The sequence below is a fragment of the Saccostrea cucullata genome, unplaced genomic scaffold, assembly GCF_032062105.1.
Source record: "Saccostrea cucullata isolate Sc308-1 unplaced genomic scaffold, CSIRO_AGI_Scuc_v1 ctg3442, whole genome shotgun sequence".
Taxonomy (NCBI): domain Eukaryota; kingdom Metazoa; phylum Mollusca; class Bivalvia; order Ostreida; family Ostreidae; genus Saccostrea; species Saccostrea cuccullata.
In genome coordinates this window covers 1-53,828 of record NW_026932809.1, presented here as the reverse complement: position 1 = coordinate 53,828, position 53,828 = coordinate 1, and the positions used below count along the sequence as shown (strand labels likewise).

Here is a 53,828-nt window from a genome sequence, read left to right as displayed (position 1 = left end):
TTCTCTCAGCCAATCAGAATGAGTATCTAGCTAGGCCCCTTATACTACTAATATATGTTCAGTCATTGCAGCCCGGAGGACCTGGCTGCTCTATACATATAAGTTTAAGTGTTGGTGTATGGGGATTGGGTGGGAGTAGTTATTTAGAATAAAAGTTTTTCTAAACATTGAAAAGATTGTTATTTAGAATGTTCTCTCCCATTATAAATTACAAGATACATAATATATTACTTCCATAAAGTGAATCTGTAAAAATATATATGTTTTTCACATTGATTATATAAAGTTGCTTATCATTTACTATCGAAACAACGACAGGTCCCTTTTTTTAGAACATCGAATTTTACTTCTCGCATAAAAACGTACTCTGTACAGTTCGTGTTTTATATTCTAAAATTGAAAATTAATACATTTTTGAATATAAGTGATGCATGTGTCTAACTTCAATTGATATTTTATGCAGCCAACATTTACTTGAGGAATTTATCAAGTTTCAAATGGTATCGTTTTTGTTTGATTTTTATCCGACTTTAAGTTTTCAAAATATTCGTGACTATCGTCTCCTTCAATTAGAAGCATGCCTTTCCACATAACGAAGCGGTTTGATGATCAAGACTCATTTTCATTGTTTACTTTATATATTTCCCGGGCGACAATTGATGATTACATCAATGTCTTCTTGTTTATATTACCTCTCGCTTGGAAAGCAGGACGGTATATTAATGTAATAATCATCCGTCCGTCTGTTCTTCCGTCCGTCACACTGTTACACTTTGGGAAACCTATCTCTTATCTGCAATTCCTCTCATACCACTGAATGATATTTGACTTTCACAGATTGCATTGTGCGCCTCCTATTTTACTTGTTGATCCGACACATATTTTGGGTTTTCTAGCTATACATGGATGCTGTCATTATATTCATATGAAAGGCGAGGGGTATCATTTAGTGAGGTCAATACTCACAGTACCTCCAGTTTAAAATGTATTCTAATGATAAAAATACAAATACAATATTTTTAAATTATGATGTATATGTAAAATCTTACCTGTGTAACTTCATAGCTATTGTCTGGATCATTTGCTGTTTCCAATCAATTGCAATGCATCTTTGTCTAATTTTAGAAGAAAAGCTGTGTATATAGTCGAAAGAAAATCACATTGTGTGATCGTTGTAATAATGTATTGAAATATGTAAAATGTCATGCTTGTCTTTAACTCCGACGCGCAATTGATACGCGGCATTTTAACCAACGTGATCTAGGAATAAAAATTTGCTATTGTAAGACCACGTTGTCTTCTTGTTGACCTATATTTTGAATCTCTGTTTCTAGGTAAATAAACTGAATTTTGACGTAATTGAGAATATGTATGTTGTTTCATGTATAGCTATAATTTAACATTTCTGCTATCTTAGCTATAATTGTAGATATGTGTTACACGTAGCTATACATGTATGTACATGTATTTACGACATATGACCTGTAGCTATGTCTTAGATCTATGTCTGTTATACGCATTAAGCTATAATTTTTTATGTCGCGAACGGTATATTACATGTACCTTTAAGTTAACAATTCTAAATGTCTGTCGACCTACATGTAAAGCTATTTTGAATAATTTATGTTACGTGTATAGGTACTTTAATTGCTTGTTACATATACATTTAGCTAGGCTATTGAAGATTATTCTTTTCTATTTCTATTATCTAGTTTCTATTGTTTTCTATTGTGGATTGTGTATTGTATCTATTTTAGATATCTGTTACTTGTAGCTATTTTAGATGTCTGTCACTTAAACTGTAGCTATTTCAGATGTCTGTTACTTGACACTATTTTAGATGCTTACTTAGAGCTATTTTAGATGGCTGTTACAATGTACTTGTAGCCATTTAATATGTCTGTTACTCGTACTGTTTTAGATGTCGTTTTTGTAGTTATGATGTATGTAACTTTTAGCCATTTAATAATTAGATGGCTGTTTACTTGTAGCTATTTCAGATGTATATTACTTGTAGCTATTTAAGATGCCTGTTACTTGTAAAATAACGATCAGAATTGTCTCCCTATTGTATAAACATAACAATTTTTCCCATTATATTTTTTGTAATAACTATGAAACATCTATGTGTAATGCCTCCATAAAAATAAAAATATATAAATTGATTAAAATATTTTTAAAATAATAATAAAAAAAACTAGAGGTACTGTGAGCAATGAGCTCACTAAATGATACCCCCCGCCTCCCATAATGTCCATGTGTTGCTATATGTTGTTTTACGGTACTGTGTAAAGGGGAATAACTAGTCTTATCAAATGTTATCCAGAAACTTCTATATGTGACGTCATAGGTAAACATATGATGGCAATGCCCATGTTTTGCTATGGGAAACCTTAAATACGTGTCGAATAAAAAAGTAAAATAAGAGGTGCACAATGGCAATATGTAATAAAGATTCTGTGAAAGTTTCATTAAATTTCACTCGGTAGTATAAGAGGAGTTGCGGATAAGAGATGGTTATCCAAAAGCGTAACAGACGGACGGAATTACCGATTACTATATACCCTCCCACTTTTCAAGCGGGGGGTATAATAATGCCTCTATATGGTTTATTTCATGACACAATAGACTACTTGAAATTAAACAAGGTTTGAGATACAAAAAAAATTTTGACATAAGCCTAGATGTTTCATGATCCTGTGCCTAGTGCAGAAGGAATAAATACAATGTAATAAAGAGAATTCAGAGAATGATAGAGAGAAAGGGAGAGGATGATAGAGAGGAATGGAGAGCATGAAAGAGAGGAAGGGAGAGAATGAATATTCCTTGAAAGGGAGAGGATGGTAGAGGAAGGGAGAGGATGATAAAGAGGAAGGGAGAGGATGATAGATATAGGGAGAGAGAGAGGATGATAGATAGGAAGGGAGAGGATGATAGAGAGAAAGGGAGAGGATGATAGATAGGGAGGAAGAGGATGATAGTGAGGAAGGGGAAGGTAATAGAGAGAGTAAAGGAGAGGATGATAGTGAGGAAGGGGAAGGTAATAGAGAGAGTAAAGGAGAGGATGAAATTCTTTATTAGAGGATTAGAGAGGGAGGGTTCTGATGAAAGAGAGGTCACTGACAGTTTTTAAATGAGAGAGAGGATTCCAAAGATTTGTATATCTATCAATGAAAAGTAAAGCTGATACCAGAGGAGCAAGAGATTGATAGAGAGGAAGTGAGAGAGAGGATGATAGAGAGGAAGTGAGAGAGAGGATCTTAGGAGGAAGTGAGAGAGAGGATTGATAGAGAGGGATTAAAACCTATTTTAGGGATAAAGAGAGGGGAGAGGGTGATTTCAGAGGGATGGAGAGGGAGTGGGTGATAACAGGAAGGGAGAGGGAAAAAAAAAGAGCTAGGGAGGGGATGATAGAAAGGAAAGAGAACGTCTCGTGAGGATGGCAGGGTGTGAGAGGTCAAGAAATTAAAGATCGTGGAGATGGAGGGGATTTAAAAAAGGGAGGGTAAAGGGTTGACAGATGTACGGAGGGAAGGGGCGATATTATTCCATGCTACCTTTGGGATGTACCCATTTCTTCTCCGAAACAACTCTCATAACTCTTTTATTAAAACTTTCACAGAAATTCTGTAACAGTGCCATTGTGTAGGGGGTCTTCCAATTTTATTGTATTATATTTTATTTTTTATTGGACACATATTTTGGGTTTCCCATACTTGTATAGCTAAACATGAACACTGCATGTCATTCTGTTAATAATATTGAAGGGTATATCTATTTCTTATCAGAAGCACTGAATAAAATTTAATGATACTTTGTAAGGTTCTTTATAACATAATGCTATTGTGCGCCTATTTTTCTTTTGATCTGACACTAATTACGGGTTTCCAGAGCAAAACAAGGACTTTGTCATATAATGATTATATGGGCGGCGGGGGATCATTTAGTGAACCCAGTTCTCAAAGAACCTCTAATTATCATACATTGTGAGCTCTTTTGGTTTTGAATATTATTTGTAATTCTAACAGCGGAAATGAATGCCAAATGTGTTTCGTAAATAGGCATTTCACGTGCTATCGACTCAAGGTCTGACGAGACGTTCCTCAAGTAAATTTTTTTGTATCTCCTCGTAATAAAGAGTTCCAATAAAACAATCCGGATTTTTAACGAACTCGGTTTCAAAAATTATATTTGATTATGACCCTTTTTGCGCTCTTTTGCAATTGGAGGTAAATTTGTAATCTGCTTACAATGAAAACACCGCGAAATTATCGCGGTAGAAATGAAAAATTCATTTCTACTCGAATGCAAAGGAAGGCAAACATTTTAAAAGAAAACAAGCAGAGAAATAATAAAAATAATGACAACGGTAAAAAAATCTTGATTATACGAATATATGAAATTATGAATCGTATTCTAAAGATTCTTCCTAGAACAAAACTGTATCACAAACACACCAGATAGATCACTCCTCATACACATATCAATTTGAAGAAATACATGTGTTATATTTGGTTTCATAAAATTTTTACACATTTAGGACATATTTTCTAAATATATAAATATATTTCAACAGACGATTTCAGTGTGTCTAAATCACAAGGGCTCTCTGAAGCAAATGATGTGGACGAGGTTGTAGGATTGCATGTACCATACTCTCTGGATGAGCATGACTAAGCACAGAAAGAAGATGAAGAAGACACCGAATTTTTCCTGAAGGATGATGAAAGTAGTAAAAGTGATAAACAGATAGAATGGTTCACAGGAAGACGTGTAATAGAATTAGGATATGTTGTGGACAAACTCATTGAGGTGCTGTAACTTTTGTGCTATATATCGACATCCCTTGAAATTAACTATATTTGTGGTTTTTGAGATATGGCCTTGGTCCATTCCTGCGAAAAAATTTTTTAGAGTGCAACAAAGTGACTTCTGTTCCAAGTGGAAATATACACTATATTTGGATGACACACAGAGCATTTGATGTAAACACAAAACTTGCTTTAGGCGTGTATGAGATCTCTATCATAGGTATAATTATCATCATATAATCTGATAAAAGGATAAAATATATAATTTACTGTCATATTACTTACACAAGTATTTGTTTTTGTAGGAATGCTACATGCAGGCATAGGGGAAAAAAGGTATCCATGCTCTTGAGTTTATTGAATATTCCACCTCTTTCTCACACAACTTTAAAATCTTAAGAGAGAGAAGCTGGTAAAGCCGTAGATGTTGCAAGGCAAAGTGGTTACTGCAGAGAGAGAATCCTCTAGGAACACAACATAAATTATACCATGATTGCAATTTTTTTTTCAGAAAAGCAATGTATTTCAAAATTAGTATAACACTGATGCCTATATTGAAGGATTTTTTCATAATTTATGAATTGATATGTCTAATCCAAGGCATAAAATGAAATTGCAGATAATACATCATCAATTATATACACTGAATACTGTGCATATGCATAAACGCGCATATTCAATAGTATTACACATAAAAACATAAAGTAAATTATCATTAAAAATGACACGTTCATTTCCATTTCATGTAATTTTAGGCTGGCGACTCTAGCCGAACTCAATCTAATAATAAGATTTATCCTGGTGATATGCATATTGTATTGTAGTAATAATGATGAGTTGATGGTGTCATTTGATGGCGGATGGCAGAAGGGGGATCAGGGCGTTCTTTTCAAGTTTATCGGGTAGGTCCTATTGAAAGATATGAGATAAAGTATTCAAATAATAGAAAGTCAAAGACTTTATACATTATTTCACATGTTTGACAAAGGAAATATATATAACTGTGAAATTCATATGTAAATTCATATTTGTAGGTCATGCAGCGATGATAGGTAGAGAAACTGGCAAAAATGTACATTTTGCAACACACAACGGATACTGTAGAATATGTCACAGTGCAGTCCATCAACTCTTGACTGTCGTAGAAATTGGACGGGGAGTTCCAAAGCTATGGAGCCAGACATGTGCATTGGAATGCTAAAAATCTAGGAGAAAATTTAAAGAATGCGCAAGTCGGAACTATCATCATGGACAATGATACTACCACCATAGCAAGGACACGTACTGAGGTAAACACAGCATTGAAGAAACAAAGTGACAAAAATCACACACTAAAACTATTCACGAACAAATTGTATGCTCTGAAAAAGTGTAAAAAAAATATTAGGAACTAAATCCTAAGACAATAAGTCACTTGTCAAAGTGCTTTAGATATTGTGTCAGCCAAAATCAACATGACTTGGATGGTATGAGGAAGAACTTGGAGGCCATAAGCAAACATGTATTTGGTAATCACAGCTTGTGTGGATCTTGGTGTGGCTATCTATCATCACCAACAACTTACAAACACCTTCAGTTGCCATACCACCGCTATCTTTCCGACGAAGGACTGAAAGTTGATCTGACATCCATATAGTTGACTTTTACATTTCACAGGCTGATAGATTGGTGGATTTCGGAAGTACCCAGCCCAGTGAAATTTCAATAATACTCTGGCAAGCAAGACATTCTAGTCTGGCTCAGAGAGCAACGATTTTAGAGTAGCTGCAGCAGTTGCCCCCCAAAAATTGGGTCATCGGTATATATTACAGGTAAATTGGAAAACAATATTTATTGAAATTATGAATTTCTTTTCAAATACACGTTCTACATGAAGTTGTGATAATAACCACAGTATTGTTTTATGAAATACTTTATTTAGCAGTTTTACATGAAATATTTTAGCTTGAACATTAGGTAAATAAGATTACATGTATTAGAAATAAAATTTTGAATATTGACCCCATTGAAAATTGACCCGGGTTTCATTTTTCAACGTTGAATATTGAACCAGGGGTGTTTTTTCAACGTTGAAAATTGAGACCAAAAGTCGTTGAATTTATACCCGGGGTCATTTTTCAACAGCCTGATATTTTTTTCTTATCCCCGATGACTTCAACAAGTTGAAAATAGACCCTATTGAATATTGACCCTACCTCAGAGTTTGAAGATTTTTGGAACTGGGAAGTTGTTTTACGGGATTTATCAGTATCTCTATATTTATATTTCGGTTTCAATTTTCTTCCCTTTTCAAGAATAATAGAAATAAAGCTATCATCCCGAGTATATATGTACATTTTGATACACGATTTCAATTATCTTCAAGCATGACAACTTTATTTTTGACAATATTTTCTAAAATCCACATCCTAAATAACTATATGTACAAAACCATGATATAGGGCATTCAATTAACAACAAGAGGCCCATGGGCCTTATAGGTCACCTGAGCATCAAGCAACTTTCCAACCATTGACTTTGGTTGATATTTTAAACCAGAGGCTATGGCATACACAATTTTGAAAGAGGCACCATTGCTCATCATAACACTTAGCATGCTTAGTTTAGTTACCTAATACCTGTAGGCAGAGCAGAGGAAAAAATGCATTTCAACAAATCAGTAATATTCAGCAATAATCAGTAGTGCCCCGACCCACAGGAGCCTCTGACCCTAGGTTCACACATTGCAGAAATTTGGAAAAGGCACCCTTGCTGATCATAAATGTTTGAAGGCAGTAATTCATTTTCAGTATATAATTGGAGCCCCTCTCGGCTATGTTACCCTTGACCTACATGACCCAGGGGCCTTGAAATTCACAATTCTGAATGAATGACCTTGGTCTTAATACCTATGCATTTGAAAAAACTTTAATCTCCGTTTGAAGTGATTAGTTTATTTTATACCTTTATGTGATTTGTGCAATTCAAATATGCATACTTTAAAAAATAAACTGTGATATGTGATCCATGATATACTGCAAATTGATCCTTTCCTTCTTATTCCTATAAACCTCATGCAATAAACCTGGACACAAACACAACACATTATATCAGATTATATCAGATTTATTGAGGTTTAAATTATTCAGTATATAATGCACTACAAGTAAACTATAAACATGATCACATGATAAAGATGATTATATAATTAATCAAAAAAGTTCTTGATCATATCAGCAGTTTGCAATAAAACATCTTCATCTAGAATCATACAATATATTTATGTGCATATATATGATATAGTATATATTTGGTAACATATTAATCATTGTACAAAAATCACATATATCATGCCATAATTTCAATCTGCATTCAATAGTTTTGTCCAAAAGCAATGTGTTAACCATTTCATAAAGTGTTATGATCTAAATTATTTTGTTTAGCTTTGAAAGCTAAAAATACTTGATAGGTAAAAACGTTTTGCAAATGTCTGAAATTTTACCATAAAACAATATTCAAAGCAATTTTCACTTTTATTTATATACCATCTGAAAGAAGCAGGTTTACCTCCCTTTACGGGCTGGCCATTGACCTCTTCTTTCCACACTACTTACCTTCAAAAAGTGCATGCTTCATGTAGGTGATTTCAGACACTTACAACATTAAAAAGATATTATGACATCTGACTTGATAATTTTTTCAAAACCAAATTTGAGTCCCTTATACTGTAGTAAGTTGACATATTTTTATGAATACATTTCACTGTCATTGACATTTGCACAAGATGTAAAAAATTAACCATTGAGTTATCCTAACCTTTTTAAAATATCATAAAAAGTGTATTGAACAGACAAATTTAATGCAACCGAACAAGATGAAAAATATTTGAAATTATTAAGTACATTGTTTAAACCATCTTGCTTTGGCAATTAGCATTTCAAAAACAAAAGAAAACATAAAAGTTGCATAAAAATTTCCTATATCATTAAATACTACATATATAGTGTGATTTAGTAATCGAAATTTAAAAATTGTGCAATTGGAACTCATATTTTTATATTTCACAGAAAAAGCTGCATTCATTCATTTTTAGAACAACTTTTTTAACCTTACATACCGAAAACGAAAAGAAAGATTAAAAGTTGTTCATATAATGAGATACAAAGATCATAAAGGTTTTAGGATCATGAAACAGAATAACGAATGTGTACTTAAGGATAAATAACACAAACGTTTTCCTTCAAAAATTCAATTATCTTAATTAGGTGCCTCTCTCACTTTAAATGTGATATTTGTTTACTTAAACAACAAATATGTTTGGCCAAGCAACATAATAAGGCAAAAAAAAAAAGAAGCAGAAATGAAAGTGATCAATAAGTTTTTAATTACATTTCCATGGAAAGGAATATTGAAAAATTATCAGTGTAACTCTTCTGTGTGGGATAAAAAATTTGTTTGTGATATGTATCCTTAAAGAAATATGGATGATTGTGAGGGTGAATATGGTTCTAATATGACATTTATCACAATTTAAAAAAAATTGTCCATGTCGAGTTGAGAAACATTTCAGTATTAGCAATAAATAACAAGATGTGTTTGTGAAACACTATGCACCCGGCGGCAACAAAGTTCGGAAAAAGTTATTTTTAGCATTAAGGTCACATTCAAGGTCACAAGGTCATTGACCTTGTTGTCATTTAGAAGAACCTCTGATTAGTGGAGTTTGCATACCAAATATGAAGTCTCTATCTTTCATAGTTCAAGAGTTATGATGAAGGTTAAAGTTTGCAGAAAAAAACTATTTTTAGCATAGAGGCCACAATCAAGATCACATGGTCATTGACCTTGGTGTCATTTGAAAGAGCTTAATTAGTGGAGTATGCATACCAAATATAAAGTCTCTATCTTTCATGGTTCAAAAGTTATGGTGAAGGATAAAGTTCAGGACAAACAAACAAACAAACAGACAGACAGACAGGACAAAAACAATATATGCCCTGGATCTATCGATGCGGGCGCATATAAACTTGATAAACTAAATAATAAATGATTTCTTAAATATGACTTTGAATAACAGAATGTAGATAACACTATTGTTTTACATGTAACACAATGAATATTAGTTTATGCAACAAAAAAAAAAAAAAAGATTAACATTTTACAAGTAACAGCACAGCAGTGTTCAAGTCTTTTCAGAGACAGAATGTTCCTTTTATATGTCCACTGGAGCTAGAGTTTGTTTTCAAGGAGAAGAGTATTCAGGATGTTTACAATGTCTTATGTAGATATACTGATAGTCACTTGTGATATAGTTTACAAAGTAATTTAAGCAATGTAACTTATATGAAAGTACATAATCATAAATATCATAATAATTGCAGAGTTAATCATATATTATTGTATAATAGCTAATAAATACTTATGTATAGTACAAGAATGCTTTCTAATATATATCTACTACTACTAAAGTAAGATTATATAGTCTAGAATTTATATACCCCAAAAATTGAGGATTTAAATGCCCATGAGATGAAATGTTTATTGTTAAACTGTATATGTTTTACTGAAACAGATACATGTAGTACATTAAATACACAAAAATATGTAATATTGTAAAGAGTAAAAATTAACAAAATAAAACATACGAGATAGAAATAATACTTGATCAATTGTAATTTTATCCAGAATTAATGGAATCAATATGTGTGACCACAACAGACGACATGCTATAAAGAAACAATAATTATACATCAATCAAATCTTGCAGACATGTACCCGTACATTATTAACTTTTTCAAATAATAGTATATCATTCTTATTCAAAATCTTAGGAACACAACATTTCACTTATAGTATATTAATTAGAATATTACAGAACTGTTAACATGTGAATTTGCAATTAATTAGGTAATAAAATTACCTCCTATACCAACTGTAACAGTTTTTCAATGCTGTTGTGGATTTTAAATTGTGGATTAACAATACAATACATAAATTAAAGATAAATGAATAAATAAGTAGACAGTACAAACTATAAATAAACTAATGGGTGAATAATTTCATCTCATGGGCATTATAACTCTAAATCTTTTTTGTCCCAATAACTTCCAAATAGCAAGTAAGTAATTTAATCAATGCGATTGTAAATACATTTATATATAAGAAACATATTGAAAGTTATTGGGACAAATAAGGCAGTTGATGAGTGGCAACCCTTGTTTTGTCCAACCACTCTTGGCAGTTTGTAAATATTTAGCTTCCATTGGAAACTAAATATTTACATACTGCCTGTTTTATGATCAAGCGGGTTTATAATACTATACATTGTAATCAAAATGCGTTCTGTCATAGAATAGCTTGCTTAAGTCAAATCTGCAGCACAATAAATCATATTATGGTCAGACCAATACGCCTGAAGAACATCTGTTTCTAAATCAGTAAAGTTGGTAAATATTAGGTCTAACTGTGTCTTATTCTTTGTGGTTACCTTGTTTATGATTTGCACACAACCAATTTTTTCTTTCATAAAGTTCAGGAAATGTGCATATTGACCAGTACTTAAATCCAAATTAAAATCTCCCATTATTACAGTCTTTCTATCTTTGTCAACAAAGGGGAGCAACCTGTTTGTCAAGGTATCGTAAAAGAGTTGAAGAGTACAAGAAGGCTGCTTGTATAAAACTACACACTGTACTGGAGTATTGGAGAGCATAATCAAAATGATGGAAAATTCAACCGATTTGGAAGTAAATGAGTTGTATGAAACACACTGTAATTGATTTCTCAGATATATGACAATACCATGATGTGGTCTGCCCTGGGAAGAACTTGCATCATTCCTGAACATTGTAAAACCTTCTAAAGAATAGTCTTCATCAGAATCTAATTCCCAAAGCCAAGATTCAGCTATACCAATAACATCTGCAGCCAAAACACTTGGTTCTGATTTTATATCAAGAAAGTGTTTGTGTAGAGATCTGGCATTGTTGAACAAAAATTTTATGTCTTTCCATACCAAGTAAAGTGGTGTGTAAGAGAGTTGCAATCTATTGTCTCGCAATCTTTCCATCTCTTTATCAACAGTATCATCTTTAGAGAGACTTTTTTCATTGAAATCCAGAATGAACAGACCATCAAGTGACCTTACTCTTGAGAGTGCAACATAATGTATATGAGGAATTTTGCGCTGCTTTGTCTGTGCTAATCTGATTACTGCCTTTGAAAGAGTTGCTCCTTGTGCTTTGTGTATTGTTTTTCCAGCAGAAGGTTGCAGGGAGAACTGAACTTTCTCATATGTCTTCCTGATATAAACAAATGTTCTTTTAGCTTCAAATATGGGAGTCCATGTTGTGTTCACATTTGTGCTGAACAAATGATTGTATTGATGTCTTCTTGAAATACCTATACTTGAGTCAGCAAACAGAATCCATACTATAGCAGGTCTTAATTGTGATTGTCTATATTCAATGTATTTCACAACACATGAAGCACCATTTGTCAATCCATCTGTAACATCAAGATTCACCGATATGTCATAGAGCATATCCACAGCAATAACAAGATTTGTTCTTAATTGACCAGTAGATGCTGGGTTTTCTGGCAAATTTTGAACGAGTTTCAATTTCACTGATGCAGAAAGTTTTGTCTGTGATAACACATCTGTGTCTGCTCTTACATTTACCTTAACTGTTGACAGGTTCTCTATTAAATTGTTATTAAAACAATCGACAAACTTGTTCTCAATAAACAGATGAGGAGCCTGTTTAGGATAGTTTTCCGAGTCTTGCCTAATGTTGCGTTGAGAAATAAGTTCTTTGTCTTCATCTGTCATCTTGTTTTCACGAAGTCTATTCAACATTTCAGCAAATCTGAGGTCATCCTTTTGTCTCATAATTTCAGATAATTCATGCATATGAAAATGCTCATGCTCATGCCACAAATTTTTTGCTAAACTTTGACCAGGATTAGAAAGGTCTTTGAAAATCCACTTGTCTCCAACAGGTGGTAACTGATATAAATCACCTACGGCTATGATGCTAATACCACCAAAATCTTGTTTTCTACCAGTTAGTTGTTGGAGTCTATCATTTATAAATGACAGCATATTATTTCCAACCATTGAAACTGACAAATTCCGGTACTTTGTCCTAAATGAGTTCAATTCATCTGCACCCATGTGCTGCTGTGTTTGATACATTTTCCTGTGAAATGCTGATGCAATAGTGGTCCCTTTGATGTTGTATGCAGCTTTGCCAGTGTGAGCACAAAGTAATATTCTAATATCATCTGGACTTTCTCCTTCTTTTGAGTAAAGTGTTCTGTGTAATGTTTGGAAAATGGCATCAATAACCACTGACTTTCCTGCACCTGCTCCACCAGTAAGAAAAGCATATAATGGTTCATCTCTGTTTTGAATCCAGTTTGTCACATGATTGTAAAATTCTCTCTGCTTTGTATTCAGGGATTGCAAAAGTTTATAATACTGCTCATCAGGAATGCGGACAGCACTCATTTCTGTTTCAGTTACTTTTGAGGACAAACCCAGGTCTGGACCTATATCAAAATCTCTATGTTGAACTGTATCAGGATCAAAATGAACAAATTCCTCAGATGGTTCAGAACCTATCTCTGCATCGTCTGCCTCAGAATGTTCTGTATTTGGTGCTACTGTCTCCAGATCATCAAGATCTTCTTCAGCTTGAAGTCGAGCTTGTTCTAATTCATCCACAAAATGCTCATACTGCCTTTGCTTCATTTGTATTATACTTGCTTTTTGCATGTAATGCTGTTCATAAGTTTGACAACTACCAAAAAGATCAGTATTCTCATTTCTCTACAGCAGATAGAGAAGAATTCTTTCTCTGTAATACTGTTCAGAATTTGTTTTTTGGCTGTACCCTACGTATCTAATAACCCGTTTGTTTTTTCGTCTTCTGATCTTAATCCCATTTTTCAAATAAACTAAAACATCCTGATCAGAAAAGATTTTCTCTTGAGAATTATCTTCTGGGTTATCATCATTCACTTCCTCTTGCACATCTTTTTCCATCTCTTTCGGAAAAGTGACTTCCAACTCAGAAACAACATCAGCTAAGCACCAATTTTCTAGTTGCTTTGGTCTTCTTGCATATCTCTGTATCATACCATCTGACTTAATGTCAGTCGAGTCTTTTGGTAACTCATTCAATTCATCTTGATGTTTGAGTAAGAAAACTCTGTCTTCAGGTGGTGAGGTATTTATAAAAACAACCTCTCTACTAGCTTGTGTAAGTGGCATTTGAAGGATCAAATAACTTGCTTCTTGTGCACTGACCTCAACAAAGTTCAAGAACTTGTTTCCAATGTGTCGAACTTGGCGCTTAAGATCCATATTTCCCTCTGCAGCTTCTTGAGATGCCTTATCAAGCATTGCACTTATTCCTCTTTGAGATTTGCTGATGTAAGCAACAATGTATGTGGCACAGGCATAAGGATCAAGTACAAACTGAATATCTAAGTTAGCATTCCAAGCCTTGAGCACTGATGTATTGTAGTAATTCACTCTCATTTCAGATGGACTTCTCCTTAGAAACACTTTGGGACCTTTTAGGGATGCTCGAATACATTTTATATACTCATCCTCACACATTTCTACAACAGTCTGTAAGAATGACGTGTAGTCTAAACTACAACCATCTTTGTAATCATTCATTTTCTTTTGAATATCAGAATACAACTTTCTATAATGCTCAACATCAACATCCAAGGTTTCAAGAAGCATGGTCTTGGGCAAAGGTGGCAAAGGAAATCCAAATCTGCAAACAGATTTACCCCCTTTTTTACAAGTCTTTGAGTGTTTATGTACTTGAAGCTCTACAAGGTGCTTCATTTGAGAATCATTTTCCTGTAAACCACATGTGACATACATATGCTTCAATTTCCTCATTGCTATTTTCTTTGTGCTTTGGAGCATTACTTGTCCATACCAGCATATGAATATGCGGTGAACCTCGATTCTGGAATTCTACCCTTCGAAACACATCAGTGACAACACCTAGAGGATTGTGAGGACTCTTAAGAACAGTATTGATGAAAAGTTGAACTCGGTTGTCAAAGAATCTTGCACATGTTACTGGATCTTGTTTAACTAGTTTGGATTTATCACTCCAATTCAAATCCTCAAGTTCTTCTGGTGACAAAGATTTTCCATCTAGCATTGCCAATGTTTTAAGCAGATCTTGCCATCTGGTATCAGCTGATGAGAGAGAAATAAACCAGGTTGGAAGACCCAACTGCCTTATCATGGCAAATACATCTTTTTTCTTTGATGAAAGATATGCAGGAGAATTTTGAAGTGTTCTGAATATGTAATATCCTTCATTTAATCTTACAATTTTTTCTGCAGAGGCTGGATTTAAAACTTGTTCTGCAGTGATTTTTTTACCCTCTGATTTACATCTTCTCAGTGCCAAGTTTACTTTGTCACTAACTTGCTTAATTTGAATTTTCTTCAATTTACAAAAGATATTAGGTACAGATTGAGCTGCTCGTCGATCAACACTGCGCAACTCCCATTTTGCAATATCACTGTAGTGTACTGGAACTTCTCGTTCTTCACTTTCAACTCTGCGTTGACCACAAAATACTGTAGGAAAACAGAGATATTCTGCATCTTTATCTGTAAATAAACTTATTGGTTTTTGGTTTTCTCCAGGAGCAAACACATAAAGTTTATTGGTATCAATGTCTGCTTCATCTACAAGTGTATCAGAATTGCCTTGAATACAGTCATCTGATGTAACTTCACAAAAACCATCATCATTACATTCAATTTCTCGATCATCGCTATCATTTAAAGATCCTATCAGTTCTTGTACTGTTTCCTCATTACTTTTTTCTATTTCATCTTTCCAAGAATGGTCTATCACTATACCTGAATTCTTATACAATTCAGAATTTTTCATAAGCCATTGTAAAGCTGTTATTACAGCATTTGGACGAACATTTTCTGTGAAGCATGCTGATTTGTGAGATAATCTCTTCTTCAGTTTTACAGCTATAGTTACATGTTCATCTATTTGTCTTGGAAGGGCATTTAAAGTTGGCTTAATATCAACTGGTACATTTACAATATTTCCTTTGACTGACATCTGACCTCCTCTTGGCAATTCTCTTATTTGCATAAATGGTATTCGTTGACATATTAATCTCTCTTCCAGTGGGTGTAAATTCAAAGCATCTGGTTTCTCAGGCCATTTCATTCCATTTTTAACTGAAAGCTTAGGAATTTTCTCATCTTTCAGAGCTGAATAACAGGTTAAACATAGCCATTCTAAGTCATTCACAGATCTAAATCCAGTGCAGATACTTTTACTACTAGCACTAAGACAAGTTGAATCTAGTTTCACAACACTTTTCAAAAACCAAGTCTGATGACAACATGTACACACATAAATAGGACCAATTTTTACTTGTTCATGGAATTTCTCTATGCAATCTTCTAAAGAATTACCATGACACTTTTTTCTTCACCAATTTGTTTTCATTGTCTTTAAATTCTGTATCAAGCCTTCTTTTAGCTTTAGAAACTCTATCACTTTCTCTTTCTTTTTCTCGGTTATTTCTTCTACTTTGCTGTTTACATAGCCGTTCCTTCTCCAACTGCTCTACATTGTCTCTTTTCTTTTTCTTTGCTTCTCTTTCTGTTAAACAAAATTCTGAATTTAGTCTTGCTTTGTTCATACTTTTTAATGTACTTTCTCTGTCCTTCTGTTTTGTCTCTAAATTTTCTCTGTTTTTTTGTTTGGAAGCAAGTTCTTTCTCTTTAAATTCTTTACTTTCTCTTGCTTTTGTTTTACTTTTTAATGTACTTTCTCTGTCCTTTTGTTTTGTCTCTAAATTTTCTCTGTTTTTTCGTTTGGAAGCAAGTTCTTTCTCTTTAAATTCTTTACTTTGTCTTGCTTTTGTTTTACTTTTTAATGTACTTTCTCTGTCCTTCTGTTTTGTCTCTAGATTTTCTCTGTTTTTTTGTTTGGAAGCAAGTTCTTTCTCTTTAAATTCTTTACTTTGTCTTGCTTTAGTTTTACTTTTTAATGTACTTTCTCTGTCCTTCTGTTTTGTCTCTAGATTTTCTCTGTTTTTTTGTTTGGAAGCAAGTTCTTTCTCTTTAAATTCTTTACTTTGTCTTGCTTTGTTCAAACTTTTTAATGTACTTTCTCTGTCCTTTTGTTTTGCCACTGAATTTTCTCTGTTTTTTTGTTTGGAAGCAAGTTCTTTCTCTTTAAATTCTTTGCTCTTCCTTGCTTTGGACATACTTTTAAGGTTACTTTCCCTGTCCTTCTGTTTTATCAGTGAGTTTTCTCTTCTTTTTCGCATATAATTTTTCATATATTCATTTCGATTTTCTTGCGGTGAATCAGAAGAGATACCTTTTCTTGACATATTCTCTTGGAACTCAAAGTACTTATCAATTAAAGAGGGTCTTTTGCTTCCCGCATTTGATTCACTTGTTATTGTTGTTACAGACACTGGCTGAATCTCAAACTGGCTCATCATTGAAATATTACAACTTTGATAAAATGCAAACATGTAGTCCACAAGTTCATCAATATTACTAAAAATGATTTTAACAGCCCTGCCATCTGCAGATGAAAGACCGTCCTCTCCATGGGAATGCGAATCAAAAAATACAGGACAGTTTTTGTCATTGACATATATTGCAGAGCAAATTCCTCCAACTATAATTAATCCTTGATTAAATCGTCTAAAGAGTAGCTCAATACCTGCCTTCAAATTATTACTTTGGCATGAGTGGTCCCAATCAATGTGAGTTACTGTTCCATAGATCTCTTCATGATAGCATATTTCATACTGGTTGTCATTCACAAAAACAGACTTGGGAAGTTCTTGAAATTGTAGCATTTTTGATACAAATTGAACAGATGACTGTAATTCTGCTATTCTGACTCGATATAAATCATCTGCAGCAAAGAGCACTTTATCAAGTTCTGCTGAAGTAGATGCACTTTGCAAAATGATCTACATCAAAGCATTGCATGTGCACTGAACTCCTCTTGAAAAAGGTGGAAATAAATTACTGGCTTGATTAATTGTTGCAAATAATTTTGTCGTAGGCAAATTTTTCTCAATAAAAGACAAACATGAAGCATGTTCAAGGCAAGAGAAACTTTCATTTGCATTTTTTAAATCTAAAGATTTACATGTAATACCCAAAGGCATATTGGCAGAGTTCAGAGTGCCCGAAGGCAAATTTGCAATGTTTCTGGCGCCCGAAGGCAAATTTACAATGTTACTGGTGCCCGAAGGCGAATTTGCACTGTTTCTGGTGCCCGAAGGCGAATCTGCACTGTATCTGGCGCCCGAAGGCAAATCAAGTACTCTTTTTAAGGAGGCAGTATCCCCCCAGTCTTCAGCACTATTTTTTACGTGGCTAGCTTCCACGAGTCTGAAAGGTCCGTCGATTGTTGCGTCAATTGTTGGGTCTTTTGTACTATTTTTTACGTGGCTAGTATCCACGAGTCTATTGTCACTGCTGGCACGGCTCTGGTTCCCCATCTTCGCCAAAGCCACCCTCCAATTCTTCTTGCGAGGCATCGTCAAATTACTTCAAAATATACAAAAAAATTCAATCAGTATTACTATTCCTACAGAAGTACTTACTTTTCAATTATATCTCTAAAACAACAAGTAAAACTAGAACTGTCCAAATGGGACAAAATACCCCCCGCTGGGTTTTTCAGAAGTGCTAAATCATAAAATATTTTATGGATCTACGAGAAGAGAGAAATAGTAAAATATCTTTAGTGCAAATGTAATTGCTCATTATATACTGAACAAAAAAAGAAACGCATAATCAGAATAATATGAAATTCTAAGTTTTCAGTTTAAACCTTGTATTATTTAAGCGATTTTTGAGTGTGTTGTGATAAAAATCAATGTTGCAAATTGAAAAGTCAAGTTGAGGTCATTTTCATTGCCCCCAAATTCAAGGGGCATAACAATATGTACTGTGCAAAGTATCAATGCTAGTGGGTTTCCAATGTACGGATATCGTGGGGGAATATAATCTCATTTTAGTCTCATGCGAACAATTTATGCATTTTTATGCTGATTTTTTCATCCAGCAATTGTAGCAGCAGTTTTTACAGCAAGTTCTGAATCGCATGAGGTGATGAAGGGGGGGGGGGGTGTCTGACGGTCCTGCCTGGTTGTGGTTACATGCGGATGGCCAGATAGTGGTCTTCAGATGTTAATTTTAAGGTTGCAAAGCCCATTGATTTATTTCAAATACAGTTGCAACTTCCAGTAGCGTAGCTCCATTTAGTATCATCGTTAGCCTGGTTGAATTCATCTTTGTTTGGGCGTGGCATTGCAGTATTAACACTGCAATCAAATCTTAAATATGGGTTTAATAGAAGTGTTAAAAGTTTCTCTAAATCCAAAATATCAACGAAAATAGACATTTGATTTAGAAGAAATCATGAAAAACACTACCTTCATAAACATGTTTAATCAAGGGAGATAATTCAATACTTGGGTTTTAAAACCCCATGTTGTCCTTTAAATAGGTCACAGGTATCCAATGATATAAAAAATAGTTGTTTCATGTACATTTTAAAAATTTCTTTGACGAGTAAAACAATATGCGTTTCTTTTTTTGTTGAGTATATTTTTTATAAATGAAATGAAGACGCAGCCTAATAAAATAAAAAAAAAATAGACTAAATATACAGACCAGACATGAATTAAGAACTTTTTCTGTCAGTGACCTTGAACTTGCATAAATGACCTTGGTTCAAAGTCATAGCACAACCTCAGGTCATGAGCAATGTTTTTGTGAAGTAGTAGATTCAAGTTTTTCCATTAAAAAAGATATGAACCAGACACGGATTATGAAATTTCTTTCAATGACCTTGAACTTGCACAGATGACCTTGGATCAAGGTCATGACACACCCTTAGGTCATGAGGAATCTTTGTGAGAAATAGGAACTTACCAAGTTTACCCATAAAAAAGATATGGACCGGACACGAATTATAAAATTTTTCTTCCAGTGACCTTGAACTTCCCCAAATTACCTTGACCCAAGGTCATGACACACCCTTAGTTCATGAGCAATCTTTGTGTGAAATGAGAACTTACCAGGTTCATCCGTAAGAAAGATACTACATTATAATGTAAATGGGGTCAGCTCACTTATATTGGATTACTTGATATCGCAATTACTAAACTTAGCAGAACTCTTTCACGATAGAGATAAGAAACGTCTGTTGGATGGGGAAAATGTGCTATTTAATGAATACAAGGCAAGATGCATCATTAGAATTTATAAGGACATATAAGTAAAAAAAACCTGGTGGAATACATTGCTAAACAATCGCAGAACAAGCCTGATTATTTTTGACAGGAGCTTATCCTAAAATGTTACATTTTTAACGATATTTTTAACTAAGCTGGCTCTCCTAACTAATATTTATTGAAAATTGTCACAATAAAAAACTGAAATTTTTTTCTAGATTCTTGCGATACATTGTTTTTTTTTTGGCGTAAAATTGTTCAAATCATTCGATTGTCACTCCTGTAAACAATGCCATGTAGCCCAGTAATTTCATGGGATTTAGAGCTTTCTTGACTCCCCTGCAAAAGAGAGGTAGTATGTTAGATAACTTCAAGGTACTCGCACTATTACGATATTACTGCTTGTAACTCTTTGAAGCCAGTAATATTAGTTGATTTGAGAGAGGTTTATCAAATATCTAAATTTTAATTTATAGAAAAATTTTACATGTCCAGCCCAGCATCTAAACATTGAATTCTGTTAGCCCATGGCAAAATGTGGACATCTCGGGCGCATGGTTATTCAAACACTAATATGGACCAGACACGAATTATGAAATTTTTCTCCCAGTGACCTTGAACTTCCCCAAATTACCTTGGATCAAGGTCATGACACACCCTTAGTCCATGAGCAATCTTTGTGTGAAATTAGAACCTACCAAGTAGGGCTGCCACGGTTCAGACATTTTTCGGTTCAGTTCGGTTCAGAAAATAAATTCTCGGTTTTCGGTTTTTTCGGTTCGGTTTTCATTTTGAGAATTTAAATAAAGCATCTTTATATATATCAAAGGATAATAAAGATTAAGGACATTGTAGAAAGTACTATTTTGCTGACACAAATTTCTATCCATTTTATTCAACAGAACAAGTTGTTAAATGTAACAAAAAATAACAAAGTAATAAACTTCTTGTTTAAAATAAAATAAATATAGTTATTGACTAGAGTTATTTTGTTTCAAACAATTGAAACATTCAAAACGTGAAGTATTCCCACACTTGTGATTTGGTTTTCCTTCCACATGTGTATGCCAAGTTTAATTGTCTTCGATGTTACCTGTATTTTCATTGGTTAAAGAACCCTTCATTGAAATAAACAACCAATCACAACGCGTGTTGCAAGCAAATTAGTATTATATAAAAGATAAAAAAAAACGAACCGAATTCCGGAAAACCTGACTCGAACCGAACCGAATGCCATTTCGGAGCGGTTAACCGAGTTTTAGGTTAACCGTGACAACCCTACTACCAAGTTTATCAATAAGAAAGATATGGACTGGACATGAATAATGATTTTTTTTCTACCAGTGACCTTGAACTTCCCAAAATGATCTTGGCTCAAGGTCATAACATATCCTTAGGTCATGAATAATCTTTGTGTGAAATTAGAACCTACGAAGTTGATCTATAAGAAAGATATGGACGACATGTTTGCACAGACAGACTGACAGACAGATAGACGGACAAGCTGATTCCTATATACCCCCCCCCCCAAAAAAAAAAAAAAACTTTGTTTGCAGGGGGTATAATTAAATCTGGGCCTAGGATAGGACTTGAGTTGAGTGTTGAAGTTCTGATATCAAACTAAAAATATGTCCTTAAGAACATGCATTTGCAAACTGTCCGACTTGTTTTCAATTTAGATTCCTTATTTTATAGACACGTCATTTACCTACAATACTGTAAATCACTTATTATTCACAAGAACTTTATTTTCGCGCAATTACATGAAACGGTATGCTTGCCAAAATTCATTCTTGCATATAATAGAATTCCTTAAGATTCTATAGAGCAATGACCACAATTCCTGAAAAATTTGTCTCGATAATAAAGAGTCAATGCCTTTCTTGCGAAAATAAGGTTTGCAAAAATTAAGTGATCTACAGTATATAAATCCTACTTCATACACAAAATGAGAAATTTATTAGATAAATAGCCAATCAAGGGCAAAAAGACATGGGCACACAACTCCATACTTATTGCATCTTTATGAATGTTGCAGGATAAACAAAACACTTGAGCAGGAAATTCAATAGGCTAAACAAGCCTAACCTTCCATCACATTTTCTTAGGCTCATCCAAATATCACTTCTATTTTACGACTTTAACCCTCTATTTCTATATTTAAACACGAAGAAGTGAGGGATTTCATCTATTAATATTATTCTGTAAAACAATGTTGACGCAGTTGAATAGCTTACATCTATATCAGCGTATAGTTTGACAGTAATTAAAGAAAAGTGAGGTCATGACCGAAGGAAAGGTCAAGGTAACAATTCAAAAGCTCTCATCAATATGTATCAGTATCAGCATATGAAGTTTGATTACACTATCATTTATTGAAACAAATTGAAATTATTGGAGTATTTCTAGTCCATTGATTTGTAATTTGTGTAAGACAGTTGTCAAAAAAGTTCATTCACAGACAAGTTCTATTATGAACGCATTATTTTCTTGAAACCGGTTACAATAAATATACAAAGAATTAGAATTTTCCATTAATTTTTAAGAAGTATACAGCTATATCATCATGATAAAACAAGCTACACCGACACTGAGCATGCTACTTTATATCGCACTTTTACATTACACAGTCTTTTTAACTAGAACTGTCCAAACGGGACGAAATACCCCCCGCTGGGTTTTTCAGAAGTAAGTTTTTCCATAATAAAGAAATGTATCAAAATCAAAAGTTATGAATTTTTTTATTCCAGTGACCTTGAACTTACCCAAATAACCTTGGGTCAAGGTCTTGACACACCCTTGGGTCACGGGCAATCTTTCAGTGAATTTAGAACCTACCAAGTTTATCCATAAGAAAGATATGGACCGGACACAAATTATGAAATTTTTCTTCCAGTGACCTTGAACTTCCCAAAATGAACTTGGGTCAAGGTCATGACACACCCATGGGTCATTGGCAATCTTTGTGTGAAATAAAAACCTACCAAGTTTATCCATAAGAAAGATATGGATCAGACATGAATTATGAAATTTTTCTACCAGTGACCTTGAACTTCCCCAAATGACCCTGGGTCAAGGTCATGACACACCCTTGTGTCATGGGTAATCTTTGTGTGAAATGAGAACCTACCAAGTTTATGCATAAGAAAGATATGTACCGGACACGAATTATGAAATTTTTCTTCCAGTGACCTTGAACTTCCCAAAATGACCTTGGGTCAAGGTCATGACACACCCATGGGTCATTGGCAATCTTTGTGTGAAATAAAAACCTACCAAGTTTATCCATAAGAAAGATATGGATCAGACATGAATTATGAAATTTTTCTACCAGTGACCTTGAACTTCCCCAAATGACCCTGGGTCAGGATCATGACACACCCTTGTGTCATGGGCAATCTTTGTGTGAAATGAGAACCTACCAAGTTTATGCATAAGAAAGATATGTACCGGACACGAATTGTGAAATTTTTCTACCAGTGACCTTAAACTTCTCCAAATGACCCTGGGTCAAGGTCATGACACACTCTTGTGTCATGGGCAATCTTTGTGTGAAATGAGAACCTACCAAGTTTATCTATAAGAAAGATATGGACCGGACACAAATTATGAAATTTTTCTTCCAGTGACCTTGAACTTCCCAAAATGACCTTGGGTCAAGGTCATGACACACCCTTGGGTCATGGGCAATCTTTGTGTGAAATGAGAACCTACTAAGTTTATTCATAAGAATGATATGGACCGGACAGGGAATATAAAAATTTTTCTTCCAGTGACCTTGAACTTTCCCAAATGACCTTGGGTCAAGGTCATGAGACATCTCCATGTCATGGGCAATCTTCGTGTGAAATGAGAACCTACCAAGTGTATCTCTAAAAGATATGTATCAAACATGATTTATGAAAATTTTCATCCAGTGACCTTGAACTTTCCCAAATGACCTTGGGTCAAGGTCATGACACACCCTTGTGTCATGGGCAATCTTCGTGTGAAATGAGAACCTACCAAGTTTATGCATAAGAAAGATATGTACCGGACACGAATTATGAAATTTTTCTTCCAGTGACCTTGAACTTCCCAAAATGACCTTGGGTCAAGGTCATGACACACCCATGGGTCATTGGCAATCTTTGTGTGAAATAAAAACCTACCAAGTTTATCCATAAGAAAGATATGGATCAGACATGAATTATGAAATTTTTCTACCAGTGACCTTGAACTTCCCCAAATGACCCTGGGTCAAGATCATGACACACCCTTGTGTCATGGGCAATCTTTGTGTGAAATGAGAACCTACCAAGTTTATGCATAAGAAAGATATGTACCGGACACGAATTGTGAAATTTTTCTACCAGTGACCTTAAACTTCTCCAAATGACCCTGGGTCAAGGTCATGACACACCCTTGTGTCATGGGCAATCTTTGTGTGAAATGAGAACCTACCAAGTTTATCTATAAGAAAGATATGGACCGGACACAAATTATGAAATTTTTCTTCCAGTGACCTTGAACTTCCCAAAATGACCTTGGGTCAAGGTCATGACACACCCTTGGGTCATGGGCAATCTTTGTGTGAAATGAGAACCTACTAAGTTTATTCATAAGAATGATATGGACCGGACAGGGAATATAAAAATTTTTCTTCCAGTGACCTTGAACTTTCCCAAATGACCTTGGGTCAAGGTCATGAGACATCTCCATGTCATGGGCAATCTTCGTGTGAAATGAGAACCTACCAAGTGTATCTCTAAAAGATATGTATCAAACATGATTTATGAAAATTTTCATCCAGTGACCTTGAACTTTCCCAAATGACCTTGGGTCAAGGTCATGACACACCCTTGTGTCATGGGCAATCTTCGTGTGAAATGAGAACCTACCAAGTTTATGCATAAGAAAGATATGTACCGGACACGAATTATGAAATTTTTCTTCCAGTGACCTTGAACTTCCCAAAATGACCTTGGTCAAGGTCATGACACACCCATGGGTCATTGGCAATCTTTGTGTGAAATAAAAACCTACCAAGTTTATCCATAAGAAAGATATGGATCAGACATGAATTATGAAATTTTTCTACCAGTGACCTTGAACTTCCCCAAATGACCCTGGGTCAAGATCATGACACACCCTTGTGTCATGGGCAATCTTTGTGTGAAATGAGAACCTACCAAGTTTATGCATAAGAAAGATGTGGACAGGACACGAATTCTGAAATTTTTCTACCAGTGACCTTAAACTTCTCCAAATGACCCTGGGTCAAGGTCATGACACACCCTTGTGTCATGGGCAATCTTTGTGTGAAATGAGAACCTACCAAGTTTATCTATAAGAAAGATATGGACCGGACACAAATTATGAAATTTTTCTTCCAGTGACCTTGAACTTCCCAAAATGACCTTGGGTCAAGGTCATGACACACCCTTGGGTCATAGGCAATCTTTGTGTGAAATGAGAACCTACTAAGTTTATTCATAAGAATGATATGGACCGGACAGGGAATATAAAAATTTTTCTTCCAGTGACCTTGAACTTTCCCAAATGACCTTGGGTCAAGGTCATGAGACATCTCCATGTCATGGGCAATCTTCGTGTGAAATGAGAACCTACCAAGTGTATCTCTAAAAGATATGTATCAAACATGATTTATGAAAATTTTCATCCAGTGACCTTGAACTTTCCCAAATGACCTTGGGTCAAGGTCATGATACACCCTTGGGTCATGGGCAATCTTTGTGTGAAATGAGAACCTACCAAGTTTATCCATAAGAAAGATATGGACCGGACATGAATTATGAAATTTTTCTTCCAGTGACCTTGAACTTCCCCGAATGACCTTGGGTCAAGGTCATGACAGACCCTTAGGTCATGAGCAATCTTAGTGTGGAGTAGTAGATTCTAATGTCCCTCTGTAAGAAAGATATGGACGGGACACGATTGCACAGACAGACGGACAGACAGACAGACGGACAAGGTGATTCCTATATACCCCCCCAAACTTCGTTTGCGGGGGGTATAATGAGGTTAAAAAATACACAGTTGTAGGGAAAAAGATTTGATATTTTACCTGTCACTACAGTATTCATGAAACATCACTTGGTGAAATTTTGAATTAAATTGGAGGGATTATGGCCGTTATAGCCATTTATATAATTAACATGTAATAATAAAGCCAAGATTGTGGACGTCATCGAGTGCCGAGCTACTAAAGTTTATGTGTGCACGCAAGAAAATATGTATTAAAAAAATAGACCAAAAATGCTTCTATATGCACCTAGAAATTGCCTACATGTACAAAGGACAAAAGTATTCAAATGGTAGTAGCTTTATAAGAATGGAATGATTAACAATTTTAATGATCAAATCCTGCAATACTTCAGTACCCCTCTTCCAATCTAAATCCATTCATTACCTTCAAATGAAAGTACAATTAAACAACAACACACCATATAACACAACATTTGGACATAGCAATAACATGCAGCAGCTTTATTTGTACAATGTACGAGGGTTGTCCCATAAAATCGTGGACAAAGCGTTTTTCTCGAAAAGTAATGGGCGCACTAAGCTGAAATTTTCAGTAAATGTTTATTCATCATATTTAAGTGAATCATAATGTTTTTGATAATATATATTCAAAAATAAAGATTTTATTCTGCTTGAATGTGCACAAGGTACGGTCCTACGGCGCACGGTAAAAATAGCAAGGTTATATTAGAGAAGACATAAGAATTAATTCGTAATAAAAGTTTTCAATACATAAGATTAGGATGAAAATTATCCTAATTCCAATCCTTAATCAATTCTGTCGTCTTTTTAAAAAATTCAAGGCATTTGGTTAATTTTTGGCAGTTTCCCGAGCATTTGAAATGGGAAAGTAATAAACACAATACACGAAAAATGGCGACTTTTTATGACGTTACGGCGCACCGAAGAGCAGTTCAGATAGATTAGGATGTTGTAATGACGCCTTAAGAGACTTTAAATGAATACAGAAGAAAGAAAATATGAAAAATATCACCAGATCTTTAGTATATAAATGAAATGAAAGTTTTCTTAGTGAAGTCTTCGTGGTCGGGTCTCCAGATATTACAAAACATATGGACAGACTGCCATTTGTAATAGCAAAGGACGCTGTCACTGTCGACCGTCGATGTGAGATTCTCTTTTAGTTCATTGATGGTGAGAATACTGTCTGTAACTTGCTAATAAATATTTAGAAGATCGCATGAGTGTGCCTTATTGGTTTCTTAACTGATTATAGATACTCACATATGTAAATCAATAAAATTTCTAAATTTAAGTGGGGCTTATCCAACTTTAAGTTTAGCAAAGATGAAACGTGACGCTGTTTTAGACACTTTGACGTTATCATCCGTGCGCCGTAGGGCGATACAGTACATAACATAAAATATCACAATTTGTTTACCTATGCATATATCTATTTGAAATTTGCTATGTATATTTATAATTTATGTACTAAAAAGTACTGAAACTTTCAGAACGCAGTGATGATTATTTTTCAAACTAGACAAGTTGTCCACGATTTTACGGGACAACCCTCGTACATAACATATGCAAAATATGAAAATATATGTAGGACGGAATAAATCATGATAAAATTTAAACTCTATTGTGCTCTACGTGTCGTCCTAAACTGGCATTTAAACCCCTTTTATATAGCCTTGTTAACGAGAAAAGTTCTAAAGAATTACTTGATATATTCACCAGGAATTTTATTGAAACTTTGTAATTCTGAAAAAAAAGTAATTAATTAATAATTATCACATCAAGTAGAAATCCACTTCTGTCTAATTCGTTCCTCAAAATTTGCGCCGATGGAATATGCATTGTTTCTATACCTGATCGCTTAACTGTGAAGACATTTAGATATTTAGATCTCACTAATATCCGAAACATAAATATTGTTATAATTCAGATAAAGATATGCATATATCATGTAATTTCTATTTACCGCCTCTGGCACTTAGAAAATTGTGAAAAGACAGCCGCTATTATAATATTTAATGTCATAATTTAACTTCAAAAAAACTTTAGAAAAAAAATAAATTCGAAGAACCACTAAAATAATTTCTAACTTTACTTAAGTTAACGTGAAGATAATCTACCTAAATTATGTTAAAAGATTCATTTCAACCTAGAAAGTGTATAATTGAGAAGTTTCATTTTCATCTTCTTCAAATTTTGGCAGACTTTTCATACACTTCTAGATGACTTCAATCATGTTACAGGGGCTCTTATTTCCAGATAATGACCAAGGGGCGGTAAATCAGGGATTGTTTTACTCTGATTCATTCCTATTACACAGCTACACAGGGAATATCAATAAACATACAAGTCATAACAAATGCCGTTTCTGAATCTCCTAAGTGCCGTTTTCAGTAAGCGCCATTTTCGAATGATTGTAATATTCCTACCACGACGCCATTATTTTCTTTACGGATAATCCAAACTAATTATTTCATCATGTTTCAAGTTCAGAGCACAACTTCGACATAAATACAAAAACACCATATCTAATACCCAGTAAAAATCATTTATTATTACATATATAAATTGCTCGAACCAGCAATCCTTTATCACATGAATATTATGTCAGCTCAAAAACGATTACCGAGAAATTCATATATTCGCAAAAGCAATTCACATTTCATTCTGTTTAAACTTAAAAACTACAAACAATCATACCCACCGTTCGTAATGCAAACTCTTAAACCTAAAAAAAAAACAAATTAAATCGTATAGATGACGCTCGACTTTCTCCGATGACTTTACTCAATGTCGGAAGACGCTGTGTCTAATTACATGAGTACGCATGCGCAAGATATTCTAAATCACAAAGTATATCGACGTCGCAACTATATTTCCGGAATATTGAAATCAGTGATTGAATTTTATACAGTATTTATAAACAAAATTTTTACAGACATTTTCATAGTACATATTCAAATAGGTAATATACTATGAACATTTTCAATGCACCAAACAGGATATTAATATAATATGTATTTTTAATCATCATGTAAGTAAACATGCATGCATATACATATACGAAAATTTTAAAGATAGCCCCACCCTTGAGCCTCATCCAATTGCCCCCTAGGGCATGAATTTCAAAACATTGATAGAAGGCTTATTGCTTAATAATACTCATGCAAATTGTTTGACTCATACTGATGTTCAGAAGTTTAAAAGAGTGATCTAGTAATGCACTTTCACTATATATAATCAATAGACACGCCCCGACCCCTAAACCCTTTATCCTGGGGCCACAAATTTAACAATTTTGGAAGAGGTACCCTTGATCATCTTAACCATGCACCTGGTTTATCTGCATTATTTACAGGGAGAAAGAAGTAGATTTCTAAAGAATTTTACATTTCCGCTATATGATCAATAGAGCCCCGCCTTTACTCCATAACCCCTGACCCCAGGGCCATGAATTTCACAATTTTGGTAGAGGACGCAATGCTGATTACAATCATGCCAACAGTTTGATTGCTTAGTGTCCAGGAGTAAAGAAGAAGATTTTTAAAGATTGCACTAATTTTAATGGTTTTGGCCCAACCCCACAGGCCCCAGGGGACCAAGGGCCATGAAATTCACAATTTTTGTTCCCCTTCACCCATAGATGCTTTGTGTCAAAATTGGCTAAAATTGGTTCAGTAGTTTCAGAGAAGAAGTTGAAAATGTTTAAATGTTAACACACGACGCACGACGGACGACGGACGACGGACGACGCACGACGACGGACGAAAACGGATAGCAATAGGTCACCTGAGTGACTCAGGTGACCTAAAAATCCTGGAAAACTGGTGTCTAGAAAGTGAGCCGTATATAATATTATAGTGATCAGGTGGGCAGAACATCCCATCTAGTCAAATTCAGTATAAAAATTTAAAAAATTAAAAGCCTGAAAATTAGAATGAAACACATCGGTCAAAATGAATCCAATGATAGGTTATATTTGTAAAAAGATCAATATAGCGACCATAACATGTAAGTAATGCTGACTTTAAACAAGGTTGGTGAAATCCCTGTAACAAACTTATCTGTCAGTAGCCTGCCTCGGTCTAAAAATCAATCGTTTTCGGAGCATAACCTTGCGATTGAGAACTAGAGTTAGAATTTGGGATGGACAAGAAGCTGCACTTCCCACCATCTTTGATATCGACAATTTAAAAAAAAAACGCCGTCCCTGCAACTTCTTTTGATCTAACAAACTAAAAACCGCATTTCTCTTCAAAGAAACAGAGAGAGAGAGAGGGGGGGGGGGGGGGGTCCTAAAGTTTTTATTGGATGCGGGGGTATGTATCAAAACCCTCTGAAACAATGTGACAAAAAACATAAACAAAATATATAAACGAAACGCAATAAACAAACAAGCAAAAAAATGGAAAGGGAAACTAGCCTATGTTGAAAACCAAACCATGTTTCTCTAATTGGATAGAATGACCGCTTCAAAAATTCCTCACAAACTATCCTATGTTTCCCAGATTCGTGCGGGGGGGGGTGTTCAATGTTATAATTTGGTTACTTTATTACAAATATTAAATGACGCTGAAAGTTATAGGATTGTGTATCTAAGGAAAACATTTTTTGATTTAAAAAAAAAACTACAAAAATGAAGAAAACAGCCCAGTCACAAATACAAAAACAAAACAAACAAACAAACAAACAAACAAAAACAAAACAGACACATTCTTTAAATATATATGGTACTAATCCCCAAAAGGGGAGATCCCCCCTTTTACCTCCTCTAACTATTAAAATAGATATGTGTTAATTGTGAGGTTCGTTCTTGAACTGTTTGATTAACTATGCGAAAAAGATTATTAAACCTTTTATTTTGAAAAATTCCGTTTTTCAAGTTGGACATTATAGGTTATTAATGTTGTGCATAATTAAATAAGCATTATAACGTACGTGCATCATGCGTTAAACTCGTCACCATTTTCCAAATACTAATATAAGGAATTTTGAAATTAAAATAAATGAAGTGTTTTAGCAAAAAAATATAAATAAACAAATTTATTAACTAAATTGTATATTGTGTTATTAAGTTTACTAATATTCAGGATTTACATATACATGTAAAAATGTACTTCTTTTTAAATAAATATTACATGAAATATTGTGATTTTAAGCTACAAGTAACTTTGAAATCTAAGTAATTTTTTAAATATTTTAATTCTAAGAATATAACTGAATTACATAATTAAGTGTGCATTGGTTACATTGGAGTCGGAAGCAAACTGAAAGTGAGAGGGAGGGGCTATTTGAAAAAGAAAGAAAAATTCAAATTTGAAAAAAAAATGACAAGAAAAAAAATTCCATTGTCCAAACTAGTAGTCTAAACCCAAAAATCCTATGGGTGGGTGGATAGGGGTGGGGGTGGGGGGTAGGATCCAATTTCTTTTTTTTAAAAGTCGCTTGGTCCGATTCTAATCGCTAAAAATATATATTCGTTTTTCTTCTTGAAAAATAATAGTCCATAAATTGTTTCAACTTTTGTCAAATTATATCCCCAAAGTCTTTTTCTTTTAAAAGATATCAAAATTCAAAAGTTAAAAAAATAATTTTTGTTAGGTCACACAAAAAATAATCCTATGTTGATCATTGTTGATATCGCGTGAAATCACCTTCGAAAATTTAAATTTATCGATTACATGTTTATCTCATGAAGAACAAACCCGAGCATTTTTTCACAACAAAGTACATATAATATACCTGTACACGGACAATATTTTAGCTCCTTAAAAAACCATTTAAAATATCTGATTTTCCTTTATTCTTTAAATATGCATATTAATATATAAATTACTATGGATTATATTCAATTGATTTCTTAATTTTGAAAAGATGTATTATGACCAAGGCTTCTACTAATAGAGAAAAAATACTCGGGTTTGCTTCATTATTAGATATATCCGATAAGCTCATTTTTTTCAAAATTGCTTTCACAACAGATCCTAACTTCCGTCAGGAACTACTGTTTGTCAATAAGGATTTTGATCTGCGTTTTCCATGTAAGGATTGTTGTAATAAACTATTAAATCAATCTTATAATTTATTTTTATATATTTTCTATGTAATGACGTACTTTTATTGTGTAAGATAATATTTGCCTGTTTCGGGTTAAGCGGCTTTAAACACTACCACTTACTCTTCTTTTTTTGACTACACTGTAACGTGTCTGTTGAAAGCAGGGGGAACTAACCCAATTTTACATTGTTCAATGCCTATATTATGTCTATCTTTGCAAAAAAGGGGTAAGCATCCCAAGCCACCCCCCTCCCGCGTTCCAGACACCTATGAATTAAATCACAGTTGTGAAAACCAAGTCATAAATATGTGTTTTTATGCTGTTGAATTTTGAACCGGTTTCATGATCAGAATTCCACGACCCGGCTCAGTTTTCAACGGACTAGGGTCTAAATTCAACACCTTTAGTCTCACTATTCAACGTTGAAAAATGACCCCCGAGTCAATTTTCAACCCGGGTCAAAATTCAACGTTACACACCGGCACAATTGCCATGAAAACAGACTTGAAAAGAAAGAAAGACAAGACAAAGAAGATACAGAAGAGTACAAGAAAAGAAGAGCATTGAAAAATGCCGAGAGCAAAAAAAGTCAAGAATCATCAGCAGTGAAAGAGGGGATCACATATGAAACTGATGCCGACATCAACAATAATGTAGACAACAGCATTACAGAAATACCCCCTCCCTTAACAAACCCATTCCAACACCCATAGCAGCTGGGCAGCATACATTTGTATACTTTGACTTAGAAACAACAGGTCTTGGTAAATATCATCATATATGCATTTCCATCTAAAAATGGTGACTGAATCATGATTTTGTGAATTGATGATAAAAATGCTTTTGACTTCTAATATTTGTTAAATCCGATATAGTTTAACTGGAGTGACGTAATTTTTTTACCATAGTTCTACCAACGGAAATACGAGGGTAGAACTATGGTAGATAAATTACGTCACTCCAGTTAAACTATATCGGGTTCGACGGTACTCTTGTTCAACATCAGTTACTCAAGTTCATAATCGAAGTCAGCCAGCGTAATTTTAACTGTACGGAACATAATAATAGTTTCGGAATGCATAGACTAAAAAATAAACGAAATAGTAAACATACTTGTGAAATATCATTTACCATGACTAGTCAGTTTTGTATGGGTAGAATACATGTAATTTGGTTTGATGAAATCAAAGATCCTATCGATAATTGATATTTACTAGAATCATTTTTTTAAAATTTCACCATACCGTATAAGCAGACATTTTACCGAGGATTTAATTTTGGCATTATCAGCGAGGGTGCTGAGATCGCTAAAATTGAATCTCGCTAAAAATGAATTGCATTTTATTTCTAATAGCTTCTTTAGTGAGAATTCTTACCCGGTAAATTGCTAAAATTGCATCTCGCTAAAAATAAAATACTACTTTTTAAGGATAAATCGCTAATTTTTCGTCTCGCTAAAATTTCCACTTATACGGTGTTAATTATTGTTCAAACAAAGTGAAAAAAGCTTTTTCTTTCCAAATCTTCTCTGATAATATTAATAATAATCTTCCTACAAATGCTCACTTAAAGATCTCAAAGTCTTAGATTTTAACACTTTGTTCAGATTTCATTTTTTGCTATTTTTATGAAAGAAAGTCTACAACGTGTCTATCTCGTGAGAAGGAGGGAGGTTGGATTGGTTGCTTTAAGCATCTTTGCAAAAGATTTTCTAAATACGGAACTTCCGAGATACGTATCCGATCCGGGTTGTATGCTTTGTTTGTGTCAATTGTTAGGCATACTCACTTCCGGTTTACAGAAAAATGGCATCAACTCCGCTGAACGATTTCGATTCCTGGCAAGTACCTGATCTAAAGCATTTTCTATCAACGAAGGGAATTACATGTTCCATCTATCTGAAGAGACATCTTATTAAATTATGTAAATTGGCGGTAGAAATCAATTTAGAAGATCTAGACGTAAACAATAATGACTTTGGTGCTTTCGACGTGCAACGCCGAACAGTAAATAAAGTTGTGTTACCACACATTAAGGATATTTCTGTCGATAAATGGTCATCAGATTTGAAAACATTACCTGACATAGAGATAGGAGATGTTATGGTGTGGCTTCTCCGTGTAGGATGGGACCCCCCACGTTTGAAAATGTATAAACAGGACAATGGCTACAAACTGTATACCAGTTCACATGTTGACAATGTCAAACTTCATTATTTTGAAAATGTAGCATGCTTCTATATTAAGTGTCAGACAGTCCCAGAAACCAGGCAACAGGCAGCACCCTACCAGACATGGATTCTCGTCAATGAGGGTGGACAAGTACAGTCAGGTGGATGCTCGTGTGTTGCGTAAGTATTGAAATGGTTACTTGAATACTAAACTGTAGAAGATTATTTGAATTCATGAAATATATTCATTTATTTCTTTGATATTAATAAATTTAAAAATTATATTCTTTTTTTATCAGTCAGGGGTGGTACTGAAATCAGTCATTTTTGAAAATGATGATTTTCAGTCATTAAATTGATTTTTAATAATGATGGAAATTCATCTTTTTTTAGTAAAATGATGAAAAACAGTCATTTCTATTTTGAAACTTATTTTAGAAATAGAGTTATCTCTGATATTAAAAATGACTGTTTTTCATCATTTTTTATCAAATTGTTAGGTCTGGGCGCACTTAATTATCTCATTAGTTTTACGGGGCGCACTAAATTATTTTGGTTTCAATTACTTGTCAAGATGTTTCTCTACACAAGGGTCTAGGGCAGGATAGTGTACTATATCTAATTACTGTAGTAAATGGGATGGGAAAATTGACTTGAGAATGGAAATATGATGAAAAGACGTCATATTTACAAAAATCAGAAAATTGTGTACATTATATACTAAGAAGAAATGACCATTATCAATCATTTTCAAAAATGACTGATTTCAGTACCACCCCTGACTGTTTATTAATTACAGAAATGATGGTTCGTGCAAACACTGTACAGCACTTCTTTTTTCCCTTTGTTCATTCAATGAAAGACACAAAGACAGACACACACTAGTCGGAACTGATGTCTTATGCTCATGGGATAAACCACGCTCTGCATCACGACCTGAAAAAATTCAGAATGTACAGGTTCACAACTCCAATTCGACAGCTGAAAATGATCAACACGGCCCTTGTCATACTGTATACAACCCTTGTAAAGGTCTTCAGAATGAACGTGAGATTGAAAAAAAATTATTTGATATGTGCAAGGACTCTAATTCACTTTTACTAGAAACACTTGACCCACCATCTGATTATGAAGATACTAGTGAGGATATTCCAGGATTACATGAAGTAATCAAAGAGGCAAGTCTAAAGAATATTTCTGTAACTTCACATTTACAAGCTGTATTTAATCCAGAAACCATCTTGAGAATAGCAGATATAACCAAGGATCAGAGTACAGGTATATGTGATGAATGGAAAAGACACAGACATGGACGTATAACTGCATCTGTTTTCTCAAAAGTGTTGCATTTTCGAGGATCAAAATCTTATGAAAATTACATTGTACGAGAAATAATGCAACTGGGGAGTCAAATGTTCCAGCAATTGCATATGGAAGAGAGAATGAAGCTGTGGCTAGACAGTTGTACTTTGATGAATACAAGAAAGGACATAAGTGTGCAAAATTGAATAACATTGGATTTCACATTTTCACCGAAAAACCGTACATGGGAGCAACTCCAGATGGTTTAATAATGTGTAAATGTTGTGGTAAAGGACTTATAGAAATAAAATGTTCTTATTCTCATCAAAATGAAACGCCATATGATATTGCAGGTGACTCTTCATACCATTTATACAGAGATGAAAGCAATGGTAGTGTACATCTTCGCCATGACTCACCATGGTATATCCAGATTCAGGGACAATTAGGTATTCTTTCCCTTCCATGGTGCGATTTTGTTTTTTATACCAAACGAGGATTACTTACTGACAGGATTTATTTTGATTGTGACATTTTTAATTCTATTGTACAAAAGTGTACACTTTTCTTTGAAAAGTACCTTCATAATGCTTTGCTATCACAGTGAAATAAAAACGCATACAGGACAAACAAATCTGTGCATCATTGACATGATAATTCAGTATTTTTTTCACTGTATTCAAATACACAAGACAGGTTTATTCTGTATGGTTTGTATTTAATATTTTTCACATTTACATTTTCTCCGATACTTGTGAGGAAAATAAAAACATAAAGTTTATGAATCAAATTCAGTAAAATGAGGTTAAATGTACTAGGTCATAGAGACTTCAATTTTTACTCCCTTCATCAAGTGTTCATAGTGCAGATGCCAATTTTTTTTCAGGATTCTTTGATATTTATAACGAGAAAGTTCATTATAATTGAGTTTTACAGCATCAAAACATTGAATTTTCATCTTGTGTTTTAACAATAATCCTGTACACATTCTGATAATCTATAAATTTAATAGAAAAAAATTAATAGCTTGTTATTATTCATATTTATTGTTCACCATATTTTCAGATATAGCAAGACAGCATAACATGATTTGAAGTGAGAATGCATACATAACATGATTGATATTTTTTCACTCTGATGCCTTTTACAACTCCACATTCTGATGGTTTTATTACATCTCCACATCAAAAATAACTTGCTTGAACAGAAATGAATATAAATATGTTACAATAGCTTTTTGTATTTTGATTGGCTTTCTTTTCCATCTTTAAAAATATCAGATGTAAGAAAAATTGTTAATATAAATTAGTTTTATGTCATGTACATGTAAACTTGCATCAACATCTTTGTAAAGGAATGTAGAATCAAAACATTGTACACTACATTAGAATATGTATTAAAGAAATTATCAGCAGTCAAAGAATGTATTTTAAATCAATAGCTATTATCCAAGTTAACAAGGTAAATGCAAGGAAAAAAAGTTGGTTCTCTTGTAAAATTATGAATGGAAAATGCACATTTTTTTTTTTACTTTTTAACAAGTGGAGAATCAATGTTGCACAGAAAAGCAGCTACAACCAAAATTTGATCTGCGATTGGTTTCAAGGTTAAAGGCATTATACCCGATAAAATTCGATAGGTCTTAAGTCGTTGAATGGCTCTTTCAACGTGAATGCGAAGTCTTGCAATTTGTCTTGTTTGTCTGATTTGTGTAGGTGATAGTGTCTTGCCCTTGCCCCAAGCACATTTCTGAGTGAATGGTGGAATCACTAATTTTGCTCTCTGTTCCAGCAAGTAATCTCTTATAACAAAACCACGATCTGCCATCACCTCGTCACCTGGTGAAATTTTATCAAGAAAACCACTGTTTGCTGTTATAAATCTATCGGATACATTTCCTCCCCAAAATTCGGATATAAAGGAAAATGCTCCAGATGGAGTTATGCCCACTAGTGCTTTAAAAGTATTATGATTCTTATAGTTACTGTATGTCTGGCTTTGAGCTGTTGGACTTCTTGGTTTCTGGATGAATACCTCAGTACAGTCGATAATTACACGAGTATTAGGAAATGATGCCTTAAATGATCTGGGCATAAATTTCCGTATTTTCTGCATGGATGGCCATTTAATCTGAGGAGCAAACACTCGATACATGTAGTTTATCCAAGTATTGAAGATTTGGGACACACGACTCTCCGATATTCCAAAAATATCCTTAAGAATACCCATGTTTAAATCCTGACGAATTCTAAGTAGCGTAAGAAGGTACTCGTGGAACATTGTGAGCTTTCTCTCAGGACCAGGTTTTCTAGCATTGCCCTCTTCATAGCGCTTTTCATCTATGCTATCTTTGCCAGACCAATATTTGAGTTTCTTGCTTGCATTTTCAAGTATGCCTATAGAAAAACAATGCAGCCTTTCATTATGGTTACTGTTCATAATGTAAATTATCACATCCTGGAAGAAAGTTTTGTTATTACTTTCATCAACACTTGAAAATTTATTGTATTTACACGCGAATGTTAAATGAATTTTATTGCAATAAATACTTACTGAATAGACCAAAAAGTATAGAAATACTGGGTAACCCAAAATATCTTCTGACTGATGCATCAGAGCTTGTGGCTTTATGAACAAAGATTTCACGCAAAACATTCCCTTTGGAATAACTGGCACTCTCTGTCTCCATGATGTTTATATCATGTACGGAAAGATCTGTTTGGACTTCTGCATTACTGTACTCTGGGTACTTTCTGTGTGCAGTACTGTATTCATGATCTGTGTGCAGTTCTAAAATTTGTAAAAGTACATAAACTATTTATGTAGAATACCATTATACCAATAAAAACAAGAATCTCAAAGTTAACTTGCATGCATTACATGTATTACCATAATATGTTAAGCTAAATTTTGGAAATTCATAAAGGACATCAAAATTAATGCCCATACTTTGTTTGATTTTAGTTGCTATTTTCCCATGCTTCACTTCTGCATTCTCCTCATTCACTATGGTGGTACTGACTGTGCACTCGCTATGTACGGGCAAAGGGATTACACTTCCATCATGAAGTACAGTGACACCCTAAAAAAAAATCAACATAGAAACATACTCATAGAAAATATTAATGTTAAAAGATGACACGAATACTCTTTATCAAATAAAAATCTAATCTGCAAATTTCATGGTCTGTATACATGTAGGTTGAAAATGTGAATTATGTACATGTACTTTCTAAATAAATCTAGGCAGTTCTTACTATGTACATAGAGTAGATTATTACACACCATTGTTGAAACCTGAGGTTGGCAATCTGCAGTATTATTGTTGAGATCCTTTAGAATCTCCCTTTTGTCAATGGATTTCCTGCTTCTCTTCAAAGGTGGGCCTTCTCCAAAGTTATTTCGAGGAAACAAGGTAGGTACTGGATGCTGTTCCGATGGACAGCCATCAACGAAATGTAAGGAACACACTCTGTGATGCCTTCCAGGATCATATTTTTCTTCGCGAAAAATCTGATTGAGCCACCTGCCGAAAAGGAAAAAAACTACATGTATTCAATTTAATGTTTACTACATCAAAAAACCAATTCAATTAATTATGTCACTTTTGTTTTGAACATGCACTGTAAACAATGACTTTCTAAACAACTATTAAATACTACATTCAGATTCTTATTCTGTTTGATATGAGTCACAAGATTTAAACACCAGGCTTCGGGGCCACCAACCCTGAGAATTTCTCAAATCTGAGATTTCTCAGAAAATCTGAGTTTTTCTCACCAAAATGTGCCACCAAACATATATTTTCTCAAACTCAGACTTATCTTTTGAACTTTTTCTCAAATCTGAGATTTTTTCTCACGTCTGAGATTTTTCTCAAAGATGCGTGCCACCAACGTTTTTTCCGACTCAGGTGAGAAAAAAATCTGAGATTTCTCAGAAAATCTTGAGATTGATAGATACCAGTCTCAAATAAAATCTCAAAGAATTATTTGATGGTAAAATGATCGCAAATGTTAGAACAATGCACACTTTAATCCATAAACACACCAAATTAACAAGCATGCACAAAATGAAAGTTAATTTCCATGCTGTAAGGAGGGGGGGGGGGGGGGGTCTTAATTATGCATATGTTTTAAAATACATGTATTGCCCACACATGAAATCAAGCATGCATTCAACATTTTATTAAACGGAAAAAAGGGAATTATATTAGTACATATCTATAAGAATTAATTAAATTAATTTATGAAATTCATATTTAATTTGTGCTGTTTGTGGCATAGCAAAATTGCATGTAATTCACAACGTTCCTATACAGGAAAGCCTGGAAATATGACTAGATAAAATATCAAACCTAATTGGCCCCGTCTTTTGTTTTTCTCCAGTATTTATATTTTACTATTTATTAGCCTAAATATAAATTGTAAGAGAATATAAAAAGAAATCTGTTTAAATTTCCATGTACAAATATTTCTGTTCCTTCGAAATAATATGTAAAACACCATCATGGATGATAGATTTGTCTAATTTGGTTCTTTAACTAGAGGTAATGTGAGCAATCAGCTCACTAAATGACCCCCCCCCCCCTCCGCGCCTCCCATATGAATATAATGGCAGTGTCCATGTTATGCTGTTGGAAATCCAAAATGTGTCAGATCAAAATGTAAAATAGGAGGTGCACAATGGCATTATGTACAGTGTAATAAAGATTCTGTGAAAGTCTCATCAAATTTCATTCGTGTGGTATGAGAGGAGTTGCGGATAAGAGATGGGTACCCCAAATAGTAACAGACAGACGGATGGACAGACAGCTAGACGGAAGGACGGCCATATTGATTACTATATACCTTCCCGTTTTCAAGCGGGGGATATATTAATAAATCTATACAATTTGGATCGACTTTATAACAACAAGATGAACAATGCGTTGTGATTAAATCCTTGATCGTTTATTTCATTTATAAGTATAAGCTTCATTTATGACCATTCTGAGATACATGTACATGTATATATCACAACAAGATCCACGAATGAAAATTTTTTAAATAAAAAATGTGATCCGTACGCGTGGTTTAATCAGTGTTACATCATTACGCAGTGAAACTTTTTAAAGAGATTAATCGGTTTCGCATGTTCATTAGGGCCACTCGTTATGCGAGATCGACTTGTATTGAGTTTCCAATGTAACAATGATTTTTGATCAAGCCGTGCAACATGCATATTCGTTGTTGATTTTTTTTTATATCTAATATGAAAAAACATAGACTTTACGAGATCATAGAAAAATAATGCAATGTGTTATTGCCTCTTCTGTATGTACTGAGTATGCGCTTAGTTCCACGAATTTTTAGCTGATTTTCTTCCTTCGATGGGAGGGGGTTACGAACTGAATATTCCTCTACAATATATTGAACAATTTCTCAAAAAATAGTCCTTTAAAACCAAGCATGCGTTTCTTACCCGCCCCATGGATATGTTCGCTGTTTATCTTATCGCATTTATCCACGTGCACAATTATGGAACGCTCCCGATTTATTAAAACATGTGAGAAATTCAGCTATATATCGAGGTTGTTTTTTTTAATTATTGTTTTAATTAAAAAAATCCATTTATTTACTTTCGATCTGCTAGAAAAAAAAATCACTTATTTTTATTCTAAATACATAAAGTTCTTATAACCCAAACATTTTTTTTTGCTATGGAGAATTAATATCTAACAAAGAACAAAAGCAAGAAAAATATTTATTATCAATGGGTCAGGGAATAGTCTTGATCCGCCTACCTGCTTCACGTAACATCACAATGGCGGAAGTGACGCCTCAGTGTATGTTTTTGTGTGTTTATGTCGACAGACGAGCCAAGACTACAAAGTTTTGATAGGTTTTTATGTTTTACTTCTGTATAAATATATTTACGAGGGTTAAATGAACATTTATTGCCGCAAATGTCGTAATGGAATCCCCTCTGTTGAATCACTAGAAAAAGTTAAAAGACGAAGAAAGTGGGGGATGTGTTTTCTTCGCGATCTACACCTCAGTATTTGCATGTACAACTGAATAAAGGTAAATTTAATCATTGATTCCACAAATTCTTGAAATATTAGAAAAAAGGCCGCATACAACAACGAAGATACTGCTGAGATTTTTCTCAAATCTCAGCTTACACGAGACCTATCTCAGAAATGGTGGTGGCACAGTGATTTTGGAAAATCTCAGGTGAGGCAGAATCCTGAGATTTAAGGCTGAGATTTGAGCTGAGATTTTTATAGGTTGGTGGCCCCGAAGCCTGGTAAATACATGTACAAGTACCATGTCAGTGTGGAAGTTCTTTTAAAAATATTAGAGTGCATGTATATTTATATAAATTCTATCAACTTCAAGGGTCTCTATGTGTACAGACACATGAATTTTCAACAATAAATTGCATTAAGTACTGCCCTCAATAAAAAATCTACTCCTCAATATATAAAAACACATATTCATGTATGTACATACTATAACCAATATAGGGAAGTTTTGCGTGTGTGTGTTTTTTTTTTAATAGTTCATGCAGGGCTTTTATTTCAATTTACTGTCAAACAATCAGGTGCCTGTGGTGCATTTTTTGGTCGTCAACAGTGAATTAAAACGTGTACTGATTAAAAAAACACAAAGTCAAACAATATTTAACTACATAATCAACCTACCTCAGGCGCGTAGCATCGTTTTTGGAAGTGAGGGGGCCAACCTGAGAAAATTTTTTTTTTACTTACCTGAAGAAGTTGACAAGCAAAAAAAAAAAAAAAAAAAAAAAAATTTGCCCGAAGTCGAAAATCCTATTTCGTGGGGGGGGGGGGGGGGGGGGGGGGGGGGGGGGGGGGGGGGGGGGGGGGGGGGGGGGGGGAGGGGGGGGTGGCTAACTTTTTTCAAGACCAACTTACTTTCAATTCAAACTTTTTGGGGTAAATTTTCTTATAACACTACCCTTTGCTGAAATGTGGGGGGGCAAACCTTCCTTTCATTAAACTTTTTCTATAGTAAAGATAATGTCGGGAGAAAAAGTGGGGGGGCCTGGCCCCCCCTGGCCCCCCCTGATACTACGCCCCTGTACCTGCGTCGCAGCGAAGGATTGCGATGCGGTCCTGGGTAGGCATGAAATGTCACACCTTTCATCCATGGATAGGCAGCTAAATTGGCTTTCTTCCGACCATCGGCAGTACAGCCAGGTACAGAGCACCAATATGAACTGGGTTCATCCGCTGATTTCTTTGTCTGCGTCCTTTCTTTTCCCATTCAAATCGCATTAGCGCGCGTCTGCTAACTTTCACTTTCTCGATGAGATTGCCTAACAATTTGTGCATTATCACGTGACAGAGATTCTAATTACTGAACCAAAAACGACCGTAACTACATATCTCGGAAGTTCCGTATTCTGAACTTGCTTATTTGAGTAAAAGAATGTTTTTACACATGTGGTCAATATTCACTGTACTGTGAGTGTGAAGAAATATACTACAGTGGACCTTCAGATATCCGGACGCCAGATGTCCGGATGCTTCAGTATCCGGACGATTTTTCATCGGAACGAAATTTTAAAATGTTATTCTGTCTTGTTTAACTGGTGATTCAGATATCCGGATGCTTCACATATCCGGACAAATTTACTGGGAACCAAAGCGTCCGGATAAATGAGGGTCCACTGTATATGATTTTCTCATTGGATTGTAATATAATGATCTTTAGTTCTTGATTCGATGTACATGTATTTAGACAAAAATCATCATTCTCAGGAAACTTTTTTTTCTCATCTGATGTGTACCGACTATCATTTAGAACCTTGTTTTTGAAAGCATCGTTTCTCTTCTTAAGAAATATATTTTAAATAATTGTTTAAAAGATTGGGGATCTTTTATAGAGTCATGTACTTTTACAATGCTTGTAATCAACTTTAGGTAAGAGATGTTTTGTTACTACTGATATTAAACAACAAAATTAAATCTACGCAAAGAAAAAAATGTGTACAAAAAGTTAAAATTTAATAACAACAATCAAGAACAATTTCTTAGGCTTGCAAGTGCCGATTTACATTTCACCCGTTTCAATTATACTTCGTTACCAGTTACCTGTATCCAGTTATAACGGTAAAATGTCCGAAGTAGAGTCTTGCTCTGTTATAACATTTCCTATGCGAATTACAGCTTTTCAAGAGCTTTTGTGATAATCATTTTAATTCTTTCATTATTTGTCTTTTTTAATGCCTTTTGTAGCTTTTGTTTGTCAATATCCATAATTTTAATGTATTTTTCTGAGAGGATACAGTCTACTAGTTCTTCATTTACATGTTCTACAGCTATATCCAGAATACTATGTCCATCACCCGTCCCACCTTTCAAATCCATGTTACATTCATGGAGAATGTCAAGAATAGTCTTTTCTCTGCCATGTCCTGTTCTTTCAACACCAAGATAGTGCACAGCTAGCCACTTGTAGTTCGTTGTCTTTTTATTTATTAGATCGGTTCGATTTGCTTTTACAAATTCATCAACTACATAACTACAAATGTTCACTTGTTTATGAAAACATGCTACATAAAGTAAAGTTTTCCCTTCGATAGTGAGGGAAGTAATTTTCAATCCACAAAAGATTAATTTTTTCAAAATATTTAGATTCCCACCTTTTGTTGCATAATGAAGTGCATTCCATTCCAGTTCATCGGCTTCATTTAAAAGTGTTTTATGATTTTTCAGCAGGTAATCAACGACCTTTTATGCCCATCTTCCTGATACTCGCACTATAGGTTGCTCTGTTTGATGTAATATTACATTATCTGACTCAAACACAACACCGTTTGAAGTTGAAAAAGGTCATTTATTATCAAATGACAATTTTGTAAAACTATTACAAAAATGAAAATGTAGTTTGATAGATTTACATTTATAAACCTTGCAGTGATACCAATATCACTACATGCAACTTCCAAATAGATCAAAACATTACTGTATAAAACTTTTACATCAAAGGTGGGGTAAGGTAAAAATGCCTTACCTACTGAAAAAAGAAATATGGAAAATTATTATCAAATTATTCACATCAATTAAGAACACTATAAATTTTTAACTATAAGGGAGAGGTGGGAGGGTTGTTCAAAATTAAACTTGTATTTCCATACAAATATGGCGCTGCCACTGATTGTACTCAATCTGATACTGCGGCTGTTGGAAAAACAAGACTGCACAAAAGTATTAGAGTTATCTCGCTTGTCCCACTTTCAATACACAAGAAATGGGCATAAAATCATTTATGAACATAAATAGCATTTATGCCCATCTTCCTGATACTCGCACTATAGGTTGCTCTGTTTGATGTAATATTACATTATCTGACTCAAACACAACACCGTTTGAAGTTGAAAAAGGTCATTTATTATCAAATGACAATTTTGTAAAACTATTACAAAAATGAAAATGTAGTTTGATAGATTTACATTTATAAACCTTGCAGTGATACCAATATCACTACATGCAACTTCCAAATAGATCAAAACATTACTGTATAAAACTTTTACATCAAAGGTGGGGTAAGGTAAAAATGCCACTTACTGCCAATGACAGGCAGATCTGAACTGTCATCAGCAGTAATCCCCACCCAACCCTAAGTGCGAGTCTTAATCTTACTACAATAGAAGTATCCCTAAAATTCATACAAACTGGATACAAACAATGAAAAATAACACATTACCAACATACAAAGAAACTATTTCAACTCTTGTAAAACAATACCATATTATTATGCCTTGTACGCAAAGTTTGTTAGATACATAATTACATCAAAACTTTACTACTTCTTGATACAACCAGATGCTCCTGTCATCATGATTGAAAATGTTTTTTCTAAGCCAATGTCCTCTTTGCTGAAACAAATAATGTGTCAAACTTGTTCACATATTTTGACAATTTCCAAACTTTCATATTCTCTATTACTGGTTTGATATTTATTTTACAATCAGATGCTCTTGTCACCATGATTGGGTATAATTTGTGACACCAGTAATTAACACACTTGATAGACATCAACCAAGTAAATTACTCAATATTTTATATAGGATCTCAACTCAAAGTTGATTTGAAATGTCATGAATTATAATCTGACCAGATGCTCCTGTCACCATGATCAGGTATCATTTTGTGACACCAGTAATTAAAACATTTGATTGCAATCAACCAAACAAGTAAACAAATTTCTCACTATTTTATATGAACTCAACTCAAAGTAGATTTGAAATGTCATGAATTATAATCTGACCAGATGCTCCTGTCACCATGATCAGGTATCATTTTGTGACACCAGTAATTAAAACATTTGATTGCAATCAACCAAACAAGTAAACAAATTTCTCACTATTTTATATGAACTCAACTCAAAGTAGATTTGAAATGTCATGAATTATAATCTGACCAGATGCTCCTGTCACCATGATCAGGTATCATTTTGTGACACCAGTAATTAAAACATTTGATTGCAATCAACCAAACAAGTAAACAAATTTCTCACTATTTTATATGAACTCAACTCAAAGTAGATTTGAAATGTCATGAATTATAATCTGACCAGATGCTCCTGTCACCATGATCAGGTATCATTTTGTGACACCACTAATTAAAACATTTGATTGCAATCAACCAAACAAGTAAACAAATTTCTCACTATTTTATATGAACTCAACTCAAAGTAGATTTGAAATGTCATGAATTACAATCTGACCAGATGCTCCTGTCACCATGATCAGGTATCATTTTGTGACACCAGTAATTAAAACACTTGATTGCAATCAACCAAACAAGTAAACAAATTACTCACTATTTTATAGGAACTTAACTCAGAGTAGATTTGAAATGTCATGAATTACAATCTGACCAGATGCTCTTGTCACCATGGTCATAACTCATTACCTCAACCTCACCTCGTGAGCAGTCAAAGGCTTACAAAGGGGATTCGAATGCACTTTTTGAAAGCGTCTGATGACCCACAGCCCCATTGCTTTAATTTTTTGCTCTAGAACTCCATTGGAAAAAGCCGTTGTGGCTGCTCAGATTCTAAAGCTGTGACCTTTATATCATTTACAATCTACCCCACACCAATTCAATGACAAACATAACTGATCTGTACAATATTTCCATGACACTGGTGACCCATCCATGAAAGTAAAAAGAGGACCAGAAGTTGGTTTTTATAATTGAAAATATGACCATAGGGCCTGAACAAGACATATTGTGTTATCTTTGCAGTTATTTTTCACATGCAAAGTGTAAAATTGACCTTTACCATGTTTGAAAGTTTTCATAGTCAACTCCAACCCTATTGGGCAGTCTGAAATATTTTCTAAAAATGTACAAATTGTATACTGTCAATAAATGACAATTTCTGTCTTTTGAAGCTGTAAATTTTGCAATCCTAAGAAAACAGTGAAAATGCCACTAAATACACACTTTTCATAAGTACCTGTACAAAATATAAACTTGTTGTATATTGTAAAGAAGCTATCAGCTGTTTAAGAATGATTTGTGTTATAGGTAACCTAGTGTCCACTAAGCTTGTCTTTTTCTTGTAACCTTGTAATCATTTTTTCACTAAAAGTTGGGGCTTTCATATTTCATATTATGCTGAAACATAGGTTGCCAGTAACAATAAACTATAAACAAAATGATATCTTAAGCTTTTGCTTTTGCTGGTACACCTTTAGTTGGCAAAGCAAAATGATGACACCAAATAATGGTAATAATCAATTGCCCTTTGATAAGTATTATGAGTTGATGATGCTAATTCCTGATTTATTAGGTCTGAAGCTATTGATTCTAAACTTTGAGATTGTCCTCGTTGTTATGGCATGCTACAGGGTTGTTGTAGGAAAATTTTTGAAGGGGCTGTGGAATCTGCTGGCAAGAAAGATGATCAGCTAAAACTTTATCTAAACCCGATACATGTTTTCCTTGAAATAAATATTGTGTTTAAAATATTGCACTACTAAATGACAAACAAGAACCATGATTGACTTTACTTTAGGTTTGTTTGTTGATGATGTGCACAACAGCCTCATTATCCGTGAAAAAAAAAATTAATAATAATACATCGATTTTCTGACTGATCTGCCCAAAGCTGAACTGCAAGTACACTGGGAAATAACTCCTTTTATTGTAATATGATAGGTTTTCCAGGTTTTAGGCCATAATAAGCATTTAAATCCGCTAGAGCTTCCTTGATGAAAAGGTTGAGTTAACTCAATTGACAGATCAATCAGACGCCTAAGAAATGGTCGTCCTGAAATGATCACTGAACAGGCGCAGTTTAACAAACCTATTACAGACTGTAACTCTAGTAATGTTATAGATTTTTTAGACTTGTGAATTTGTGAAGGTGTCTAGCTTTAGTTAACTTGTCTTGTGGTAAACATGACTCCATCAAAATAGAATCCAACTCAATACCCAAAAATATAAGCGAAGTGCAGGGAAGGACAGTTTTTAACTCCTTAATATCCTTGAACAAAATCAAGAACTAGTCTCCCATGTAAGCCTAACTTGTTTTCACATACCCAATGTACTGCAGTACTGGATTCTTCAAATAACTGACAAGAAAAATTTAGTCACATAGGGAGAGTTTTGTCAAAATAGTATTCTATGTCTAAAGTAAAACCCAACCCAAAATTCCTAATCTGAACAATGTATTGGAATAATTTTATATGCATTTTGAATATCCAATTTAAACAACCCACAATTTTTCCCATATATGCGCATTAAACCTACTGCATCTTCTACCTCCTGATATTGAACAGATTTGAATTTATTAAGAATACCCGAAACCCAGAATTAAGACCTACTTTGGATTTACCCAAACTAATAGCCAGTGCCTCACTAGGGATTTCTGAATTTAATGTTTGTTTTTGGGCTAGATTTCACACTCCCCTTCTAAGTTTTCACTGATTTCAAAGCCTTTATTATTATTCTTATTTTTGATTCCTAACAAATTTCCAAATCAACAAATTTACTTCCCCAGATTTTGCTTTTTATCTTAGAATCTACACCGAGACCCTATGGCCTAATGATACAGGGATTCTTGGCTTGAATGATTGTTGCTTGTTGGAGTGTCACTTGCGACTTCCTCTTGTTGTAAATTAACTGGTCTTGTAACCACCCCCATAGGCTGTAGGCCTATTACCAATATTCATTTCTATAATTGGATGTTAGCATGTATGCCTAATTTAAACAAATCATGTCAAGAATTCAACCTATCTATGACTGATAAAATTATCAGCTTTAATGTGGCAAAATTATTGTTGATTTACTCATCCAAATATTAGCCCATATCAGGCAATAGGATAAAATTACCCATTAGACCTGACTCTAGGGTAATTCTTTAAACATATCATTGTTTATATTTTAAAACAATCTGTATAATTACAGTGCACTAGTGAAATAGAGCTACACAATGTATCAAGAAACCATTGCAATATCAGTAATTAATTCACTATCCCTAGTGAAGCATTGCAAAAGAATTATCGCATTTGTAACTTGATAAAATTAACAAGATTCAGCACTAATGAAGACGTGATAAAATTAATTTAAATTATCACTTATTATTGCGATAGAATTATCTCATTTATAACTTGAAAGAATTATCAAGATTCAGCACTATTGAAGACGTGGTAAAATTATCACTAATATCGATAGAATTATCGCATTAATAACTTGATAGAATTATCAAGATTCAGCACTGATCAAGACGTGATAAAATTATCACTAACTGCGATAGAATTATCGCATTTATGACTTGATAGAATTATCAAGATTCAGCACTATTGAAGATGTGATAAAATTATCACTAATTGCGATAGAATTATCGCATTAAAACTTGATAGAATTATCAAGATTCAGCACTGATCAAGACGTGATAAAATTATCACTAATTGCGATAGAATTATCGCTTTTATGACTTGATAGAATTATCAAGATTCAGCACTATTGAAGACGTGATAAAATTATCACTAATTGCGATAGAATTATCGCATTTATAACTTGATAGAATTATCAAGATTCAGCACTGATCAAGATGTGATAAAATTATCACTTATTGTAAAGCATAGCGATAGAATTATCGCATTTGTAACTTGATAAAATTATCAAGATTCAATAATACATTAAAATACCACTAATTGTTCAGTATGTGCAAAATTACCACTCATACTTGAACATGTGGCAAATTATCACAGGCTCTACTGCAACTCCTGCAATAGAAAAAGTTTCCAGACTAACTGTTCTAAGTAAAAATAAATGCTCGATCACAAGGGTCCCTTGCTGTATTTCCCACTCTTGGACTGGCTCTCTACAGTGCATCTAATATGTGATTAAACCGAAAACTGCTGAAAGTATAACATTGTGTCATATATGCATAATAAGCTACATATACATGTATTGCCTGTTTCATAAATTTAAAATGCAAATTAATTATAATTGTTATATGGCTATATGACATACAAAATATTTAGCTAGCTATCACTTGTACTATGTATCACAGCACCCCTGATTGCCCTGTAATATTTACATTGCCAATATGGTTCATATGGTTCATCATCACAAAAGTTATTCACTACAGAGTTCTTCAAGCCCTTTAACTTCCAGTACACAACCTGCCTTCTGTTTTTAACTTCTTTTAAAAATTGATTTGCCAAGACTATTTACTTATTATATAAAACAACTCGGCAGTGTCTGGTGGAATATCTTGGTAAAAACTGACACACATATATCTAGGCCTATAGTGTATTTAAATGATACCGGTTTAAAAACAAGTCACATGTCGCCATTATTTTTGACACAATTTCCCTTACCGAGTCCTCATCAGCATGCGGCTGATCGATATCGTTTCCCGCAATATGTAAAATTAGCTTCGGTCGGTTAGTGGTCGGTTCCTTTGAATCTCCTCTTCTAGCACTCTAATGTCCATACTTCGGCCTATTCTGCCCCCACTAATCCCAATGACCGAAATCGCTACATTTTTTACATTAAATATAATTGTTTTAATGTTGTCTCTATTTCCTCGCATAATGATATAAGCGTCGAAAATGTGTTGAATTCCTTGGAAATCCAAAAGATCACATCACGAGAAGTCCATCAAATGTATTAATTGTGCACTGGACACGCTGTAAGCCAACTTGCTTGTTCAAAATTAAACTTGTATTTCCATACAAATATGGCGCTGCCACTGATTGTACTCAATCTGATACTGCGGCTGTTGGAAAAACAAGACTGCACAAAAGTATTAGAGTTATCTCGCTTGTCCCACTTTCAATACACAAGAAATGGGCATAAAATCATTTATGAACATAAATAGCATTTCGTTTGCATATTCACAAGCTATATGTAAAGTTGTTTTTCCACTTTTGGTTTTGATTTCAATAAGATTTTCTTTTTTACATTGTTTAAGTATATCAAAAAAGGCATAGTTATTTGCTCTTGCAGCAAAATGAGCAGCATTCCATCCACAGGTATCTATTGTAAAGATGTCAATTTGATTTTCATTTTCAATTACATGTTTACAGAAAGTATTATCATTTGCCAAGCAAGCTATGTGTAAAATATTAAGACCATTTCTTGTTGTTTTTGCCATATCAAGACATGACGGTGTGTTCATATCTCTCCTTTTCATAGTTTCCAGAAGGTCTAATTTACCAATCCATGCAATCCAATGGATTGATTCAAAGCTTGGAGTAATTTTCTTTTCTGAATCTTCATGAATTTCAGGTCTTTGTTTTGTATCAGATTTGATGCCACAAAGCAGTTCCTCATATTTTGTAATTAGGTAAATACTCATTTCCTCTTGACCTTCTCTTATTGCATAGTGCAGAACCGTTTGACCTCTATTACATTTAACATCAACTTTCAGGCTGTTATCAGTTTGTAAAATATCATCAAATATTCGAGTTGAACCTCCAATTGCAGCATAATGAAGAAGTGTAAGACCATCCTCGTCTCTTTGTCGCAAAATGTCCTTTCTATAGTCCTTTTTTTTTTACCCGTGAAGAAAGTAGGTGGTGAAACCCATTGTATCCTCCAATTTGCATTGTTGTTTTAAAAGACTAAACAATTGAGCGTTTTCAATGGTGTATTCGGCTAAAATTTCTTTCGCAATGTTGTCTAAAAATTAAAAAAGAAAGTTTTGGACGTATACCTTGATGCTTTGGGTAAATACACGTATACCTACTTTAAGGTATTTCATCTGTTTTACTCTATCTATTAAAGTTCTATTCTTGTTAGTATTTTACATGAATTTTATAGATAAATCCTAAATCCCAAAATTGGATAAAGCATATGGATCTTGAATGTGATAGCTATACTGAAAGGAAAAAGAAACGCAGGGTAGCATAATTTTCAATAAAAATTTGACCACATGACCTAAAATTACGAAAATTGGTCAGACGGGAAATTAAGTTACTGTGCATCAAAATCAGTATTCAGAATTACTCAACCGTAAAATTTATGACGTCACGTAGGGAAAACGCTAAAAAGCCCAAAACACGTGCAATTTGATAACGACAAGTTTGTCAACAAATCTTGTTGCATTATTTGATGCATATGAGGTATGCACTTCGTTTTTCAATATTAAGAGACATTATGAATTTATTGCAATCTTGGCTCAGTTTACGGAAGTTCAATGGGGTCTTGTTTTCGAATTGCCTAATTAATGAAAAAGGCAACAACGGTTTACTAAGTTGTCTCTTGTAAATTTTCCCCCATAAAACATTTTACCCGTTGTCAGAGAGGGTCTGGAGTGGTTTTCAATCAACCGTGACGATGACGATAACGCGAAACAGAGCCATGTTACGAGCGGATTATTCGTCCTGCCATCTCTTAAATCGCCACCTTACTACCACAAAAACAGCCATTTATAGAGAAGACGATTATAATCATTACATTCATACGAAATTTGAAAGAAAACAATTCCGCAATTTGGTTTTTTGAGCCAGTCAACTTACTGTTGTATTCCTCTCACTGGCGCATGCGCGCGCCGTTTGACTTATTTTTTTGTGTGGTTACCCATGCTAAATATAGCCAGGGTTTGAAAGATAAACACTCTGATGAAATACCATGCAAAGGAGAAATAAGACTATGACAGATGCACGAGATAGACATTGAAGATAATGAATGTTTTCGATTTTCACTTTTGGAGGGTATCGTCATTTGAGCTTCAATAACTCATGAATAATTAGACAAAATCATATGTGAATTTGGTTATATCTTTTTGAAAGGTGATTTTAAAAGTTATATAGGAAAACTTACAAGTATTTTAAGGAAAACAAATTTAATTAACCTCAAAAGTTTACCCTGCGTTTCTTTTTCCTTTCAGTATATAATTTGAAATGTGTATTTAAACATACATAGTAATTTGATGCAAATTTCGAATTTTCTTACCTTGAACGCAATTATAAGAGCTTGTTTTTCCTATTTATTTGATATTAAAAGCAACTTTCTCTTTTTAAAAAATACCGTCATTTTTTAATTTTTAAATGATAAAATGCTCTTTAGCATCTTACTGAATAAAAAAATGATAAAAGAAACGATCTTTACTTCCAACATTTTCTTAAATGATAGTTATTGTGTCCAGTATAAATAATTAACTTAATATAATGTGATAAATACTGTAGTAATCTGATCTGTTACCCTCTTTCCAACCTTCACATAACTAACCGTGTACGGGAAAAGTTTACTGTAATAGAGCCTGCACAGTATGCATTTTCATGTCCATTAGGTATTGTCAAAATTAAATTATGTAACCACTTCGTCTGAGAAGAGCATAAATATTATGTCCACCCGTTATTGTAACCTTCCTTTTATTTAAACCCACTTGCTTCTTACAAATAATTATTACCTATCATGGTATCTTCCATTACGGGATCATTTTCTGCAACAATGAAAATGAAGTGGAGAAATAATTTATAAATTGACTATATACGTAAGATGTATATAATTACATGTAAGAAAATTATTTTGAATAGATAATAAAAAAAATATTATGAATTCATGTATTTTATTTTTGACCAACCTTCTCTCTGTGTTTGTGTCTGAGCATCAATACCGTCGATTTCGTCGCTTGATGATTCATTCTCTGCAACTAAAGAGATACAAAGTTGAAAAGGATTTGTTTTATTTATTTAATTTGTTTTATTTACTCAGGTA

General features: G+C 34.0%; 2 protein-coding genes and 2 long non-coding RNA genes across 4 annotated transcripts; 1 reads left to right on the top strand and 3 right to left on the bottom strand.

Annotated features, from left to right (window-relative positions):
• Window positions 1-33,933: 33,933 nt before the first annotated feature.
• Window positions 33,934-35,832, top strand: LOC134236192 (uncharacterized). Its single transcript, XM_062718359.1, has 2 exons — window positions 33,934-34,504; window positions 35,124-35,832. Exons 1-2 carry the CDS (start codon window positions 33,960-33,962, stop codon window positions 35,830-35,832), a joined length of 1,254 nt encoding a protein of 417 aa, XP_062574343.1. The 5' UTR covers window positions 33,934-33,959.
• A 1,321-nt stretch (window positions 35,833-37,153) lies between these two features.
• On the bottom strand, window positions 37,154-39,323 carry LOC134236196 (uncharacterized). Its single transcript, XM_062718360.1, has 4 exons — window positions 38,912-39,323; window positions 38,576-38,708; window positions 38,180-38,416; window positions 37,154-38,022 (listed from the first exon to the last, which is right to left on the bottom strand). The coding sequence occupies exons 1-4, from the start codon at window positions 38,912-38,914 to the stop codon at window positions 37,154-37,156; spliced, it is 1,242 nt and encodes a 413-aa protein (XP_062574344.1). The 5' UTR covers window positions 38,915-39,323.
• Window positions 39,324-44,454: 5,131 nt separating this feature from the next.
• LOC134236195 (uncharacterized) lies at window positions 44,455-47,846 on the bottom strand. Its single transcript, XR_009985562.1, has 2 exons — window positions 47,747-47,846; window positions 44,455-47,202 (listed from the first exon to the last, which is right to left on the bottom strand). It is a non-coding gene; the product is annotated as an uncharacterized LOC134236195 (long non-coding RNA).
• A 3,157-nt stretch (window positions 47,847-51,003) lies between these two features.
• On the bottom strand, window positions 51,004-53,765 carry LOC134236194 (uncharacterized). The gene is made up of 3 exons (XR_009985561.1): window positions 53,695-53,765; window positions 53,521-53,553; window positions 51,004-51,788 (listed from the first exon to the last, which is right to left on the bottom strand). It is a non-coding gene; the product is annotated as an uncharacterized LOC134236194 (long non-coding RNA).
• Between the last annotated feature and the right edge of the window lie 63 nt (window positions 53,766-53,828).

Bases quoted from the DNA above. Each gene is read 5' to 3' on its own strand.
- LOC134236192 (XM_062718359.1), top strand. From the start codon at position 33,960: ATGGCATCAACTCCGCTGAACGATTTCGATTCCTGGCAAGTACCTGAT. The intron at 34,505-35,123 runs GTAAGTATTGAA...TATTAATTACAG, and splicing joins GGTGGATGCTCGTGTGTTGC to AAATGATGGTTCGTGCAAAC.
- LOC134236196 (XM_062718360.1), bottom strand. The intron at 38,417-38,575 runs GTATGGGCATTA...TACAAATTTTAG, and splicing joins AGCAACTAAAATCAAACAAA to AACTGCACACAGATCATGAA. The intron at 38,023-38,179 runs GTAAGTATTTAT...GTTTTTCTATAG, and splicing joins TATACTTTTTGGTCTATTCA to GCATACTTGAAAATGCAAGC.